The sequence below is a fragment of the Euprymna scolopes genome, chromosome 21 (genome assembly GCF_053919585.1).
Source record: "Euprymna scolopes isolate OS-2025 chromosome 21, ASM5391958v1, whole genome shotgun sequence".
NCBI classification, from domain to species: domain Eukaryota; kingdom Metazoa; phylum Mollusca; class Cephalopoda; order Sepiida; family Sepiolidae; genus Euprymna; species Euprymna scolopes.
The window spans coordinates 51,515,869-51,587,957 of NC_136502.1; the positions used below are offsets into that span (position 1 = coordinate 51,515,869).

The 72,089-nt window shown below is 34.6% G+C and overlaps 1 protein-coding gene and 1 long non-coding RNA gene across 3 annotated transcripts; both read right to left on the reverse strand.

The window, feature by feature from the left end:
* Window positions 1-1,358: 1,358 nt before the first annotated feature.
* On the reverse strand, window positions 1,359-2,607 carry LOC145242299 (uncharacterized). The gene has a single exon (XM_080105309.1). It carries the CDS (start codon window positions 2,472-2,474, stop codon window positions 1,503-1,505), a length of 972 nt encoding a protein of 323 aa, XP_079961435.1. The 5' UTR covers window positions 2,475-2,607; the 3' UTR covers window positions 1,359-1,502.
* A 34,417-nt stretch (window positions 2,608-37,024) lies between these two features.
* Window positions 37,025-57,940, reverse strand: LOC145242301 (uncharacterized). 2 transcript variants are annotated; one of them, XR_013862699.1, is made up of 2 exons: window positions 57,247-57,940; window positions 37,025-38,334 (listed from the first exon to the last, which is right to left on the reverse strand). It is a non-coding gene; the product is annotated as an uncharacterized LOC145242301 (long non-coding RNA). The 2 variants fall into 2 exon arrangements; XR_013862700.1 differs by lacking the exon at window positions 57,247-57,940 and adding an exon at window positions 50,496-51,572.
* Window positions 57,941-72,089: the final 14,149 nt, after the last annotated feature.

A 72,089-nucleotide genomic window follows, 5' to 3' on the forward strand; every position in this document is an offset into this window, starting at 1 on the left:
TGCTAATTTTATATGACAGGCACTTCTGCTTGTGGTGATAAAACTTCTTGAATGCACTTGTGTTGTTAGACTGTGTAAAAGTGTCAACTTTGTTCAAAATCGGATTGTTTTCTTTAATAAGATATTTATGATTATGGAATTCTGATACTTATCAAGGGCACTTCGATACAACTATCTAAAAACACTTCCAAACATATAAAGTACATTTGTGTGAAATTTCACAAAATCGCCCCAGCCGTTTTGGAGTCCATAGGAAACAAACTCACACAGTTCAAGTGACTTTTATATATAAGTAGAGATCAAAAAAAGGCAGTTTTAAATACTTTAGAAGAAAATATAATGTCTCCAGTACATGTTACTCTATTTTTTAATAGAAAACCCGATGTGATGCACTTTAAAAATAAGGCCCCTCTAGATTTTGTCATTTTAAAGAAAAATTGATCCGAATAGGATTTAGAACATGTTAAAGTATTCATTTGGGTCAAGGGACACAATAGGATAATTTCATAGTCTACAGCTGTATCTTTTGTCCAAGAACAAACTCCAATTATAAATCATGTGTTTCATAAGGCTGTTCTCGACGTGTTGATTAATTTATATAGATAATTTACAAAAATAAGTCTCTGTTCACTTAATAGGTCCAGTAAGAGATTAAGTTACTATGCATAGACACTCTGCAAGCGAAGTAACTCGCATTTTTCACAGAACATGATGCTTTTTGAGGTACAATTTAAAATCTAACCAATTATTTAATTGCCAAAGGTCATCACGCTTTTTCAAAATATATTATTGAAAATAAAGATGGAAATCTACAACAATATTTTTTCAGTGTATCTTAGCATGTATATTTTTGAAAATGCTAAGCCACAAACAGTAGTATAAGGTTCCTTTATGTCTTTTGTAAATTTCTTGATCGGATTTTAGAAATCCAAAGGCTAATAGTTTATTTCTTCATAACAATTTTTATTTAATGAATCCTGTAAATATATCGTTTCCTTTGCTGAAGGTTTTAGATTAGTGTTATTACGTGTCGAACGTCCATTATTTTACGTGTATAAACCAGTGCATATTAATAATGATGTATCCTTTTTATTTTGTCCTATTAGGTTGGTGCAAAAATAATGTCAGTTATATATTTATAGTTGAACATAAAAAAATGACATTATTTTTGCACTAACCTTATATATGCTAATTTGTATGGTGTGATTAAATTCTTACTTTTATCAAAATATACGGTCAAAGTTTCAACAAATGTTTTAATAAATATTTCTACAAATGTTTTATCAAATATTTTAATAAATATTTCAACAAATGATCCTCGATGCTCTCCTGCTAAACACTCAGCATCATTAAGGATGAGGATGAAGGACAAGCGGAGTAATCATGGAAATTGAGTAGTGCCCTCCCTGACACCTTGGTGTAACAGCTAATTAAAAGTAAGCCTTCAGGTCGTCCTCGAATATAGCAAGCCATTTAGGTTTTTAACCAGAGTTTATGTTCTATCACGATGGCTTGGTATCCTGACAATTGTCTTCAGTGTGAGTTTCCATATGTGCTTTTAAATTATCTTTCCTTGGAAATGAAGAGTTACATTTTTTACAAGTATATGGTTTTTCTCCAGTGTGTATTCGTATGTGAGCTGTTAGATTTGATTTTTCTGTAAATGATGAACCACAAACTTCACAACAATATGGTTTCTCTCCACTGTGTATTTGCATGTGCCTCTTTAAATAAGATTTTGTCGTAAACGATGAGGCACACACTTCACAAGAATATGGTTTCTCTCCAGTGTGACTTCGTATATGTCGTTTTAGATCAGACTTCGTTGTAAATGACGAGATACACAGCTGACAAGAGTAAGGTTTCTCTCCAGTGTGTCTTTGCATATGTACGGTTAAGTATGACTTTTCTGTGAATGACGAACCACACAAGTTGCAAGAATAAGGTTTCTCTTGTGTGTGTTTTAACAAGTGCGGATTTAAATCCTCTTTGCTGCCAAATGATGCGCCACACAGATCACAAGAAAATGGTTTTTCCCCAGTGTGAATTTTTATGTGTTTCTTTAACTCAGCTTTTGTTATAAACGATGAATCACACACTTTACAAGTATATGGTTTCTCTCCAGTGTGTGTCAACGTATGTCTTTTAAATTCAAACTTAGTTGTGAAGGCAGCTCCACATATTTCACAAGGATAAGGTTTCTCCACCATGTGGATTTGTATGTGTTTCTTTAGGTTCTGTTTTGTTATGAATGATGAGCTGCACACTTGGCAACTATAAGGTCGCTCTCCAGTGTGCTTTCGCATGTGCACTGATAAGGAAGAGCTACCTGTAAACGAGGAGCCACATACTTTACAAGAATAAGGTCTTTCACCAGTGTGGGTTCGTACATGTCTCTTTAAGTCCGATTTTGCTGCAAATGACGAGACACACATTTGACAACTATACGGTTTCTCTTCAGTCAGTTTTTGCATGTTTTTTTTAACAAGATTTTGAAATGAATTTAATAAGACTCCACAAATACATGAAACCCTTGGTTGCTAGACTCAACTACATTTTCCAAAGTCTTTTCTATATTACAAAGCACTTTTTTTTAGCATTTTTCACACTTATTCCATGCATACAACATAATCAAATGAAATAACAAATCTATTGTCAATCATATCAAATATGTGTATTATTTCATGAACATTTTCTTAAATTAATCAGCTAGAGATTTTTATCCTCGGTCCTCAAAATCAACAAATATTAGACCATTCCTGTAATGATCGGGTTCCTGTTGATTTTGCAGTTGAAGTTTATTTCTGTGCATTTCTCGCATTTTCCATATTTGTAATATGTTTCACATGCACATTCTTTTTTGTTTTTGATGAGTTTTCTATTTCAAAAGTTGAGAAAAAAATTTTCAAAGCTATTTTTCACCAGCGTTTTTTTAATTAATAGCTGTTTCTTTACATAAAGGTGCATTGAAAATAATGCAATGCATGCATCAGAAAAATTATTTATTTGTATTCCGAGTTTGTCCAGACATTTAGTCTTGTTCTTTAACACTGATACATTCTTATTTTTAAATGAAAATCCAATGCTCTTTTATGATGATGAAAAAAAGCTTCCTATTCCAAGTGCAGATTGACTACTTCCATAGTTATCCATTTGTACTGTCACCTGTAAATGAATGAGAGATTTTATTTAATAACTCAACCAGTAAGTACTCAAATATTGCAAAAACTTTCACTAAACATTATATATTCTTATTTGTGAGTTATATAGCAATAAGGAAGGAAACTAATTAAAAACTTATGTATTTAATCAAAATATGACAATGGTTGAACATTTGGCAGTTCCAGAAGTTTTTGTAAAGATCCGGAATATATTGAACAATACTGTGAGATACAACAAGCTGGCCTGAAACTCCTATTTATCAAATTTGATGGCGTTGAAATGCAGTTTTACACTCACATGAAGATTCTATTTAACATTCATCAATGTTGCTTTCATGTCATATACAGTGTAATATCTTACAAAATATGCATCAAATACCATAATGCCAATCAAAGTCAACGACTTACTAAGCTATACTGGCTTCAGCTGTATTATATATGCATTACAAACAAACAATTGCGATGCAAAATCACTTCCATTAAACATTGCACATACTTATTTGAGAAGAATATCGAAATAAAAAAGGGAAATTGTGGTTGACAAGGAGGTTCTTTTGGAATTTTTAATTTGATTTCAAATGTATTTTAAAATAAGTTTTCATTATAATACCTTTATTTTATATATCATTTTAAGGAGCGTTTTTCACTCTATCTAATCATTTAAATTATAATCGTTTTAAAGCAATTGTCTTCTTTTTAGAATGTTGAACGCAAGATGGAAAAAAGCAAATTCACATAATTTTCTTATTTCAATTCAAGCTAAGCTGAAAAGCTGCTGAAACCGCTTGCAATATAAACAAAGTGTTTGGTCCTGGAACCACTACTGAATGCACAGTACTATGGTGGTTTAAGAAATTTGATGGCAGTGACACGAGTATTCAAGATGATGAGCATAGTGGTTGGCCATTGGATGTTAACAACAATCAATCAAGAGCCTTTGTTGAAGCCAATCCATGCACAACTGCTGGAGAACCTGCTTCTGAATTAGACATAATGCATATGATAATTTCCAACCACTTGAAAGAGATTGGAAAGACAAAAGACTTGATAAATGCATGCCTTACCAATTGAATGATAACCAAAAGAAACGGTGTTATGAGGTGTCATCCTCCCTTCTTTTACGCAACAAGAACAATCCATTTCTCAACCGGGTTGTGACTTGCAATGAAATGTGGGTTCTTTCTGACAACTGGTTCAGTGGTTAGATGTCAATGAAGCTGCATGATACTTGACAACACCATAGTTGCACCAAAAGAAGGTGCATGCTGACTGGGTTGCGAACTGTCTCATCCATTAAAGTGTTTTGGAATGCGGCAGAGAAGTGCTGTCAACAAGTGGATGAAATGTATCAGAAATATTTGACAACAACACCCAGCATTAGTCAACAGAAAAGGCCCAATTTTCCTCCATGACAAAGCCTGACTACATGTTACTAAACCGATCCCACAGAAGTTGAATGGATTGGGCTACGAAACTCTACCTCATCTGCCATACTCTCCACACATCTCACCTACTAATTACAACTTTTTCAAGCATCTTGACAACTTTTTTGTGTGAGGAATACTTCAAAAACTTAAGCAATATCAAAAACGCCTTCAGCCACCTCATCGCCACCAAAATGCAAGATTTTTACGTTAATGGCGTAAATATCCTAGTTTTGCATTGGCGAAATTATGTTGATTCTGATGATGCTTACTTTGATCAATAAAGTTTTGTTTAGGCCGAGATATGTTTTTCTGAATTTAGAAGTTAAAAACTGCAAGAATTTTCTTGTATACCTGATATTATTTATATAGTTGTCACATAATAGGCAAATATTTTTCATGTAAACTGAAATACAATGCATATATTTGAAGAAGCACAAACTGTAAGTGTGTAGTACAACTTTATTTAAGTCCTGACAATGTACAAATTTAGTGGAAGAAAATTGTTAGATGAAACTGATCGATATAATAATATTCAAGGTGAAATGTAACTTAATTTAATGTGAAATTGTCTATTTAATATACAAGTAAATGAATGCAGGATTCATTTATAAACTTCATGATAATCGGAAACCAAAAATCTTGCTGAAAGCTTGTCTTATTTTAATTAAATTGCTTCAAAAGTTATTCATTTCACAATAATTTTGTTTATTGGGGGGGAAAATAATGCAGCATATTTCTTTTAAATTAGCACAGGGTGAAAGTGCTGATATCACATAAAGCTACAATTGACTTATCTAATTTTTTTTTTTTTTTGTAATATCTGGTACGCCAAAACGTTTTTTTTTTGCATGTGAAGAAACAGAGTGGGGCCAAATAAATTTGGCAAAATGTTATGATGCATAGCATGCACTTATTAACAATAAATTCCCATCAATTTAATTTAATATGTTTTATTTTATTTACTATTTTGTTTATTTTGTTTCATTTTTCAGTTACAGTTCAATGCCTTTGCTTCTTAAATCAACTTCAGACAAACCTTTTTTTGTGTAACCAACTATGTCATTAGTCAACCTTACCAGTTAATTAATAAGAACCTAAAACATCAAAATGATAAGCATAGCACTCCCAGAATTTAAACATGTAATATAAAGTAAGAAGTAGTTTTCTTTTAAAATGTTAAAATAAAATGAAAAGGCGGTTTTGTATTACTATACACATAGATTCGAAAAAGTCGTCAAAAAACAAATATATAACAAATAAATATTATCAAAGGCAAGATAAGTTACTTTTCTACCAAACTGAATAATTGTTTTAGTGTTTTTATTTAAAGTAACATGTTTATTCAGCTCGAAAAGCATACAGTGTTTACTGATGTATTGGAAAATCCAAAATGACGCCAGACTCTGTTGAACACAGTAAGTTTGAGATACTGAGTTTAAAATAAAAAAAACAAACATACGAAATACTGTTAAAAACCCACCGAATATATGTCAGCCTATGTCACAGTAACATATATTGAGCGAGTTTCTAACAGTATTTCGTATAGTTTTTTTTAATTTTTAACTCATTTTCAGAAACTTGCCATCCGGAGCTAATTTTGATTTCCCAATGCATTGGTAAACACTATATTTTTCGAGCTGAATAAACATGTTACACTAAATAAAAAGATTAAAAAATTATCCAGTTTGATAGAAAAGTAACTTATCTTGCCTTTGATAACATTTATTTGTTATATATTTGTTTTTTGGCAACCTTTTCGAATCTATGTGTATAGTAAAACAAACCCGAAAATGCAGCAAACAAAAGTAACAATAACATAGTTGGTTCTTTTTCGTTTTCTTGTGAACTTCAAAAATTGAATTTCAAGTAAAACCAATCAATTTTCATGTCACGGTAATAAACATAACCAAATATTACGAAAAATGATGAGGAAAATTGGGTTTGTATTACTGTACACATAGATTCGAAAAAGTTGTCCAAAAACAAATATATAACAAATAAATGTTATCAAAGGCAAGATAAGTTACTTTTCTACCAAACTGGATATAATTTTCGTGTTTTTATTCAATGTAACATGTTTATTCAGCTCTAAAAACATGCAGTGTTTACCGATGTATTAGAAAATTCAAGATGGCGGCCGACTCTCTCTTAAACACGGTAAGTTCGGGAAAAGGTATTATAAATAATAAACTAGACAAAATACTGTGAGAAATTCGCTCAATGTATATTACCGTGACATAGGTTGACATATTCGGTGTTTTTTTAATAGTATTTTGTGTAGTTTATTATTTATAACACCTTTTCTCGAACTTACAGTGTTTAAGAGAGTCGGTCGCCATTTTGAATTGTCCAATACATCGGTAAACACTGCATGTTTTTCGAGCTGAATAAATATGTTACATTGAATAAAAACACAAAAAATATATCCAGTTTGGTAGAAAAGTAACTTATCTTGCCTTTGATAACATTTATTTGTTATATATTTATTTTTTGTTGACAACTTTTTCGAATCTATGTGTACGTAATACAAGTCCGGAAAATTAATCATAAATGAAAATAATTTTCGAGGACAATTAGACAAAATTGAGTTTTGTAAAATATACAAAAAAGAAACTGAAGAGGTCGAATCGTAACACAAGGGAGGTAAATCTTTTCCGAAAACTGAAAATCTTTGGTCAATTTAGCAAAACTTTTCTTCTAATTGTGTTTGAAAATTATTTTTATAAATTAATTAATTTTTCTACCTTATCGTTTTTCGTAATTCTTCGATACTTTCATTACTGTGGTATGACAATTCAGTAGATACCATTAGTTTCACTTGAAATTATTTCAATTTTTCGAATTTCGCAACAGTCAACACTAACGAAGAAGAACCACATAGTTTTTACCTTTAAAATGAACCAATAAATGAAAACTATGGCAACTAACCTAGCAGAAAGAAAGCTCTGAAATATTGATGGTGATATTTAGATTTGACTTATAATAATTAATGAATACTTACTCGTTTGGCAAACTCTTATGATGCGACTGTCATATTTTATCCGTAGAGTTTACTTAACTCTCCCATTTTGTAAGGCAAGAAATCGGTTACACGGTGTAGAATAACATTTGTACAGTTTTCTGCACGGAGATATGTCGACGTTGTTTCTAATGTTTAGTCATTTTTACGTTTACCATTAAGATTAGAATTAATAATTTTCATTCGATTTTTTTATTTTGTTCATGTTTAGAGGAAAATTCGATATTTTTTACGAGAGTACCTAAAGTAGTGTAAACACCCCAAATCTCCCCATGGTAAGAACGGCTTTCGGAAACACCCCTAACTTCTCTATGTTAATAATGGCTTTCAAGGTTGAGGATGTTCATTCCGAAAACGGTTCTTAATATGAGCGAGTGTGGGGGTATATATATTACGCTGGGTAAAAAAAATCGTAAAAAATACCGAAAATTCAGTGATTTTTCTTTGGTACTTGTTGCGAGTCGACAGATCGAGTTGCATGTGCACTTTTGCCACCACACTATTTTTAAATAGTTTCTTCAGGTTAAATTCAAGCTTCACGATATCTTTTTTTTTTATTATTATTATAAAATTGTTAGGTGGAAGCATTGAATAGTTACAAAACATTCTCCCCTTCCCATGTTAAGAATGGCTTTCAAAATAATAAAATTATTATTTTAGTATGGTGGCAAAAGTGCACAAATACCCAGCTTGATTTTTTTTTTTATATATGGGGATTTAAGCAAAAACAATAATACTTAGTTAATTGTCATGTCGAAAAAAATATATCCTAAAATTTCGGATCGAGTAGAAAATTGTTTATAATAGGTTGTTGCAAAAATAATGTATTTTGGTATTCAACTTCAAAAGATCATAACTTGTTTCATAATAAACTAATCGAAATTACAACCATTAGAATCGACACATTATTGCCAACAAGAAACAAGTTTATTTATCCCATTAGCATAGAAACCTGGAGTTCTCCAAGCGATGAAGTCAGTGAAGGCCGATTCCGCATCATCTAAGCTTTTGAAGCATTCTTCATGCAGGAAGTTGTCAAGATGCTTGAAAAAGTGAGAATCGGTGGGCGACAGGTCCGATGAATATGGTGGATGAGGCAGAGTGTCGTAGCCCAATTTGCTCAGCTTCTGCAGAGTCAGTTGCGCAACATGCGGATGAGTGTTGTCATGGAGGAGAATTGGTCCCTTCATATTGACCAATCTTGGCCATAGCGTAGAAGACATCTCAAAATGGCGATTTTTTTGATTATCGTTCAATTCATGCAGCACCCATTTATCCAACTTTTTTGACTTCCCTATTTACGTTAAATGGCGAATGACTGTTGAGTGGTTGACCTTGAGTTCAACAGCAACTTCTTGTATGGTTTTGCGGGGATAGGCTTCAATTAAGGCTTTCAAATGTTCGTTATAAACCGCAGTCAGCCAGCCCCGACCGTCTTCATCTTCGAGGCTCTCGTCATCATTGCAAAATTATTTGAACCATCATTGTCACATGTTCATTAGTGGTTCCTGGGCCAAACGCATCATTGATATCACAAGCTGTCTTGGCAGCTTTTTGGTTTGAAATGGAACAAGAAAATCGTGCAGATTTGAATTTTGTCCATGCTGTCGAAAAGCCTGCAAAAAAATGAATGAAGGGATTGAGAACAATAACACGATTCGAATAGCAAAAAACCCACTTTAAAATGATAACATAGCTATATATATCAATGAATTATTTCAGAAATCATATATAAAAGTAACATATGTGATAAAGTGATATTGTTTTTGCACCAAACTAATAGTTAAAAGTAATGGTGCTTATTCACATTGGCATTTATGGCGATAAACAAAAATGAAAAAAAACTTTCATCATGTATCTACTTGTCACAGAATGAAAATGGTATGTTCCAAAAATCCAAAAAATTGATCTAATAGTTTTTTGTTTTAATTTTGGAAAAAAAAATTGTTGTTTTTTACCGATAAGTAATGGTCAAAGCCATTTTAAAATTCTTCAAATTTTGTTTTTAACTTATATTGTAACGTAATCCCCCATTGAGGAGCTTTAGAACTATGCTGAGGTAGCTTTTTATTCCCGGGTGACGTCAGATAACTCAGGGATTTAAGATAGAGAAGATAAATATAATTATTTTATTCATGTCAAAATAGATATTGTTTGAAACCAGAGAAATATATGTTTGTAGCTAAAAGGTTGATGACAGGAAATTTCACTCATAACGTCTGGCCTTAAATGAACTCAAGGTCGAATGTCAGAATTGACATCTGGCCTTGGAAATCGTGAGAATTAGTAATTCAGATTTCAGGTATGGGAATGGTGCCCATGCAGGGATCTGAGGCTTTTGATTTCGTGGCAAAATCTTATTGGCTGGGGAGAAGTTTCCACCCCATCCACATACCTTACTATATATACGATTGTCATGCTAAAATTAGTCAGTTGAAGTTGGAGATCAGTTGAAGTTAGTTGCAGTTGCAGTTGGGATTCGAGAAGAACAGACCATATAGAGACGTGACCCCTCCACCTTCCTCATCCAACCGTCTGTCGCTGTCTGTGAAGAGACTGAAAAGAACTTATAAAGACAGAATGATATTTGTAAAAATCAATTGTACATAAGTTGTGAAAATTAACACTGTAGATTAGACTACATGAGTTGTCTTTCTTCCTGCCCGCTGCTTCGATATTCGCTTTCAGCATACCAGATTTCATGTAGCAACCTCAGAGGAGACTAGACGAAATTTGATTTTCTTGAAAAAAAAAAGAAAAAGTTTTCGATCAAATTAATTAAGTGCTTTTTGGAATATTTCGTCTTTGTTCCATGACTAATACTTACATCATACAGATTTTTCTATATTTTCTTTACTTTGAATTGCCGCCATAAGTTCCAATCTAAATAAGCATCGTTCTTCCCTCATAGTCGACTCTTTCGTCGTTCATAACTGGCCATGGTTCTCTTATGATTGTCGTTCTTCTGTTTAACTTATAACAAATCTACTCAAGCAGGAAAACACAAGAGAGACTTGCTAAGTTTTCCAAGGTTTTATTTAGAGAGAGAGAGAGAGAGAGGTCGTTCTTGGGAGAAGAGACCTCATAACTAATTATGGTATTTGATATATATTTGCCTAATTCTTCTACTTTATCGAAATTGCTTAATTTTTCGTTGTCTAATTTTCCTAAATTCGCTTATTGAAAGGGAGGATGAGGCAAACCTAGTCATCAAAGACCCATCAAACGTTGGAGACATACTTCAGATAGATGTGGTTTGCATGATCGTCACTGAGGTTAAAGATACGCTGCTTTTTGGGTTGATCCGTGTTTATGTTTGTGAAATTAGAAGAAGTTACGGGAAGCAACGGCAGTTTGTCAGCAGGCCGTCACTAAGGAATGCATTCATCACTAGAGACTGGAATGGCAACTGAGCAGGTCTGGTCAAGATGATATCTCTGTGATAAACATGTGCGGAAGCGCTCAAGAATTGTATGTCAATGTTTTAGTCGGACCTGCCTATGCCAAAAATAAGTTTGTCTAAGGGCTATATAAAGCCGACACCAAAGTCTTTCAGTAAGTGACTACTGAGGTTTCTCTGGTATGATGGAGTTGCTGAGGATCAAGTCATGTCGTTTCGATAGAGCTGTTCAGGATCGTTTCAATGGGGTTGTTGAGTATCGTGTCGGGTCATGTCGACAAAAGTGTTTGGTACTGTGACAGGTCGTATCGACAGTATTTTCTGTGTTGAGTCATTGAGACGGAAGTGTTCGGTTTACGATTATTGTCCAGTTGACTTGACGGTTATCACAGTTGTACTGCCGCAGTGCCGCACGTGAGAACAATTTTTTCTTCCATCTTTCTTCCCTCATGAAATCACAACCACCAGAGACTAGATCAACAGCTACACAGGTGTATTTAGAAGAACACTGCCAGAACTGAATCAGTTGAAGGGCAAAACTTTCAATCGAACAACCCTTTTCACTGAGGTTTTGAAGTGCCTTGATAACTTTGAATATCTTGACCTAGATTGTAATTTCAAATTGTCTACAATCCTTGGAGACTTCGACGATTGCTTCAGGGAGATATTTCTAGTAATGAATTTATCCGGGCACACTAATTGGACTTCCCATTGGACAAATTCTAGCATATAAGATGCCTTCTTGTGGATGATTTCACCAAGGTATCAATTTTGTGCCAATTAATGTAATAATTGGTCTAAACGTTACTCAAAATCTGCACCCCCTTTCAACTTGTGCCTTGTTTGAATGGATAGTGTTGTGTAGAAGGGTTTGAAAAAATGGTCAGTGTTATGTCCCTGGGAATAAAGCACAAATAATGTCTAAGTATGATATAAAAAAAAACGTTGTGCTTTTCCACGAGTCTATATGTTTCAAAGACAATAAACGTTATATATCTTGGGAGGCAGACAAGATATCATGTACTTCTCCCAACCATTCCGTGGCCTTATGTGTATTGGATCAGGTATCACTAAGACCGGAGCGTGATATTCTTTATCAAGAATGTTTAGAGTTTTTTATTTTTGCCAGCAGGAGCACAATGAAATTAAAGAAATCTTATTTCATTTCAGCGGTTTAAAGATTGTATTTAGATACCTCGTAGGTCTGTCCTGAAGCCAAGACTGACTTCTGCTACCAAGACTTGACCAATTTCTAAGTGCAGCTGGAAAACGAATAACTCTTCTCCTTTTGAGAAGATTTCCTATTGAAGTGTTAATTGTTAGTATTTAGTAAGATATCAAAGCAGAACGACGGAGCAAGGGTGATAGTGACTTTATTCTGGAAAGCGCCAGACCAGCAATGGTTACATCTGGTCCCAAGTAAGCAGAGGTAGATATTATCTGCAGTAATGTAACAACCTCCTTTGTTTAGTTTTATATTTGCCATCTGTGTGCGTTTGTTGTATGTGTTACCTTCGATTTAAAGCATGTGATGGTGCTATAATCTATGCGATGAAATCAGTCTTTGTAATACGAGGGCGAGTTTCACGTGCGGACAGGCTTGTAGGATGGAGAGGGCTTCTTGAGATGTTCCATACATCTGATGGAATGTTCTTAGTGGAAGTGTGTTGCCTGATGCCCCGGAATCGATTTTCATGTGGAGAGTGTGGTGTGTTCGGCATTTCAGGTGGGGTGACCTGATTTACAGGATCGTATAGGTCTAATCCCTGTTTTTTTAGTTATGCTGTCCATGCATTTGGTGCTAACAATGATATAGTGGAAGTGCTTTAGGTATGCATCTTTGTCACTACCTCGATATGGTCGATATTTTCCCCATAGCTTGTGTGTTCGATTCTTCTTGGGGTTTGGTGTCGAGATTGCGGGACTTGCTTCTTTGTTTACCTTTTCTTCTATGTTCCTTATTTTTAGATTTTCTGCAGCATCTTGCCGATTGTCCCTTATTCCCACATGCAAAACATTCATCGTTGTATGCTGGGAATTGTTTGGATTTGTTGCTGTTCTCGTAGTTTCCACATTTCCTGCCCCGGTTGATGGTATATAGCTTTTCTGATTTTGGCATTCCGAGCTGGTTAAGTTGATCATTTCCGGCGGTAAAGGCTTCGTATTTCCGACCCTTGGTTAGCATGTTGGTTATGCTGTATCCCTTCGGTTTGTTATAGAGCTCGTTACGGAAGGTATCATAGGGTGTTGAGAATATGATGAGTTCTAGTCGTCTCTCGCTCAGCTCTTCATCGGTAAAGTCACACTTTTCTGCTAGTGTTCTGGCTCATGTGATAAAGTCGTTTAGTGACTCATTTTGTTTTGGACAGTACTGCATTAGGTGAAGTCTGTGAATTCTGAAGTTGAGGTTCACCGCAAGCTGGCTTTCAAAGAAATTCCAGAGGTGTCTGATGATTTCTTTTGTTCGTCAGTAAAGCCACTGACATTTAGATATCTTAGGCCTTTGTTGCCTGTACTAAGGCAGATTTTAAACAATGAGAGATAATAAAAAGACAAGAGTTATCAGACTTTTAACAAAAATCCAAAGTTTAGCAATCCGATGGAAGAAACTATTACAGTAGAAGGCTTTCCAGCATCTAGGGATTTCAACAATGAAGGGGTAGGATTTTGGTGCTTGTTGGGTTAGTCGGAAGTATATATGTCGAGGGGGCATGAGTGCTATGAGTTCATCAGAGTGTAACATTTTTCATTAAAGGTCACATATAGTTGTTTTCATAAACGTGTAGCTTTGCACATCTATGTTCTTACCAGTGAGAAATCAAATCACATGTGCTTGCTTTCATAAGCGCGCACTTGCACATGTCCACTCTCCCCCGTAAGTGATCAAGAACAACATCAAATAAAATAAAATCTTTTTATACATGTGTTGCACGGAGGTTTACATTTGCTGGCCCCCTTTTTCGCTGTCACTTCTTCTCATTATCTTTGACGAGTGGCTGCATCATCCCATGTAGTTGTTGGCAATCTTCTGTTTAACTAGGACAACTAACTGTTCATGCATGAAACAAGTTTTCTAATGTTTTATTTAGAGATAGAGTTTTCTCATGGAGAGACCGCATGATTAATTACGTATTTACTCCTTAATTTTCTTAATTTACTTATAAGGATAAGAATTGAGAGATGCAAATGGCAATATCTCGAGGTAAAATTTGCTTAGACTATGTCTACATTCTTGGAGGCATCTCGCCTGTATAGATTCCAACAAGAGACTATGTTCTCTCACATGAACACGTGACGTCATCTCTCATATCATTTAACATTTGTTTTGTCTAGGGAGTCTAACCTTTGACTTTCGCTTCAATCACGCCACCTGTGACTGCATATATTTCCGTTTGCCGCCAGGTTTTCCTGACATGTACTAATTTGACTCACATAAAAAAATTATACTAATTAACATAATCGTTACTTATTGGTGTAGGAACCCAAAAAATAACGAGTACATTCCATTGATGCTGACAATGTTTCTGCAAGATTTGAGGAATCTTCACACGATATTCCTATATCAATAAATGCTGAAATAAAGCTGACGGACTTCCTTGCATATATAGACATCCCTACTTTTTTTTTCTTACCTGAAACATAAATTTTGCAGTTATCTCCAACATCCTAGACGATTGATTTGATGGAGAGTGATTATTCATCAAAAGTTTAAAATTCAACAGATGATGTGCTCACCCGAGACATATACTGGTTCCATTGTTCTAAATGGTTGCATAGATGGTTCTGTAATTACCATAGATGTTCTTGGATTATCTGGGATCTGCATGTGATGAAGATTGATATAAATTGTTGCTGAAGGTCGACTGAACACGTGGAAATAAATAACTCCCAACACAGAAGTAAAGTAGAACAGATATATTGAATGCAAGAAAGTATATGCAAATATTTACATAGCGTCCATTGGGATAATCATGGGGAAACCGTCCCTGGAGAAGGTGTCGGCTGGGTGGTCATTGATTCTTGATCTCGTGTCTTTCTGAGTTTTTCGCTGAGTCTCTCGTTGGATCTCTTCCGTCTTTATGGTACCAACCATATTTAAATAGCTGACACTCCCCCGTATGCTAATTAGGTGGAATCTACCACAACAAATATTTAATTCACTTCAATATACTTTTCGCTCTTGGTCATATATGTCTTCATAGTTTGGTCATATATGTTGCATGCAGTAAAAAAAAAAAAAATTGTAGAAATATCAGTAAGTCCAAAACAATGTTTCTGTGCTTGGCACATTCTCAAAAGATAGGTAAGCTTCTTACAAGTGTTGACTATTTGATCTCACACTGGACCTTTCAACTAGAAAGATATTGTTCCTAAGATGCCATGCTGAGGGCTACCATAACCGATGTTTGGCTCAGCAAAGCTAGTATCCTTGTAAGAGACGGTGTTAGTATGAACATTAAAACTATTAGTTTCAGTTCTGATCGTTTCTCTAGAAGCAACAACTATGTTTGATGTATAGATGATTGATGTTTGGTCACACAATACTGATTCCAATGTTTCAGAATACCGGATATTCTGCTTGAGACTTTAGTGCTTTGGCTTTGTATAGCAGATATGCTTGACTGTGCTTTTCACTATTCCCTTGATGAGTTGGTCTACATTGGACAGATTATGTCCACAAAGCATCAAGGAACCTCAATAGTATAGGGGTTGGATTCTGTTGCTTGTCAGGTTAATTGCAATCCAGAGACATAATATTGTGGTGGATGAGTTTTGTATTCACTCATTTACACTGTGTAACAAAGGCAAAAGTGATGAACAATGAGATATGTCCTTAGAATTATCAATACCACTATCAGCTATAGTAGCTTGTCTGGGTAAGTGGTGAAGACTTTATGGTTGGTATTGTTGATGGACTCATCAGCAGAGTTGTATAGCTTGATGCTGGCATGCATGTCACTTTTTGGTGAACACTCCCCAATTAATTCAAAAGTTTAGTTGTAATTGCAATGGAATAGGAAAAGTTTTCCTGGGTGTAGGTTGTCTCAACAAAGAGCTTTATATCTTTAACGCACAAATTATTTTGAGAAACTTTTTTTAAAAAATGCTATCTTTTCCAATCAAAAATGTATAAGTAAACAACCTGCTATGACGTGTACCAGATCAACATTGAGTGTCATCACTGCTACTACGGTGAACATTTAAAACGGCAGTTGTTGCCGGTGTTTACGATGTTAATGAGACTACGTTTTTCTAATCACTTGACGTAAACAAAATGTTAAGAAAAGGTGTCAAGATCAGCATCAAAATGAAGTCGAATATATTGTAGCCTCACTGTCACTCTGGGAAATAATGGCAAGGTCTGCTCAACCAGAATAATGACGCGCAGAGTGCGTATTTGCTCCCCAAACGTAAAACCCAGTTGCGCGCACGAGCACGACAGCTGTGTAAAGAACATTCCAGCTACATGCATATTTCCTTTCTACACCCACGCAAATTCTGCGGACATAAAGACTAAGATTCTGTCTTTTCGCACCAACATATTTGTAAGCACCCCCACGTGACTCAGACCTTGACTTTTCGTCCAATCGGTGTTCAAAAATAAACGCATTTTTGTAAATATTTTTTGACTGTCTCCAGGAGCCGGTCGAAGTCCTTAAAAACCCATCACGCGTCTAAAAAGAGTCAGTCGAGCCCAGCCCAGCATGCTATACACTGACCCCGTCCTTGTGACGTTAAACTCATGCGTACCCGTTATTTTATTCTCCACATGGAAATGGACTTTTTACCCTATTCTTATTTTTTACTGAAGTAAGCAATTGAATTTTATGTTTTAGTTTTTTTTCAACCTAGAATTTTAACCTTTTCTACTTCATTTCATAAAGCACATTTTATTGCCTCCTCAGTCGCAGGAAGAGAGAGCCTTTCCGGTGTTCTCTTTTCACTTATTTACAATTTTGAGAAAATAAATTTTGTATTAAATTTATTTTTCCGTCTCAGTCACTTTTGTTTTGGTTGTTCAACTCCATTGTACATATCTTTTTATTTTTATTTATTTATTTTTTTTTGGAGTTTGTGGCTAACATCGATAACCGCAACAACATAAACATTAACAATATTGATTTTTATTTAACATAACCAGGAAAAATGAATTACGCTTTTATTGCTGACATATTTATATGTATGCGCCGATGCAACAGTGCAACACACGAGCAAGAAAATACTAAACGAATTAAAAGTTTAATGTTGGTGAAAATGTAGAAATGTTTTTAAAAGGAAGAGTCCTGGCATAAAAGCAATGTTTGTAACTGGTGTATGTAGTCGCTGGGACTATATACATATATCTTTTCAAAACAGTCTGATAGGATTCAAATTAAAATGTGCAATAAAGACCAAGGGGGAGACAGAGAGAGAGAGAGAGAGAGAGAGAGAGAGAGAGAGAGAGAGAGAGAGAGAGAGAGAGATCTTTCTCTACTTGAGGCAGAATGTATTTTTGCAGAATACATCTTTTTTTCTTTTTTTTTTTTTAAAGGTAAAGGTAAATAAAGTTTGTTATTTTAATCAGTTTCATGAATATATCTGATGTAATACAAAGTTACATATTTTCTTTTGATAATTTATCCAGGGAGATTTATGAGGCACGCAAAATCATATTAACGGTTTTAACGTCAGGAGGCGGAATGAGAGTCGTGTGCTCATTAACACTTCAAAGGAAATCTGACTCGACTGACTGGGTTTCATGTGCAGTGCCTTTTTTATAGGCGCAGACCGGCTCCAGCGACAACTGTTAGAAAAAATATTTTAAAATTCGCTTTCCCTGAATGCCAATCAGATAAAAAGTCGACATCTTTGTCACATGGGGTGCTTTTTACAACATCCGCGACAATTACAAAGTTTTGCTATATATAATGTAATATTTGCGTGGGTGTAGATGACAGATGTATGCACAACTAGAACGCTCCTTGTCCAGCCACTTTTAATGTTTGTGGCGAATAGCTACAACCCTAAACACAATTTTTAATGAAAGTATTTTTTAATGACAATGATAATGAAAGTTTTATTAATAACAATAATCATGAAAGAGAACTCTTTGGCACAAAAAAATGAAACAGGACCAAATGGTCCACTTGGGAGTGAGGCAAAATAGGAAATGACAACAGTTTATAACATTAAGTGTATTCCCTTTTAGTAAAAATTATTTCAGTTATGTTAAAATAATTCAAGCAATTCACTTTTATATTGAACAGAAAAACAGAAATTTACTATAAAAGCAATTCTTTTGAACAAGAATATCTTTTCCACCCATGTGCTTATTATGCATTGTTATTATGTTAGGAATATCTACATCATGTTTTCTTTGTTTTAATAATATGCATTTCTCAACTGGAAACGAAGCTGCATACAATGATGCTACACACATGATCTATTATCATACGATTTCACAGCAGTTATGGCAGCATTTTCACTTGAAGTCACAAACTCTTCAACAGATCCATGACCTTATTCAGAAAGTTTTTTACTTTTGAATGACAGTTCTTTGAGTCTTCTACCTTACAAGGTTCCCTGACAGGTTCTCTGGGTTGTAGAACACACACTATCATTCACAAAAGTGTCGTCAATATAAGATGTAGCCACATTTATGATCTCATCCTGGCCACAAACCCGAATCTATCATAAGGCAGGATGGTGTTGCTCCACAAGGGAAGAGAGAACAAAAAAAAATATCACACATGGCAGCAAAGTCCTGAACAATTTTGTCCATGCGACCTGACATGATCCTGAACAACACCGTCAATTCGAACCCGAACACCTCTGACAATTCGCCATGACACGATCCCAAACAACAATGTTGGTTCAAACCCGGACACCTCTGACAATTCACCATGGCACGATCCCAAACAACAATGTTGCTTCAAACCCGGACACCTCTGACAATTCGCCATGACACGATCCCAAACAACAATGTTGGTTCAAACCCGGACACCTCTGACAATTCACCATGACACGATCCCAAACAACAATGTTGGTTCAAACCCGGACACCTCTGACAATTCGCCATGACACAATCCTAAACAACAATGTTGGTTCAAACCCGAACATTATTGACAATTTGATATGACACGATCCCAAACAACAATGTTGGTTCAAACCCGGACACCTCTGACAATTCACCATGACACGATCCCAAACAACAATGTTGGTTCAAACCCGAACATTATTGACAATTTGATATGACACGATCCCAAACAACAATGTTGGTTCAAACCCGGACACCTCTGACAATTCACCATGACACGATCCCAAACAACAATGTTGGTTCAAACCCGGACACCTCTAACAATTCGCCATGACACGATCCTAAACAACAATGTTGGTTCAAACCCGGACACCTCTGACAATTCGCCATAACACAATCCTAAACAACAATGTTGGTTCAAACCCGAACATTATTGACAATTTGATATGACACGATCTCAAACAACAATGTTGGTTCAAATCCGGACACTTCACCTTGACACGATGCCAAACAACAATGTTGGTTCAAACCCGGACACCTCTGACAATTCGCCATGACACGATCCCAAACAACAATGTTGGTTCAAACCCGGACACCTCTGACAATTCGCCATGACACAATCCTAAACAACAATGTTGGTTCAAACCCGAACATTATTGACAATTTGATATGACACGATCCCAAACAACAATGTTGGTTCAAACCCGGACACCTCTGACAATTCACCATGACACGATGCCAAACAACAATGTTGGTTCAAACCCAGACACCATTGACAATTTGACAGGACATGATGCCAACCAACAATGTTGATTGAAATCTGAACATCTCTGACCATTCGACATGATCTCGAATGCAATGACACAACACAACACGTCATCTGGGAAATCTTGGGAGTTATTCACTGAATGACATCGTTTTTGGATGAACTCAATTCCTGAGTGCTTTCACACATGCTCATTACACTCCTCACTAATCTCGAGATCACACAAATGACAATGGTGGGCACGCTGCTTTTTCCTGCTGCTTCACCTTAATATTTACAGGCTCAGCAACTTCCTCAGTGGTGCTTTCATCTGTCACATCATTGAACTCTTCCTGCTCTGGATCCTTGAAGGCATCATCTTCTGAGGAACTTTCTTCATGTGGTTGTTCATACAGCAAGGGGGCTTCGGTATCTGATGAGGTCATTTCATCATGGATTAAGCAATCATGCAGGCATATTTTGTGTGCATGGTGTTCCATCAACTGAGACAGAGTGTTGATTATTGATTTTCATCACCGTACTCATGCTGAACTGCATCGCACATCTTCCCCACAGACTCTTCACTCAAACAGCATCTCCTCCCCCCTGCATTGTCTGAACCACCACTTCACCAATACCCTTAACAGAAATCCTATAGGTGCACAGTTCATTTGCAGGTGAAGATGTGGCCATTTGGTCGTTATTAGACATAACCTTGTGCAAGTACACTGCCTCCAAGATCGTGCACTTTGTTCTTGTAGCAATGATGCTTTATTGTGCGATGGAACCTCTCAATTATTCTGTTTCCTGAGGGTATGTGGTCACACCAAAATCAAATTTGCGTGCCCCACATTCGTGCAAATTCAGAAAATATCTTTCTGCAAAACACAGCACCATTATTGGTGAGCAATTCAATTGACAGCCCCCTCTCACAGAACACAATCTCCAATTGCTTAATGATGCTAGGTATGGCACAATCACGTTGACCCTACAGTTCTTGCCTGATCACCAAACTTAAGCAATATTGAGCCTGACCAGTACCAGAATGGGTGACCATTTGGGAAGGCTAGGCGCCGTATGTAGCTTCCAAAAAAAGAACTCCTCACTAGAAAAGCATCTACAAAGTTATGGATGGCCTATGCTCCCCCAGAGGCTTAAAGCTATAGGAGGTGGGATTAATGATGCTAGCAGAATCTTGTCAGTACAATTGCTTCCAGAGGGCATAACGGCTTGGGCTACAGTCTATCAATAGCAGGTACAAACGAGTGCCGAAATGAGTTATATCTATAGCAACTCTGCTCCTTTTTCAGAGACGTTAAGCCTATTTGGCTTTCCATGCACTGGGGCTAGATCTTTGGATTGGTATTCTGTTCAATCCCCAACCACTGTCCGCACTTAAGCTTCAGTTATTAATGAGTTGACTAACTTTACAAAGTACAATGTCCTCCTACACCGAGATGTCCGCCTGACCGTTAGATAGCCTGTACCTGAGAAACATTTTGTTCTGTGGCTACAGCATACACAGGTTCTCTGGGTTCTGTCTTTTAATGGATTTCATTTAATGATTACTGTGGTACCCAAGTAAGTTAGTCAGCTTTGTTATCATTAAAGTTAATGAGCCACACACCAATCTTCAATGCATATTCTGAGGCCAAATCTCAGAGCATAGAGAGGCGGCACCTAATGCACATTTCAGAGGCTGCTTTGGTGTGCACTCTCATTTGGACAATGTGTCAATTATCCATCGATATGCACATGCAGAGCCCGTTCGTAAATGAATAGTTTTGGCTTTCCATTGCAATGCGGGGTTGACACCTTGCTGCACAGCATCAAGCTCAGCTAAATTTATATGCTCATCTTCATGCACCTATCGGAGCCAATTTGTGTCTTCTGCCATGGAACCATTGTTTTCCAGAACCACACCTGTGGCAATGAAACTAGTATCCCCCAACACTGTAACATCTTCTCTAAACATACACCAGTCACATTTCACTGGATCGTCCTAGGCTGCTCTCAAACAAATGTCTTCGATCATCCATTCTAGAAGACAGTCTTGCACTTCGTCATCCCATCCAGTTATCATGGGGTTTACCCTTCATTTTACAAATGCCCTGACGACACATAACAAACCACACACTGGGGAATGGCTAGTCAGTTTCCACACACTGAAAATACAATTTGATGAGTAAGTATATTAGGGACTACTGGAAGGTCACTTCCATGCCGCCATAACAGTTTTCTTTGCTCTTCCTGGACACAATCATAACACATGTGAGCCCAGTCTCAGATGTTCTGTTTGGTCATGTTTGTCCCTTTCCTTGTCCACTTGTGAACTAGTGAATGCGTGCATCCAGTATTCATTAGAGCTATATGTGGTAGTTCACTGATGTGAACAGTTACAACTGGCAATGCACAATTTACAATAATCTGGGGATGAAATTGGTGCTGAATTCTTGCTTTCCTGCTCATTTCCTGGACAAAATCGAGCAATGGGCCCATACTACTTACATTGATAGCACATGATATTTCTTCAGGGCTTGATGCCAGCACCTCTGACTGTCTCACTATCCAGTAGACAATCGTTTGCCCTATGATTGGATCCATTACAATTATAACATCGCTGGGAAGTATCTGTCTCCTTAGATGTTGATCGTGCAGCTACTACAACCTGCTCTGGAACTCACATGCAGTTCTTTAAAATGTCATGAGTGCATGCCAGAATGCATGACAGAAATTAGGTTATCCATCTTGAAGGATGCTCGTAATAGTTGTGCTGCATGTTCAGACAATCCAGCAATGAATGCACATTGCAGACACTGATCTTATACACCACAAAACAGGACCTCAAGTCTGTATAGTTCTGTCCAAAATATATCGACTGTTTCACCTGGTTGAAGACAGCATGCTGCAAACTGCTTCCATGCAGTGAAAGGATCCAAAGCAAAGGCTGTGTACAGTGTTTTCTTTCAAAATCTGCACGCTTTTCATCACTTAATTCCTGGTACACAGCATATGCACCGCCTGACAAGTACATCGAATGACAAATCTGATGCGTTCCACCTCACTCTACAGGTTATATCAGTTCAGCTTTCTCCAGCCATTCCACTATTGACTGTCTGGAGCCATTGCCATCAAATACTGGTATGAGCTTTGGGTCGGAGGCTATAATGGTCGAAACAGCTTGTTGCTTTATGAGGGAAGAGAGAACAAAATAAAATATCACACATAGCAGCACGGTCTAAAACAATTTTGTCCACATCACCTGACACGATCCTGAACAACTGTCAATTCAGAACCGAACACTATTGATTTGACATGATCCCGAACAACACTGTTGATTCGATACAACACGATCACGAACAACACTGTTGATTTGAATCCGAACACCTCTGATGATTCGACACAATTCCAAATGCAGTGACTCAGCATGACACGTCATCAGAGCAACCTTGGGAGTTACTCACTGAATGGCTGTTATCAGCTTTTAGACGAACCAATTTTTACCATAGGTACGCCCGACTTCGACATTGGCATACAATTCTGGAGCACTTCCATGCATGCCAGTCACAAATAACCAATCAATTTCAGTGATATAAACCAATTGTCACACAGCAACTTAAAATTTTGGCCATTGGGAATGAATTCTGCCAGTTGCAACACAGAATTTGAGCTAGGACCAAGGTCAGACACTTCTGGATTATTCACTGGGTTAATCTTTCCTGTACAAGGAAAAAGTCATACACAACACCAGTACTGTCTGCTAAAACAAAAAATTTGTAGCCCCAGTTATGCAGCTTTTGGAGCACATAATGTTTCATTGATGATGCCCCTTTGAAAGGGATTAGTTGTTTGTCCACAGATAAGAACTCTAGTTTTTGTATTTTCTGAGATTCTTGATGTAGATGATCTATGAACATTCTTATTTTTCAGACCTACCCTGACGCCCAGACGGTGAAGACACAGACAAAACCATTATGAGGAGAGCTCAGCATGAAGCCGAAGCGACATACAACCAGCAGAAGTAAACAGTGTTGGCACACAGACTTAGGGTTGTACACATTTTGTGTGTTCCGAGCATCTGAGCGGTATTTTCCAGTGACAAGTGAGGGTCTGGTCATCCTTGAAGGGCTCACTACTAAACAGAGTTAAAAATGTAGCCACAGGGACTTAGGGTTAGTGCACATTTTCTTGCCCATGTGTACGACGAGAACCCACCCAGAATGGTGTTATACTTTATTCCAATAGGGGCGATACATTGTAGATTTTCTTTGTTTTTCTTATACTATTACTTAGGATCCACAGAGAATGCAATTAAAATAATTTAAAAAAATAAATAACTATTACATTCGTGATGGGCCCTGTAATATTGTGATTGAGAAAATGTTGGTAGGGATAAGGCCAATCCCAGGACGCCATATTGGTTAGAACTCTTTAGATTTCAACCCCCTTTTTAATCACCCATGTGAGTCGAGGCAGCAAAAAATCTTATAAATAAGCACATCACAGCAGAATAACATGAAACTTCTCCCATCTATTCTCGTAAATGAATTCATCTTTACATATTCTGTCAGTGCTATTTTTTTCCAATTCTTGCTACCATACATAAAAAGATACATTTATAAAGAAGCTTTGAATACTAAAATCTCCATGCACATTATTTTCTTGATAAAATATCCATAAACAATTGTATTGTAAAACTAATAGATATTTTTCACTCGCATGGCAATGAGAACCATACAGTCCTTCTTCAGTTTACTAGCCCAATGCAATTACTGAACCAATGCTTAACTGAACCATATAGTCCTGTTTAGAAATCTAATAATAAATATCAATGAAAATGACTTAACTGACAAAGGCAGGTGTCAGTGTATTCTGCAAGAACATATCTATCATATGCAATGTTTTACAAGCCACATATGCATAGCCCCCTTCTGGCGCTGCATGCGAGATGACACCACAGAAAATAGTGAAGAAATGATGAATGTGAGAAGTGTGAAGGATCAACCTTGCCTTCACATTTTCGCCAAGTTTCAGAAAAATCTAATGGATTAGGGCAAAAGTTATGGGGTAAAAAGTGTTATTTTTTGCAATTCAGGGGAATTTGTGACCCCTTTTGAGCCTCTGAAAACGCTGAATCCAAGTGTAAATGGACAAACGGTGCAGTTTCACGACTTAAGACATGTATATTTGAATTCAGCACCATGGAGAAACAACTATATAGACATATATATTAAATTTTTGAGTAATATGAAAACAGAGCTCCAAAAAGGCATGTTTTTTTTTAGCCCTAAAAGTCCCAGAGGGATGTGAACCAGAATTTTGCCATGATCACTCATACTGAATTTATATCAAGAACAATGGCCTCCACATTTTCACCAACTTTCAGGAAAATCTAATGGATGGACCAAACGCTATGTAGCAAAAAGTGTCATTTTTGGCCATTTTGAGGCATTTTTGACCTCTTGAGCCCCTGGGGACGCCGAATCCCTGTGTAAATGGATAACAGTGCAGTTTCAGGCCTTAAAACATGTATATTTGAGTTGACTACAGTGTAAAATCACTATATAGTCAGACATATCAAGATTTTGTTGAGAAATATGAAAAAAGAGCCACAGAAAGAGGCGATTTTAGCACTGAAAGTCCCCGGGACGTGAACCATAACTTTGTCAGGGTCACCCATACTGGATTTATATTAAGAACAATGGGCTCCACATTTTGGCTAAGTTTCAGAAAAATCTAATGGGTGGATCTAAAGTTATGGGGCAAAACCTGTCATTTTTGGTAATTTTGGGGCATTTTTGAGCTTGTGAGCCCCTGTGTATATAACGGGAATTTTTGCAAAAAGATTTTTTTTACTGTGCACATCTATTTAATGAAATACAATTTGTGGCAAAATTTCAGGGAAAACTAATGGGCGGTTATCTGGCAATCGTCCACAGATTCATGGACACCACAGAAAACATAGGTACATGTCCGATAAATTTGGGGACCAAAAATAGTTATCTGACCTTGATTAACAGCTATAATTGTTGCGAGTTGCATTTTAGTGAAAAGAGAAAAGGAACTGGAACAAATATTTGAAGGACATGAACATGCGTGTAACAGGTATAAAGAGAAGTATATTTATTTGAGACAGGAAGAGGAAGCGAGGAGTGAAAAAAGGGATTATGGGATTACAACGTAAAAGGGAGGTAATCATAAAAGGGTCAATGACAAGAGTTATCGCACTTACTTTCAACAATAATGACAAATGTGTACACTTTCACAGTTAAATAAGTAATGTACAAACGTATGCACACTCATGGCTGCCCAACAGCTAACAAGCCTGTGCAATCAGCTGTTTCATCAAACGACGCCACAATATGTATTAGACGAATAAGAAACAGCATCAGCACCCTCTGTAATGCGTTCACTAGTAATAAGTTCCTTTTTTGAAAGAGGAGCATACAGTCATTCTAAGTGTTAAAGATTAAGAGCGGGCAGGGCTTCTCTTATTTATAGGACTTCTTACTTTTTAAACCGAGCTCAATCCATCATTTGTAGGTTCTGCTTCAGCAGCTTCTCACCTCTAAATAAGGCAGCACAAGTTGAACTGACAAATATTGCTGCCTTCACCATGGCCATGAAATCTTCCTAAGCTTCACCTGTTGGTAACACCATATTGCATTTACTAATCATTGTCAAAGCTGTTGAGTTCAATTAAATAAACGGAGTTAGAAATGTAGAAATTTGGTTTGTAAGAAAGTTAGAACATTCCATTACGATAAGGTGAACAAGTTCTGATTTCTTATTGGCTGAGTGGATAATCTATTATAAAAATATTGCTTCGTTCAAGCAAGAATTTTCCTAGCATTTATTTGGAGATAGTATCAATTTGATTATACAGTTTTCTTGCAGCATTTTTTTTCATGTTGTATTGTTGTGATTCAGGTTTTTGCATGTGCTTTCTCCTGTTTCATACTTCTACCAATGTTTTATAACACTTTCATTTGTCTCTGTTACAGTTGCAGAAAAACTTAACTCAGTCTAAAGCTCTAAATACAAATTGTTGCAGAATTGTCTGAAAAACAATTACAATACGGATCCATCGTTGGCAGAACGTGCAAGGTATGTGACAGCATTTGCGGAGGAAAGAAGCAATATCACGAAATGATGAAGACAATTCATGCAAATAATAATGAATATTTATTCAACAAGTTTGATTTAAAACACAAAGTAAAAGGATTTTGTAGATGAGCGTTTAGAGTGATCCAGGAAATTCAAGGTGGAAAGCAAGTTGTCTTATCTAGAGTTACAGAAGTCGAATATAATCTAGCTTGGGTGAGAGTATATTCAAAATTTAGTGCGGATGAATTTATGTTTTTGTTGCATTTGCTGATGAGAGTTCATATTGTTTAGGAATATCCAAAGTAAAAAGGGAGTTTTTTTTTTTGTAATAAGATCAGTAAAAATATTTGCTTTAGCTGTTGCTGTGTGAGTTTACATGCGGAAGTTAAGAGAGATGGTGTGCGCATATATACTTGCTTTTAGTTTAATCAGCGTATGTATTTAACTGGGTGTGATTAGTTTCTTAATGAATTTTATTATAGTCATCTAACATACTTCCTAATTTCCAGCATGGCTGCTACTAAAAGTGGTGACAAGGCAAAACATTTTCTTCACTTTTTTCTCTCACATCTACATCTTCCCTGTGCATGCACTCTTTTTTTTATTACGGTTTTGCAATCGTTCTTTTCTATTTAATCATCATTGAACATTTTTTGGGGTTTTATTTTTAAGAATTATTGAAAACACTGTTCAAGCTCTTAAAAAAAAAAAAAAAAAAAGAGTTCGTGAAAAACTCCTTAAAATCTTGTAAAACTATTTTGGGAATATTATGTATTAGATACGTTTTTTTTTTTTGTTATTTTGATTTCAATAATTTTATTTTTATAAACATATTTATTATATAGATTTAAATAAGAAAAACTTATTTTTAACATTTAAAAAACGTATTTTAAAAATTTTAAACATTTTTTTATAAAATTGCAAATAAAATAAAAACTTATTTTATAATTTTGTTAGTAAAAGTGCAAATGAAGACTTATTTTATCTGCATAATTTTGTTAATTTTTATTGTATATTTTTTTTAATAATGTACTTTTCTTATTTCGATAAATCGCTTCACAATAGAAATACTGAAGAACAATAAAAGTTAAGGAACTGATTTGCCTTGTCACTGATCTGGTAGCAGCAACGGCAAGAGTTAAGAATATGTTACTTAACTATAACCAATAACTTATTCTGTGTAAGTGTAAACTTGTGAGTTTGTGAATGGACGTGATAAATGATTAAACAAAAGAGTGTAATTTTCTTCAAGTTAAATGAAACGTATGCTAAAAAAATCTGAAATAAAATCAATGATGTTTTATGCACAACCAAAGTTCACTGAAGTTGGTTTTATTATCAACACAGATATATACCACATGATTCCACATTTGTAATTTGTATGCAACTCCAAATATCTGTTGCAAGATTTTACATAAATAAACAGAATGCAAATAATAGGGCTGTGACAATAGGGCAGGTTGATTTGCAACTTTTTTCAGAAAATCAACATGGCACTGGTGATGATAGTTGGAATTTTATGTGATAAGAACATATACCAAAAATTAGATTTCTATCTTGAACAGAAAATTGAGCATTTAATTTTAAAAATCGTGTAGAAAAATACTGAGAAATCCTTCATTTTAATAGCATTTTACACAACACTGACTTTGAAATTTCACTATTTTTATAAAATATTCAATTAAAATTGATATATTTATATGAAATACATTGAAAGAATAATAAATACATGAATTATAATTTTAATTATGAATCACAACTAGTAAAATATCTCAACTTTTACTGCTTGATTAAACAAAAATTGTAAACAAAGCTAATTAGCAACTAAGTCTTTGAAATTTCACAATTCAAAAAAGATATGTGGAGATGTATTACACAATATAAACGACTTGATACAAGTTACAGAACAGTTATGTATTTTAATTTTTTATTAAATGCAATAATAAAAACTATATTATAATAGAACTAAATTATTGTGTAATTTGCTTTCAAAGGCAATGAAGGTCTAATTTGGTGGCACAATGACTTTGTAATGAGTCTGTCCTGCTTCCTGACCATATACGACTTTGAGAAAAATCAATCTAATTTGACAAGTGTGTTGCTGACAAATTGATAGCAGTAATCTTTTTCAGTCTTTTTTTTTTTTTTTTTTTTCACTATTTCTGGAAAAAAAAACGACAGAAAAAATTATTCGAAAACACTTATTTTTTAAAATATTTTTGTGATGTAATATGAATAAAACTGACTATTGTTTGGGTAAATTGAGAAAACTAATAAGATTTAATGGATAAATATTTATTTACCTAATGGACAAAATCGTTTGAATGTCCTGTTCTCTCACATCCAATTCATCTGAATTTATTATCGATATTATGATATTTTCCAGAAGTAGTGCAAAAGCACTATATTTTGAACTGTTTAAAACAGTAATTTGGATTTCAGTTGACTGTTGTTTTGTTCTCTGAATCATATTAAAATATACTGATGTTGGTTTAAAAAAATTGTCGGTTTTGATCTCAAACCAACTAACTTCATGCACTTGGGTGATAAATTTGACCTGAATGTTTAATTTATCATAGTGTTTGAGGATAGACACCTCTGGTCGAAAAACACATTCACCTTGTGGCTAATGTTAGCCATCTTGCTTGATTCAAGGCCCCAATTTTCTAAGCTGCATATCTTAGATCAATTTCGAGAAATGCCAACAACATACTCAAAAAAGGGCCACTAAATTTTTAGAATTCTACTTGAGGCAAATCTTGATAATTATTGATACAAAATTTCCCCAAAGGACCACTAAATGTTGTTAGGCTTTTTGTTGTTTCATCAATTAATTTAAAAATTACTCTAAATGGCAATTCTTCTAGTAGAACCTGAAAATTGCAAAATTTGCATGTTTAATAATAGAGCCAGAATACATAATAAATACCAATATATTATTTTATTTTCCACAAAAAAGGAACATGATAGCAGGTGAATCTATAGAATTAATTTTACCTCGTTGTTAGGAGGACAAGTGCAGATTATGTGCCTTGTTTGACAATTTTCTGTCTTGCACTTTACTGCAAAGTAATCACATCTCAAGACAGGAAGTTTACAGCTACAAGAAGATATATCAAACAATCTGTCTAGCAGTTCTCTCATTCTTTTAACTTTGGTTGCCACAAGAGATTTCCTGTCAATGTGTTTGGCCCTCTTATAGCAAAATATGTTAACCTGTCTTATATAACGTTCCCGTAACAAGGGTAATTGTGCTTGCCAAATACTAATTAATTCCTTAGCAATTAACCTAGAAATCTCACTATTTTTTAAATGGAGATAACTGTTTTCGAGGAAATAACTAAACTGGATGACTTTTTGTGAAGTTGGGGGTGCTGTTTCATCCAAACGACAAGGTGAACCAGCAAATTTTGTGAACCACAGGTTAAAACTGAACATTATGCTTTTACTGACATTCTAATCTGAAAAGTAAAATAAATAATCATTTATTATTATTTTTATGATAACTGAAGGAAACTGTTTTAGGCTATCGTCCAATTTCATATGTAAAAAAATAAGTGCTAGTTATGATAAGAAGTAATGAAAAACTTTGTAGAGTTGAATTAGATGTATTGCAGAGAGAGGAGCAAACTAAATCAGAGGCATAATAGTGTCTAGTTTAGTCATTATTTTTTAGCAGACTTTAGCTTCTCCTTCGATTCAGTCTTGCTTTAGCTGTGCCATTTTAAACGAGTGTTTAGTGTTTAGAGTTTGAAAAACCAGTGCTTGTGCATCTATGTTACCATGCTATTTTTAATAGTATTTTCAAGTTAAATTTAATTTTACGATATTTTTGTTCATTAAATTGTTAGGTGAAAGTACAGAATAGTTACAACACACCCTCCCATCCTCCACATGTTAAGAACGGCTTTCTAAATAAAGTTATTTTAGCGCAATAACAGATGCAAAAGTACAAAAAAAACCTTTTAAGCAATTTCCATAATTGCTCGTATTAACCTTTGTGAGTTATCTGATTTTAAAATTATGATTTTAGAAGAAAAATACCGCTTAAAAACAATTACTCCCTAAAAATAAAAGAAATAAAAATTTGCCACTAATTTTCTGAAAAGTATCTTTTTTTATTCAGTAGAAAAACTTGAAAATTTACATGGTTTATGTTTCATAAAGAACGTGTATAGTAAAATTGTCTGGGCTATTTTTTTTTTATATAAAACTGCAGTATTACCATATTTTAATAAAAAAATTCAAATAGAATTTGATGTGAAATATTAGGTAAGTGGAAAAATGTTTTTTGACGTTCGTTTAAACGTCAAAAAAATGACATTATTTTTGCACCAACCTAATACAAAAACAAATTAAAAAAGAAAAAACAAATATATTTAAATTCACTGCAGATACTTGAAAAACGATAATATATATTTCAAACAAGTCTTTTTAATTTTTCCTTTCAAAATAATTAAGCTTAAAATCGTAATGTTTTAAAATTTAATAGTAAACAAACGTTTAATAGCAATAACAAGTGTCTGTTTACAACGGTGAAATTTAAAATGTTCACACCCCAAAAGAGTTCCTGAAATTAAAAAGCGAACTTTGGTCACTATTATTTAAAAAAAAAACAACATAATTTTGCCTTTACAGTTAATATTTATTTTATTAATTCATTATCCTCACTCATTTTATTTAAAATTTAAAACATATTCTAAATGAGTCCATTTTCTTAACAGTACGGATTGTTTTGATGACAGGACGTTCTTCTTGACAATTTACTGAAAAACTTTTAATGGCTTCAATTTTTCAACTTTTGAAGTTCTCAAGCAAAGATAACGATTTTGAAAAAAATATATTTTCTATGTCAAACCCCAACTATCATCACCATTGCATCATCTGGGTTCCAAAACTGACCTGCCCTATTGTGACAACAGCCCTATTAATTACATTGTTTTTTTCACTCTTGAGTATCTTATATGTTTTTTGTCAGTTGATTTAAGTGTGTCTATGTTGAATACATACCCAGGAGTCAAAAGAATGAAAAGAATATTCTGTTGTCACAGCCCTAGTAATTAATATTAATTAAATAAAAGTAGCAATTTAGTAATTATGAGTGTCGACTGTCTGGGGGCGGTGGGGGGGGGCTCAACATTCTGGGTTAAAGTTTTCTGGGCTGATACATCAATTTCACTTTTTGCTTGGGCAAAGGTATAAATCCATATATCCCCTTCTCGTTTACTAAAACAAAATAAACTCCAAAGCTTGGTTATGCCACTAATTTAAGAGAGAGAGAGAGAGAGAGAGAGAGAGAGAGAGAGAGAGAGAGAAAAGTAAAATTAATCATTCTCTGATTCCACTGGGATTATCTCATTCTCTATTTCTAATGTTTGATAGAAAACAGACGTCTATATTATAAAAAGTTGCTTGATTATAATTGAACTTTCCATTTCATGAGGTCATCATCAGCAATGTAAGCAAGAGTTTTTTATGGATACGATTTTTTTTTGTTATTTTCATTTCAATAATTTTAAAAGAAGCGGACTATCGTTTTGGGTAATCACAGAAAAATAACTATTTTAGTGCTTTCTTTTTAATTGATTCCTTTATTATAAAAACGAGCAGGGCTATCCGGCATTGCCAGGGGCAAAAATGTAACACATTTCCAATAAAAATTCTATTTCTCTTTCTATCCTTTCCTCCCTCACTAGCCCATTCCTCTCTAGTTGGACATATGCACACACACACACACACACACACACACACACACACACACACACACAATCGTTCTTTATATGATACATTCCTGTATGAATAACTCATTTTTTTTCAAATTTCGTACATAATAACACTGAAAAACCATCACCCATGACGAAAACGAACCGAGTTGACGATCAGAGATTGAAAGGTGTTTTCTAAATTTCAGATATTATTCATCTTATACAATGCCGGTCGATAAAATACCAACTTTTTCATGGTTAGTTTTATTTATTTTTTTTTTAACTTTTAGCTGAATATACATACAGACAACTGTTCTTTGTATACTCAAAGATGTCAGTGAAATGTACATGGCTTAATTTTCAGATTAAACAAAAGCTTTAATCATAAATGACAATGAACAACAGAAAAAAAGTAAGCATTTAAAAACTTTATATAGATAAAGTTATGTATGTGTATATGTTTACATATTTCTATGTGCAGGATTCACTATTTAAGTAATTAACCTATCATTATGAATCTTAGAAAATAACTGTCACGTGTGAGTGGAAATAATGTAGGCTATATATAGGTTTCGTTTCATGCAATAAGTGTAAAAAGGGGATGGAAGCTCTTTGTAAAAATTAGATGATTCCAAATCTTGTGAAATTTTAGCAACAGGTCTTACACATCATTTAATAAATATTCCCAAAATTTTATCCTTTTTTAGCATATTTTAAAAGGATTTAATAAGTCATATGGTCATAACGTTACATTTGAAAATTCAAATCAAGTAAGATTTTCACTGAATTTGATCCATAGTCAGTAGACACTAAGCAAAATTCCTTGAATTTGAATTTCTTATTAAGATTCCTTAAGTTTAAGCCTTGATTTTAAACATTTTTTTCAAGCAAAATCATGTAACAGATTTTGAGCCAAATTGTAATTAGGATTCTAGACATTTGTATAAGAGGACAAAAACCTGCTGCAAATCTGATCTTTTTGAAGCGTTTTATTTGTTCTGAGACGAGTATACTTCTAGTTTTATTTGCCTTGGGACGAGTATACTTCTAGTTTTATTTGTCCTGGGACGAGTATATTTCTAGTTTTATAGGATTTACTGATTTTTATCAGTTTCTCTTTATAAGAGATGTAGAGATATTTTTTACGATAAAAAAATAACTTGCTTTTAGTAAAAACAAAATTTAAAACTTCATTAATGTATACTGTTGGAATCTATATACATGTATATATTGTATTTAGGCAGCAATTTTTTATTTAAGCAAACATTGTCAAAAATAACACAGCTTCAGCTTAATTATACCTTTTTTTAAAAATTTTTTCAGTTTGTCTTATGACATTTTTTTATGTAAAAAATGAAAATTTAATATAACAACCATGCATCACAAATGCTTTCAATTAACTTCATTCTTGTTCCACAGTTACCTTTTGAAATTCTCTTTTCTCCAGCTTTTTGTTCAATTGCTTTTTCACCTAAGGTGATTCAAAAAAGAATCGAAAACGTTCATGATACAGTTGTAACTAATATTTTTTGATGTTAGAAAATCTCATAAGAAAAATTGACAAGAAGGTATAGTTAAGCAAAAGCTTTCTGTTATTCTTAACAATGTTTGCTTTAATGTACATATTTAATTTATCAGAGTGTGTAAAACACAAAATACATATTTGCTTGTAATACAGTTTCTAGAACCATTGTAACAAGGTGTATATATATATATATATATATATATATATATACACACATTTATTTATTTATTTATTGTGGACTATTATCCTTATCTTTTAGTTGTTGTTTTATGACATTTCAGCCCACTATTCTTTTGGCCTTCATCAGGTGGTAACCGCAATGGGATAGGAACTCCAAATATTCCTATCCCATCGCGGTTACCATCTGAGGAAGGCCAGAGGAATATGTGGCCGAAACATAACTAAAAGATAGGGATAATAGTCTGCAATCAATAAATAATACTTATCTCAATAAACATTACAATTAATTACAATAATATATACCATTCGGTACGGACTGGACATTGGAAGATCAGATAATAAATAAATGTTGATTTATAAGATCAAAAAATCCAACCTTGATCGCCCTTTGGGGCCCGTGGCACAGTGGATAGAGATGTTGATTCTCTATGGTTTCAGGTGAGCATTGTCTGAAGATAGTAGTTTCAATCCTATTCAAAGCAAGTCAGAAGCTTAGTTGGCCAAAACGTGGTGAGACAAAAAACAACTATGGAAGGAAGTAATTGCTGAGAATGCAATTTGGAAATCTGGATATATATATATATATATATATATATATATATATATATATATATATACTCATCTCAATAAACATTCAAATTAAAATAATATATATATATATATATATATATATATATATTAATCTAATAAAATTTGAAAACATGCAGTATTTCAAATCCGTGAATTAAGACAATTGACATAATTTTCTAAACTAATTTTATCTTAGCCAAATGAAGTTGCTGTTCAATCAATAACAGAAATGTGCATAGATAAAAAAAAAACCCTTTCAGAGAAAGGAACTTAACATTTTCAGAGAACATAAGATTTGTAGTGGATTCAACTCCAAAAGGACCATTATTATTTAATCATTAAAAGCTTCTGATCTTTTTTTGCAAAATACATTATTTCGAATACAGATGGAAAAATACAAGAAAAATATAAAGAGAAACTGATAAAAATCAGTAAATCGTATAAAAGCATTTTTTCACCATTTTTTTTGCATACATTTTTGTTAACATGAACCACAAAATAGTTTATAACATTTTAAGTCTCTATTAAGTTTTTCGTCTCCTAATTGTGTCAATTTTTCGAATAAAAAAATATATTTGAGAATAGAGATGGAAGAAGAAAGTTTTTCAAAGATCAATATCTCCTTTTCAAATATCACACTGGGTTTATCACTATCTCTTTATGCTTGTTTTTTCTTGCTTAATTCTCATAATTATTTTTTTCTTGTGGTTTTTACCAGACTTTTGTGTATTAAAAAACCCCAACTCATTTCCATGCTAAGACAAACAGCAAACAAATCCACCATTACACAGAGAAAGTAGCTGCTCATTCCAAAACAGATCTGTATAATAAGAAATTAAATTACTACAAGAGAACCCCTCTAAAAAAAGGAGCTTACATTGTCAGCAAATATCGTTTTGGGAAAGTTCAACTTCAAAATAGAAGTTATCTAATTTCTTAGGTTTCTCTTTGTATTTTTAAAAAATATGATCGCAATTTTTTTGCTGAAAAGTTAAAGGACGATTTCTTCTTTATATGGCAAACACTTCATCTTTACGAACAGATTTTCATAAATCAGCCACTTCATTAATTTATCATTTATTTTCATTGTGGATTTTTTTTTTTTAAATTTCAAGACCACAGTTGAAATAGTACATTATTCAGTTTAGTGCTATAACTACTAGTTTATTATTTTACTTGTGTAACAGTGCAAATACACACTGAGAAATTATTTTTAATCTGTCCAACATCTTAATAGTTATTATGCTTTAACTTCATTTTAATTATTATCAGAATATTTTTGTCAAGGTTTATGTCTTATGGGGGTGGGGTGTATTCTTAGACGTGGGAATCTTGACAAATCATTTTTGATTTGCCCTTGTCTCTTTAAATGATTTTTTTGTAAATGATTAGCAACATCCTTCACAAGAAAAAGGTTTTGTGCCAATATATCTGCATGTATATTGTTCAATTATTATTTTTTGTAAATGATAAAGTACACACTGCACAAAAATAAATTTTGTTCCTTTTTTAAAAGTTTTACTCCAGTTAATTTGAAGGGATGAAAAGGTTCCCGCCTCATTTGATTCTATTATGATTTGAATTTATATCTGAGGATTCGTTTTAGAATAGACACTGTTCGTTTTAATATTGCTATTTGTATTTCATTACAGTCTGATTTTCCAGGAATTATTTCAAAGTATTTCTTAAGATGTTTTTTTTTTTTTTCAATGTGGGTTCATAGATATATCTTTAATTAGGATTTACTTAAAATAAAAAATGAAGTTACAGATTTGGCTTGAGGTTTCTGTCTTGATTTTTAAAATATACTTCAGTTAATTTTAAGATATTAAATGGCTTCCTCCTGGAGCTAACATTTGATTTCATTATTCTTTGAAGTTAGGTGGCAGTTTTAAGAATAGACAATGTTCCATTCATGGCTTTGATCTTTATTTCAATCATGAAATCAGATATGAGTTTTTAAAGCAATCTCTGTTGTCAATAATAAGCAAACATAACAAAAAGAATGGTTCTCTCTTTAGTTTTTAATCTTCTTGTCTTTTTGTTTTTGTTTTTGTTTTTCTCTTTTTTTCCCAGTTTTCTTATTTTGTTTTTCTCCAGTGTGCTGTCGCATATGCACTATTAAAGAGGACTTGACTGAAAAGGATGAGGCACACACTCCACAAGAATAAGGTTTCTCTCCAGTGTGTTTTCGTTGGTGTCGCTTTAAATCAGATTTTGTTATAAATGATGAGCTGCACAATTCACACGGATACGGTTTCTCCCCAGTGTGGATTTTCATATGCACATTCAACAGAGATTTATAAAGGCATGTTAAACCACACACTTCACAAGTAAACGGCTTGAATCCAGTGTGTTTGTGCATGTGGATCTTTAAGGCGTGGCTAGTTGTAAATGCTGAATCACACACATCACAAGAATATGGTTTCTCTCCCCGGTGCCTTCGCATATGCAATGGAATCTGCGATCGAGAAGTAAACTGAAAGCCACACACCTCACAAGAATATGGTTTCTCTCCAGTGTGGATCCGCACATGGATCTGTAATGTATATTTCGTTTTGAACGATGAACCACAAACTTCACAATGATAAGGTTTCTCCCCTGTGTGCTTCCTCATATGTATCTCGAGATGAGATTTTGAAATACTTGCTAAACCACACACTTGACAAATATGAGGTTTCATTTCGGTTGCACGTTTTTCCATGTTTAATATTATACTAGATTAAGTGTTAATATTATACTAGATTAAGTGTTACGATTCTGAAGATATTACATGAGGATTACTTGTATTATTTGGATTCTTCAAACTGCTGTTCATAACGACCTGTGGCCTATTATATAAAGTATTGGGAAAATTCAGTTGTAAATTTGTACTCTTCTGGAGGTTGAAGGTCTAATTCTTAGTGTGAACGACACTCAAAATACTATTAGGAATTACTTGAGACTTCTATCCACTCATGGCCGAGAAAGTATTTTACTCCATAGATTAAAGATATGATTCAGTTCCAAATTACATGCAAATTCCCGATTTTGACAGAAATATTAGAGTTCTACAGAAAGATTCCTTGAGTTCAACAAAATAACACCTGAAAAAGATCAGAGGTTACATTGATCAAAACGTTGTGAAAATAGCACTCTAGATTAGAACAGTAGTCCAAAGGATTAAAAAAATACAAATAGATTTGGTGTATAAGAAATTAAATAGGAATAGTTTTGATACTATCTGTGTCATAAAAAAATATAAACTCAAAATATTTGCCTTGTGAAAATAATTAGCAACAAATTTTGAAAGTAAAGGCGTTTTCTACTGCAGATGCTTGTATATTCTTTTTAAATGTTTTTGCTGTAGATGATAACACACTTTGCAAGAAAAAGACTTTTTTCCATGATATCCTTTTATATCGATTCAGTGGTAAAGTGTATCTACTGATTTGTGATGAAGAAAGCCATCTTCATTTTACTCCATTCATACTGCTACCTGTGAATAAAAAAGAGATTTCATTTCTTTTATATTTAAGTAAAAAAAAAAAAAAATACATATATGCAAGACAAATATTTAGAAAAACTTTGTAAATTTCGTAGTTCAAGGCTTGATTGTCAAAGCCCTAAACATAAAAAAGCTATAATATTGTGAAATGTGTAATATGTTTTTTTTATTCTATAAATGTAGAACCCAGTTTCATTTTACTCATTTCATACTGTTGCCTATGAATAAAAAAGATTTTGTTTCATTCAAAATAATATTTGCTACTGGAATAGTAGCAGAAACTCATAATGAAGTGAGCGGCAAAAAGATGATGTTGTTTGGAATAAACAGCTTACCTTGTAGATATGTATATAATTAAGTTTGTCAGATGTTTTTATTTGTGGGGTATTTCATTCCAGTTTCCAGATAATGTCAGGTAATTAAAAGAGAATATGCACCATTTTGGAGCCTACTACTCTCTATAGACTTCTAAATAATAAATTTTATCTTTTTTTTTTCTTATGAGGTAAGCAATTCCAGTATACAGATGATGTCTGGTCATCAGGAGAGAATATGCACCATTTTGGGGCCTACCTCATATTAAAGTAAAATTAAAAGAGATATGTGCAAAGCAAATATTTTCCAACCTTTTTTGTAAATTTGACAATTCAAGCAGCTTTTTTAAAGTCATGTATGTATTAAACTATCATATTCTTAGATGTTTTCAATGAAGTTAATCTAATTAAATGCCATGGCATAAGAATTGATTTGCCGATTGCTGAAATTACATTGTTGCCTTTCAAATCAGAGGTGACGTAAAACAAAGTACCAAATCTCACCAATGCTCCCAAATTCTAATCATGAAAGAAAACAAGTATCAGCCATCAAGCCATTACAAAGTGATAATGACGCCATATATTACAAAAAAGACAATAGCAATGCTACACTGAATGGATAGAATGGAAAATTCCAAGAAATTGGCAAATCTAATAGAATCTGCTGACTACAATTAAGTAAAAATAAAAATTTTTACTCTGACGACAGAGTCCAATATCAGCTTATTCAGCAAGATATCCCACCTATATGTCCTTCCTAAGATTCACAGAGAGTATTTCATTGAAGCCAATTGTTAGCCCTTTAGATTTAACAAGCAACCCATTGAGCAAATTCCTGGTAGATATAATACCCCTGCTCACAGGTTAATCATGTGAATAATTTTGTTCAATATTTTGAATGTTCAAGATCAATAGTGCTGCCATTTATAGCAATCAGATGATGAATGTAAATGTTGTAAGGTAAACAGTGAGGATAATCTGATGGCGGTAGATGAAAAGCCAACTTCAGATACTTCGATAGGGACATGCACGTGTAACACAATAGATGAACTGATGGAAATGTTGATGTTCTGTGTAGAAACTGCAGACTTTGTCATGGAATTTACCTGCAGGAAGAAAGTCTGCCTATGTGATCAAAATTGCAGTGAGTACTGACTAAAGTATACATGGCATAATCACATTGACACACCAGTTCTCAGATCAGTGCAGTTAAGCAACATTGAGCCTAGTCAGTACTAAATGGATGAACAAGTTGGGAATACCAGATGCTGTATGTAGAAGGACGTTGACACTTCCGTGCAAGAGTTGAAAAACCTAACATCGTCATCTCCCCTAATGTGAATATACATGTGACAGGGATCCATGGAACTTCTCATGGAACTTTCTCCTTTGGAAGAAGCTAGTTGAACCCGCTTAGGATTTGTGCTGCAGTTTCCATGTCATATTTCCATTCCAAAATATACATGGAACAATTTGAAGAAAATTACATTAGACTTCACATTATTAAAGCAATCAATGTGGTTGCAATCAATATGGACAAAAATTTCATACTACATCATTACCAGTTGATTTTTTTCTTTTTAGATTATTTTATTAATTGACCGAATAAAGCTATGTAAAATGAGGTCAAAACAGTTTGAATTATACAAATAGCATCAGTGATTCAAAGGTTGTTTTACATTGGACAAATTTTTTTAACTCTTTCACCCCAAACTAAGCATATTGCCACTTGGTCATAAGAAGCTACTATTTAAGATCATTTGTAACACGGGATTGTGGGGAGTTAAGTAGTGAGGTTTCTGTTCACATTACATTTAAACTTCTGCATATCAGTACAGTCAAAGAAGCAGAAAACAGAGAGGCAATTCTGAAGTTTAGCAATCCAAAAGAAAAAAAAAACTATTAGAGTAGAAAGCTTTCCAGCATCTTGGGACCTCAAATATGAAGAGGTGAGATTTGGCTTCCTCTAGGATAGGTTGACACTATGCTCTGAGTTCATCAAAGCACATTCGATTAAAGTAATTGTAAAACAAGCACAGAGATGCAACATTGTAGCGATCGGACAGAGGTTGGAGCTTGGCTGATAGTGTGGGATCTATTAAGTTGGAGATCTGTTTTTGAAACCCTAAGAGGGAGAGACTAGCGATAGAAGTATCAACTCAGATGTGTCAACAATACTCCATGCATAAGCAAATAATGTCTTTGTAGAGTTATAGAATACTGTTAAGTGCAAGTAATTTTTTAGCGTGGTAGAGGGAACCCACCTTCTTTTAAACAGCCTGTCTTCATGTTGCCTACAAATGTAAAGCCAAAGAGGTTGAACAACGAGCTCTCAAGCAGGGTGCTAATTATCATGGCAATTGGTGGCTGCTAATGTTTTTTGTAATTGTTAAAGGAAAAAACTGAATCTTAGTAGTTTTCTTTAATAAAACTTTTTGAAAAGTGGGCTAAATTAAGAAGTTCAGTAATTTCTCCACCATTAATTTGAAGCCATTCTATAAAATGATGCGTTATGATGGAATCAGAGGTTATGTATTTCTTTAGGTGAATTAAAATGAAAGATGTATAAATTTCGATGCTTTTAAAATTGGCAAATTGCATCATGCATATTGTAAGTCTATTCATGACTGTATTACAGACTTGTGTGAAGACAGTGGGGAGATCTTTTATGGCATCACAATTAAAATAGATCATAGGTAACAACTGACCCAAAAGTTGCTCTTCCATGTTTAATGACTCCTAACTCAAAGGATCCTTGGTCATTGAATATGGAACAGGAACCTCATTTAAAAAATATTTTTTCAAAATAAAAGTGAGACAAAAATATTTTTAAAACATGAAAAGTTAGCATAATTTTTGTTTTGGTAGAGAAATTGCTCATTAAAAAAAAAAAAAACTTCTCATTAATAAAAAACAAAATTTCTCATTAAAAAAAAAGCAAAATTTCTCATTAAAAAACAAAATTTCTCATTAAAAAAAAATTCTCATTAAAAAAACAAAAATTCCCATTAAAAAAACAAAATTTCTCATTAAAAAACAAAATTTCTCATTAAAAAAAAATTCTCATTAAAAAAACAAAAATTCCCATTAAAAAACAAAATTTCTCATTAAAAAAACAAAATTTCTCATTAAAAAAACAAATTTCTCATAAAAAACCCAAATTTCTCATTAAAGAAACAAATTCTCATTAAAAAAAATTTCTCATTAAAAAAATGTAATAAAACAAAAATTAAATTTTGTTTTAGATGATGCCATTACTTGAATCACATTAAAGTTTTAGTTTTCACAATATTGTTTTTAACAAAGGACTCACCACTTATCAAGGCCCAGAGGCCACTCGAGGATAAGGGTTAAAGAGTGTACAGTGGTCAACAGGACAATATCATAGTAATCGTTAGAAGTGTAAATTTGGTAAATTGGATTACTTAAGGGGAACAGATCAAGTACTTGTTTACATTGGACTTGAAGATGGCCATATTGTAGTTAGCTGAAAAGCAGGTAAATGGAAGAGAGTTCCATAGGTGAGCAAGAAAGAAGCTTTGTTCATGGAATCTACGTTTAGGTTTAGGCACATAGATAAAGAGTGGGGGAAATTATTGATAGTGTTTACAGCCAAACGAGTGTTTCTTGTGAATGTTTGGCAAGGGGGCACCATAGATTGGAGCTCAGACGAGCATTTGCCATAAAAATGACGATAAATCAGAGACAGGCTCGTAACGTCTCTTCTGTGAGAAAGATGTTGCAGGGAAGAGAAAAGGGCATTCTTTACTAGGCTGCGAAATCTATTCCGAACTCTGTCAAGGCAAGATAAGGTATTCCTAGCAGCTCCTGCCCAGATGTGACCAATACTCCATCCTTGGACGTATCCGGCTCATATGTTTATTGCAAAAGGAAAACATACAAGAGAAAAAAAGGAAACAGAAAAAAGTATGTGGAAAAGAAAAATAAAAAGAGAAAAACAAGGAGAAAAAACTAGAGCGAGAGAGAATGAGAAAACTAGAGAATGCGTGTGAAAGAGATAATATTAGAGCGCACACGAAAAAGAGATAATGAGAGAGAGAGAGATAATACTAGAGTGAGAGAGAGAGGGGGGAATAAGAGAGCGTGAGCACACAAGAGAGAGACTACTACATGTGAGATAGAGAGAATATGAGAGCACACGTGCGCGAGAGAGATTATGAGATCATGTGCACAAGAAAGCGAATACTAGAGCACGCATGCATGCGAGATAGAATGCTAGAGAAAGAGAGAATGTAAGTGAGTGAAAGAATTTAACACAATATGGGAACAATTAATTATAAATTATATATATAGTAATGATAGATAGTAATAAAATAGTTTATATATATATATATATATATATATATATATATATATATATATATATTATATTCCAGGTAGAAAGATATCCAAAAATTAAGAATAATTGAATTTCAACAAGGGTCGTTGATAGTGCTCAATAAAAGATAACAAATTATATATATTTTTTATTATTCTTTATATAAATACAGTCATATCTTGATACGATGTGCAGATCGTTTCAATCATATTTTATTTCATCAGGTAAGAAAAATTAAAATATAAAAATTAAAAAGAAATGTCTGGAAAACTTTTAACTTTTTAATTTTAATTTTTCTTGCTTAATGAAATTAAATATGATTGAAACGGTTTGCACATCATAGCCAGATATGTCTGTATTTACATAAAGAATTATAAAAAAAATATTGAAAACATATATATATATATATATTATATATATATATATATATAAGACATTATGACCAGAGATTTACATTTAAAAAAAAAAAAAAATGTTAATTAAAAACTGCTTAAACTAGAGATGGACGCTAGGTATGAGTCATTTCGCAACTCAATTCTCTTTGACCTTGCGATTGACCCACAATGCATTACCACTCAATGCCAAACAACACAGTTCTGGAAGGGAAGTCTTGCTTGAGTATCCGTGTTGTGAAATGTTTGATGAAGCACCTAATCACATTTTCTTCCAATACTGAAAACTCTGCCAGTTCTTAGATTATATTAACAAGGTGGCAGCTCATATTGATTCAAAGCATCCTTTGCCACAAACCACCTATCTTATGTAATCAACAATATTAGACACAGTGGAACAGAAAAAGATGAATAGAATTTTTTAAGATTCTGGCTGTAGCACAAATCATAGTGTGTACCTTGTGCCTGAGAGATAACCAGAGAATTGAATCTTGTTGATCAGAGTCTGATCATATTCTTCAAGCACCTGCTTGTTTTTGATTCTGAGCAAACCAGGTAACAGTAGGTAGTCATTATTTGGAAGAATTAAAGAGGATCTTACAAATGAAATGTCACCCCCCCCGACACTCCAGCATTTCATTGCAATCAATTTTGAGTTATCTAAGTAGGACAACCTCTTGTGTAAATGTAGTATTGTGGTGACTAAGATGATTCACGTTAAGAGTAGGATAGATATGTTTTTATTATTTCTAACCTGGGTTGACCAAAACAACACCCATTTTCAGCCAGTTTTTATGGCTTTGTGCTTAATTTGTTGTAAATGTACATTTGTAAAAATATTTTTGTAAATAAAGAATTCAGAGTGTAGTCTGTTCTCACTCCGATCTTAGCAGGTTACACTTCTGCAAATGATTGCTTAAGAGTGAACAGCTATTTACCAAATTCAAGCTAAATCACTTTCCTTCAAAGGGACTCTTTGTCCTCATTCTGGGGCATCTATCTGTTGGTCAACTTGATTTTACTATAAACTAATTTGCTTTTACTAGTTTTCCATTTCTTTTCAGTGTTTTACTTCAAGCACAGATTAAGCAGCTGACAGGCTTCAGTTGATACTTGACTTAATAGAATTACAGTTTTCTTATTCTGAAACAGTGCTCTCGAGCAAGGTTTAGGGACAGAGGATTAATTGAGAATGTTGCTCTTTACAGTATACAGCTGTTGGGTTCGGGAAGTTCTACATCTGGTAGAGTCTCACTGGTTCTTATTGGTTGGGTTGCTGCATTCGGTAGTACCCCAGCTTACTCTCATTAAATGGGGCTTGCTACACCTAGCAGTGTCTCAATAGCATTGGTGTTTGTGTCAAGGGGTGCTTCACTCAGTAGTATCTTGGGTTGGTATCTGCGTTGAGATTACTACATCTGGTAGTGCCCCAGTTGCATCAATATCTGCTTCAAGGGAAGGGACTATAATACTTTTGCTGTATTTAAGACTGGCTACAGTGATACAGTGTTCAAAAGATGTTCGTTAGGAGAGTTGAAAGAGGACATATACATGCCTGCATCCAATTGTCCTTCAATAAGATAGGAAAGAACTAGGAAGCTCCCCTTCTTGCAGGAGGATCTAATCTGCAGTTTTCATGCAACTAGTAGTTTTCCTACTTTCAAGACAAAAGACATCCCAAAGTATGAACATGTGGCACTCAGTATACATGTCATGAGCAAAATCAAGCTAGAACAATTTTCAAGATGCTCCTACTTAAGGATTGCAGTAGAAAAGGGAATTATAAATATTTCCTTCATCAATTCTTCGTCAAAAGATGAGAATTCAAAATCCTTATCAATCAAGAGCCAAACCAAGAAGTAAGAAAGAGGGGGATGTTACCAAATCATTAGCTCAAGGTGTTGCCAGGAAAGTGGCATGGCCAGTATTACCCTTCCAATTCTGGCTGGTCAGTGACGAAGAAACTGAAATCGGGTAACTCCAGCAACTGTGGCGACTTTAGTTGCTGCTACTCCTTGTAAAGAGACTTCAGTGATTACCAAGAAAAATTCAAGAAGCAGTATGGACCTCCAGGCACAGGGTAGGCAGTGGAGAGTCGGCGGGGGGGGGGATTGTGTCGTTTTTGTGAAATATTAAACTGCAGAAGCACTTGTTAAAAATTATACAAGTTCTATAATGAAAAAAAGAACGAAAAACAAAAGTATGTTTCTTGTAAACCACTCGTGTACTGACAGTATTATTAGCGTCCTAAATTATGAAATGAAAAAAAAAAAAATGAATGAATCTCTTAGTAAAAAAACAGCGCCGTTTTTTTTTTGGGGGGGGGTGCTGAAAACGAATATCAGTTAAATTTGTTTTATGATATCAAGAAATTACTAGGTGATCAGAAAGTGGGTGCTCATTTTATGTTAAATTTATATAGGAAAGTGATTCCCCTCTTTTTGAAAAACTAATTTCTTCATATTATAAAAACTACTTATCTGCCCTAAATTTAAATGTAATATTCGTTTTCAGCACCACCGAAAACCTAAAAAGTCGTCATTTTAAAGTTTTTGGGGGAGTTGGAAAGAAACTTGACATTGACCAAATTGTTAGCCACCTTTTAAAATGAAACTAGTTACACACAAAGGTAAACAATCGCAAAATACCAAACAAAATCAACAAACCCTAACCCTAACCTGTACCGTTGAAACATTTTTCGCCGACGTACACGAGTGTTGCTACCCCACTAGCAAAATACGTATCGGCTCCGATGTTGAACGTTGTTCGACTGAGGGAGAATTTATTATTTTTACAATGAAAGAATTTTTTGCGTGTGTGACCTTTTGCCTGAGTTTATGAAATTATTAACAGGAAAATTGGTGAAAGTCAAAATGGAATCCATGCTAAAAAAATCCCAAAAAGCTTTGGGAAAAAAATACATGTTTTGAACAATTGAAAATTTTTATTTTTTAATTTTGAATAAAAAATAATTATTAAAACAAAAACAGTAGTGTTCTCGTCGAGTAGTTTTTATTTTATTCAAGAAAATAAAAGGTACTCCTGCATTTATTGAGCCATGCAGAAATAATGACATTATTCAGAAAGCCATTCTTAACATGGGGATGGGAGGGTGTTGTGTACCTATTCTGTACTTCACCTAATAATTTAGTAAGAACAGGTATCGTAAAACTTTAATTAAACTTGAAAGTACTATTTAAAAATAGCGCGGATCAATAAGTGCACTAGCACCAAATAACATTTCAATGTGTTTCGATCTACGACATTCCATGAGAGGTAGGTAGGTAGGTACACGCTGAAACTTTTTGTTTATCGTCTCAAGTGCTAATTTTGACTTTCACCAATTTTCCTTTAAAAAATAATTAAAAACTCTTCACACATTGGGGGAGGCACTTAACCCATTAAAAAAAAAAAATAACGGTAACATAAGTGCATAAGCCCTCCCCCCTTTATTTTTGTTTACTTTGCTTTCATTTTTTTTGTTTGTTTGTTTTGTCCGGCCAAACAAAAATAAAATAAAATAAAAAAAAGAACAAAAGAATACAAAAACAATAAGAAGAAAAGAATCCGTAAACTTGAAAAAAAAATTTTTTTTTTTTTAATAAATAATAACGCAGGTATTGTAAGACTTTAATTAAACTTGAAAATAATATTTAAAAATAGTGCGGATTCTATTTTGACTTTCACCAATTTTCCTGTTAATAATTACATAAACTCCGGCAAAAGGTCACACACGTGAAAATTCTTTCTTTGTAAAAATAATCTATTCTCCCTCAGTCGGACAACGTTCAACATCGGAGCCGATGCGTATTTCGCTAATGGTAGCACTCAGGGGTCCATCCTGGGCCCAACTCTTTTCCTGATCTACATTAATGATCTTCCAAATCACATCCTTACATCATTTGTAGACATTTATGCTGACGACACTACCATTTATGGTAGCACATCTAAGACAGTAAACGACCAAGTTCTCTCCAATTCTCTCTCCTCTGATCTTGAGCACGTAGTACAATGGGGTAAGGAGTGGCTGGTTACTTTTAATGCATCTAAAACCAGGCTTCTCTCTTTACATCATCTACATTCTGATCCACATCTGGCATCAATTAAAATGAATGGCTCTTGTCTTCAGGAGGCCTCAAGTTTTGACAAGCTTCTTGGCTTGACCATTACTCCTGATCTTAAATGGAACACATACATCAAATCTGTTGCCAAGGCCGCTGGAAAAATGGTGGGATCTTTCTATCGATCTGGTAGATATCTCACTGCTGATGCTATTCTCTATCTATATAAGAGCCAGGTACGTCCAAGGATGGAATACTGTTGCCATATCTGGACAGGAGCTGCTAGAAAGGACTTGGCCTGCCTTGATAGAGTTCAAAATAGACTTCGTAGCCTCGTAGGAGATGTCCTTTTCTCTTCCTTGCAACCTCTATCTCACAGAAGAGATGTTGCGAGTTTGTCTCTGATGTATCGTTATTTTCATGGAAAGTGTTCAACTGAGCTTCAATCTATGGTCCCCCCTCGCCAAACTTTCACAAGAAACACTCGTCTAGCTGTAAACACTATCAATAATCCCCCCCACTCTTTATCTGTGCCTAAACCTAAACGTAGATTCCATGAACAAAGCTTCTTCCTTAGAACTGCACACTGCACGCCTGTGGAATTGTCTTCCGTTTTCCTGCTTTCCGGCTGACTACAATATGGTTGTCTTCAAGTCTAACGTAAATAAGTTCTTGATGAGCCGTTCCATATAAGTTATAAAATTTACCAAATTTTCATTACTAATGATTACTATATTGTCCAATTTCTACTGTACACTCTTTAACCCTTATCCTTGAGTGGCCTCTTGGCCTTTATAATGTGGTGATGCCTATGTAAAAAAAAAAAAAGCACTCGTGTACGTTGGACACTTTTCTCTTTACAAACTTATTTCATCGATAGTATCTTTGCCACGCGAAAAAAGAAAGATAGCAGCTGATCTTTTTAGTGCATATGTCTGTAAAAGAAATAGTAAAAAAAAAAAAACAAAAAAAAAAAAAAAAACATGCCTAAATTTACTAACATTAATTTTAACAGGCAAAAAGCGCGCTCCCCTAATTTTCTTACGGAGAGAGCTGAGAGCGCTTCCTGTTATAACTTTCAATAAAACCAGTTTAACGAAATTAACCGAAATTAGGCCAATAAATGACGAGCCATTTTGGTTTATGTCACAATAAAACACCCAAACAAAAGAATTAAAAAATAAAAAATAAAACAAACTTAGTTTCAACATTGTAAAAGGTAATGTTTCCAGGCCAAATAATGTTATCGAAAATGCGAAATGCAATAGTTCAAAAATTGTATTTTTTTACGATACACGAAACGTGGAGTTAAAATCATATTTAAAAAAAAAAAAAAAAAAAAAAAAAAAATTGACGCTTCTACAGAACTGGGATGGAGTTATCAGATAAAAAACAAAAAAAAAAAACAATGGTTTTACCAGATATTTTTGTCAATTCTAATAAGTTACAATGGTAGCTTCCAAATTATGCAGTCGAAATTACTTGAATATTACTGAATTATTAAACAAACTAACTTTAATCCTGTTAGCAGGTGAAAAATTGTCGCCATCTTGTTTAAATCAAAGCAGAAAATTACCTCCTTTTTGAACTCTGTGCCTTACGTTCGTTTTCATCAAATTCTATTTTTTATTTTCTTTAATAAATAATTTTCTACCTTATCAATTTTCGTAATTTTGGGATATAATCATCTTAAAAATACGAGGAATACGTAGATATTGTTTTTATGTGAAATTCAGTTTTACGATTTCGAAAATTTCGTCCCAATAGTGTAGAAGCGCATTTTTTTTTTTTTTAATACACTTGAAATTAGTAAATATACTATCGAGTGATATCGACGGTAGATAAAAATAGAAATCGAAATTATGTCTAATGAAAAATAATTTTAGCAAAGTCATAAAAAAAAAAACGCAAACTTTTGTGACATAAGAAACTTTAAGATTAAAATTATTTCTATTGCTTTTTTTTTTATTATTATTATTATTATTATTTTTATTTTTATTTTTTTAACATTATGGCTGCGAAAACAAGAGAATTGTGTTATGAAACAAATATTTTTATGAATATGTTTGGACTTATTCAGAGAAGGTACCGTGCTGAAATAACGCTATTATTTAGAAATCTATTCTTAACATGAAAAGGCAGGATGTTTGTTTTGTAACTATTCTGTTCTTCAACCTAACAAGTTAACAAAATATGCCGTAAAACTTGAATTTAACTTGCAAATAGCACGGTACCTTTTTCTATTTTCTCGGCCTTCGGGCCGGGATCAAAGCGTAGTATCTGTTCTTCTGCAGATGCTGCTGCTGCACTTAAGAAAATTTGTACCAGTCAATGGAGGGGAAAACTTCTATACTGGGACAATTATTATTTTTAGTAACCAGAGTGGAGTGCCCCCTTTTTGCCTACTTTTAGGGGGGGGGGCTGGTTTTTACCCCACATTAAAAACGGCCTTGTGCTTTCTTTGGTGGGGAAGCAAATAAATATATTTTTCCCCTCTCTGCATAAGCACCAATATTTTATTTATTTTATAAAGCTCACTAAATATTTTGCATTTTTTAAATCTAATTTTCATTCTCGTTCATATTGGCAAATAAAACATGTAGCCATATTGGAAATAAGCTATAATACTTATTTAATATTTACTAATTTTAAAAACTAATTTTTAAAAATGTTGTTGTTTTTTTTTTCTTTCTATACGTAATACTAAGTTGTTTTTAACTCAACCACGTCCAGCAGTCCAGCCCAGCACTCAGCCAGCACTCCAGCGTCAGATGTCAGACGCACATACACAAAAAAAGCTACTACATATCGCCTCTCCGATAAAATTATTTAGCCTGAAAACTTCACGTTCATCAGTTAAAAGTAGACGAGTCATGGGTTAATAAAGAATTAAATTTTACTGCGTTTACTACAAATTATTTTTATTTTTTTTTATTTACGATTTTTCAACCCTCCAACTGTTAATTATGCAACACTTTCACCAAACACAACTATAACAATAAGAAAATGCCGGTTATCAAACGAAAACAAAGTAAAGAAAACTTACATGTTTTAGGAAAATTGTGTGTTTGTATAACAATGCCATCTATGGTGGTGGGTGTTCTGTTGGTAGCGTTTAATGAACTCTCCCACTTCGTAATACCTAAAGGTCAAAGGTTATTTCGACCAAAACAGTGTGAGAATAGCATCTAAGATGCGAATAGTACTTATAAAAAAAAAAAAAAAAAAAAAAAAAAAAAACGGGTTTGTTTTAAAATTTACAGAGATTCGAAAAAGTGGTCCACAAATCAAATACATAACAAAGAAATGTTCCCAAAGGCAAGATAAGTCATTCTTCTACATAGCTAGACAGGTTTTTAGTGGTGTTGGTTTTTACTTGATTTAAAATGTCTATTTGGTTCGAGAAACAAATGATGTCGACTGGTACACGAGCACAAGGCAAAATGGCTGAGGCTGCACTCGTGTCGTGTACCAGTTGACTTGTTTTTCGAGTCGAATAAACATTTTACAATAAGTAAAAACACTAAAAACCTATTCCGCTAGGTAGAAGAGTAACTTATCTTACCTTTGGTAACGCGCATGCGCGTGCGCACACACACAAACTTTTCCGAATCTCTGTGGATTGTAAAACAAACTCAAGAATACAGTTGCTTTAGAAGTTAATGTTACTGCTCAGATCAGTTTCGTATATAATTTAAACATAAAATCAGAACCTTCTCTAACTGGATAGCATTTGAAAGACATAATCAAATGTTAAGAGATGAATTGGGCACATTTTTTTTTTGCTAAGAAGGGGGACAAAACACGCCTGTTAACCCTGTCCACGTGGCATCGACCCCAAACGAATCACCCCCCCTAACTTTATGTCTAGGTGGCAACCATCCACACACACACATACACACAAACCCTCCCAACCTATCAACTAACCCTTAAAGCAATGTCCCATCAAAAAGAAATCACTCCCTTAACACTACCATTAACTCTGTTTGGTTAGCAACAGCTCTTATCTCTGAAAACGCTCTCGTAACTCTATCATTAACCCTCAGTCTGTGTGCGACTAGCCACCACTGCAAAACTCTTAACTCTCCAACTAATACTTTCGGGGTGAAAAAAAACAAACAAAAAAAAACCCACATTTCATAAACATTTTTCTATTATAAAAATTCAAACAAAAACTTTTTTTTTGTTTCATTAATTTTTTTCTTTTTTTCTTTTAGAGTTCAGTCATTTATATCGGTAAGAAACAGTCTACCGTCCTACCAATGTGCTACGAACAGAAATTCGGAATAGAGGAGTCAATAATCGTCAGGGAACTTTACTTGAAGAAAGCCTATATGTGAGAAAAATAAATTAAAACGATTGTCCTGAGAAGGTTGGTGATCGGAAGAGGGTCGGTTTCTTCTTTGACTGAGAAACCTAGTTCCGTGTTTGGCTCTAGTTTTATACCTCCTACAAGAAGAACTTATGTGTCTGATACCGTTAATTTAAAAGCGTCATTTCCTTCCGGAAGGGTTGAATGTTTTGATGACGGTTTTGCTTTTAAGGAACCTTTACTAGAGTTCATGTGCACTTGTTTATAGTATAGTTTAGGCCTGTGTTATTTGACTCCTGACCGAGTTGGGGTTGCGATTTAGCAATATTTCACAAGCTTTACACCAGACCTGACTGTTATCTACCTTCTAACTGTGGTGTCGGGGAATTTTCAGCATTTATAATATAAATTTCACCTGTCTGTTTAAATGTATGTATGTACGTATGTCTGCCTAAAACTTTCGACAGGCGACGGATTTTCACAAGATCAGTATCGTTTTGAAGCTCAACCCTTCGAACAACAAATATCGAAAAATTGGCTAAAAACATTAATTTCTTCACTCTCAACTGGGCAATTTTCTATAAGAAGAGGGGGGGGGTCGCTTTTTTCGCTGATATTTTCGAAAATCATCCCCTCTTTTCGATTGGCTAGCCTTTGCCACTTCCGGTTAGGCAAAGACGTCAGTTTTTTTTTTTGTTTGTTTTTTTTTTCACATTCTTTTCCTCCTTCGTGGTACGGGTTCGAGCCTACCTACTATATATTTTTTTCTTTTTGCTCAACACACCTCCAAACACCCGGGCAACGCCAGGCACCCAGGCTAGTTTATAAGAAATAAATGTTACCAAAGGAAACAATAGTTACTCTTCTTCTATATGAAAAAGTTTGTTTTGTGTTTTGACTTATTTTAAAGCGTTTAACACGGGTAATGCCGAGTTTTAACACAAAAACTGCGTTTGATATAAATTGTTTTATTTCATTTTAACAATTTATTAACCGTTATCAATTCTCCACTTTTATAAATATAATAATAACAGGCGATATTGAATTATCTGACATTGAAAGACTTCTGGCAGTAGTCCACTATCAGTGGACTTTCTCGAATATGAAACGATCATAAACAAAGTTTTATGTTTAGACAGTTTCAACCCGATATAAATGATTGCAAACTAGAAATTAAATTTAAAAAAATGTTTTTTGATGCTTATGCACTTTTGTTACCGTGTTATTTTTAAAAATAGTATTTTCAAATTAAATTGAAGTTTTACCATATCTTCTTTTATTAAATTGTTAGGTGAAAATACAGAATAATTACAAAACACTCTCCCCATGTTAAGAATGACTTTCTAAATAGCATTATTATTTCAGCCCGTTTTTTTTTTTTTTTACTTATGCAAAGTAAGCACCGCACTTGCCTAAAAACTTTGAGTGGTTCTAAAATGGGTGATCGATTTACTAGAATGTGGCATTAGAAACTGAGCACCCCTTACAAATACTTAAATATTGACTTTTTTCATTTGTTTTGATAATCTGGTAGACTAATGTCCATTCGGTAATAATCCACTGAAAAAAAAAATTGAAAAAAAAGGCGAAAATAAAAAAAATAGAGAGAGGGGGTCAAGCTCCTTAAGGTTCACCAAAGTTTTATTTAGAAAACCATTTTTAACATAGGGATATTTTGTAACTATTCTATACTTTCACCGGACAGAATACGATTGAGTACAAACTAAGACATCTTTAAAAAGTTGTCTTTTAGGGGTGTTCAGGTCTGTTTTTAACGAATATCACATGCGCAAAAACAAACATAGCGACCACTGAAAACAATAGGGTAACGCATTGAATAATAAAGATCTTAAAATCATAAAAAATATTTTGCGGCAACAATTTTAAATGTGATATCTGTTTGAGGTAAGTTTTATTTCGTACTCCAAGGCACTTTGACCCTTTCACCTAACAATTTAATTACAAGATATACAACTTGAATTTAACCTGAAAATATGATTAATAAAAATAGCCCGCTACCTTCTCTGCATTAGGACCTTTTTTTTTTTTTTTTAACAAATTATAGGTACTTATACAGAATACAGACCATGACTTTTAGATAGGATTTTCGGTACTCTTGCAGAATGTGACCCAGATCCTTGGGATTTTTCATCAATTATGACTTGGGCTTGACTGGCAATCACCAGATTAACCTGGTCGTTGTTCAAATGTTGAAACACTAAATCGACGTTTTTTATTTTGCATTTTCTTTATGACCTAACCCAGCGTAGAATAAACACCCCCAACCTCCCTATGTTAACGGCTTTCAGAATAAAGACCACTTCCCAACATTGAAAGCTGTTCTTAACATGGAGAGGTTGGGGGTATTTATACTATACTGTGTTAGGTTGTAAAAAAAAAAAAAAAAAAAAAAAAAATACCATTTTCTTGTGTTTTTTTATATAAAAAATGTAATTTAAAAATTATTTTTGGAGTGATGGGGGTTATTTTTTTCTGTTTATTTTTTTTAACATTCGTTGACAAAAAATAATTTGTAAAGTTTCTTGGAAAAAAAAATTCTGTACTTTCACCTAACAATTTATGGGTTTCATCAAAATCATTCATCCTTTCTTATTAAAAAAAAAACAAAAAAACAACTTCTGTTTGCAAAAAAAAAAAAAAATAAATAAATAAATAAAATAATAAAAGTGAAAGCGCACTGGGGGGGACCACCTGAAGACTTACCTTTAAGAAGTTGATTACGGGTAGGTTGAAAAAAAAGAAAGTGCCCTTCGGAATAAACATCCCCAACCTCCCCTAGTTAAGAACGGCTTTCGGAATAAACATGCTTTGCAGGTTGGACAACCAGTGCACATTGACCGTCTTCGGGTGGTCCCACAGTGCACTTTCACCACAAATAAAAAAAAATAAATAAATAAAAAATAGGTTTTCTTAGAAAAAAAAAAAAAAACCCCTGTACTTTCCACCTTAACAATTTACGGTTGAAAAAAAAATCATATTTTCTTGGAAAAAAAAAACAAAACTTCTGTTGATAAAAAATCGGGCACTTGTTGCCGTGGTGAAATAATAACGTTATCATTTAGAAAACCATTCTTTATATGGGGAGGATGTTTTCTAACAATTCTTTTTACTTAATAAGATATGGTAAAACTTGAATTCAACTTGAAAATACAATTTAAAAAAATAGCAGCGACATAAGTGCATAAGCAACACAAATTGCAAAAATAAATAAATAAATAAATAAATAAATAAAAATAAATAAACAATATAAAATGCAACTTGGAAAAAAAAAAAAGGTACTCTTGCATAATTTGACCCGGATTCTCGGGAATTACCGTCAAGCATGGATCGGGCGAGACCGGCAATCATCGGTTTAAGCCAAGCGTTGTACCGGAACAAATATATATTCCTTAAATTTACGGTATACCGGATTTTCTTATTTTTTATTTATTGTATTTCTATTTTTTTTTCCGGTGTGTTTTAAAATTTGTCTGCGTCCGTTACTTTGCTCAGTTTAATCCGGTGACTGCGGGTCGAGCCCGAACCATACTTGACGGAAAATTCAGAGGATCCGGATCAAATTCTGCAAGATTACTGGATTTTCATATTTTTTACAATTACTCGAATGTTTTATTTAAGAAAAAGGTATTATAAACACCCAACCTCCTCATGTTAAGAACGGCTTTCGGAATAAACACCCCCTCAACTGCGAAAGCCTTTCTTGACATAGAGAGGTTGGGTGAGAGTGTTTATTCCGAAAGCCGTTCTTAACATAGGGTGGTTGGAGGTGTTTATCCTACGCTGCTGGGGTAGGTCGTAAAAATACCAAGAAAAATTAAAATTTCTTTACAATTGGCGTCGGATTTCCTTCTTTTTTTAAATTTTATTTATTAATGTTTTTCTTTTTTGTAATGTTTTAGCGTCCCAAACTCTCGTAAAAAAAACAAAAACAAATCAACTCTTTTCCTGATCTACATTAATGATCTTCCAAATCATATCCTTACATCATTTGTAGACATTTATGCTGACGACACTACCATTTATGGTACCACATCTAAGACAGTAAACGAGCAAGTTCTCTCCAATTCTCTCTCCTCTGATCTTGAGCACGTAGTACAATGGGGAAAGGAGTGGCTGGTTACTTTTAATGCATCTAAAACCAAGCTTCTCTCTTTACATCATCAACATTCTAATCCACATTTGTCATCAATTGAAATGAATGGCTCTCGTCTTCAGGAGGCCTCAAGTTTTGACAAGCTTCTGGGCTTGACCATTACTCCTGATCTTAAATGGAACACGTATATCAAATCTGTTGCCAAGGCCGCTGGAAAAATGGTGGGATCTTTCTATCGATCCAGTAGATATCTCACTGCTGATGCTATTCTCTATCTATATAAGAGCCAGGTACGTCCAAGGATGGAATACTGTTGCCACATCTGGGCAGGAGCTGCTAGAAAGAACTTGTCCTGCCTTGATAGAGTTCAAAATAGACTTCGTAGCCTCGTAGGAGATGTCCTTTTCTCCTCCTTGCAACCTCTATCTCACAGAAGAGATGTTGCGAGTTTGTCTCTGATGTATCGTTATTTTCATGGAAAGTGTTCAACTGAGCTTCAATCTATGGTCCCCCCTCGCCAAACTTTCACAAGAAACACTCGTCTAGCTGTAAACACTATCAATAATTTCCCCCACTCTTTATCTGTGCCTAAACCTAAACGTAGATTCCATGAACAAAGCTTCTTTCTTAGAACTGCACGCCTGTGGAATTGTCTTCCGTTTTCCTGCTTTCCGGCTGACTACAATATGGTTTTGTTCAAGTCTAAAGTAAATAAGTTCTTGATGAGCCGTTCCATATAAGTTATTAAATTTACCAAATTTTCATTACTAATGATTACTATATTGACCAACTTCTACTGTACACTCTTTAACCCTTATCCTTGAGTGGCCTCTGGGCCTTGATAATGTGGTGATGCCTTTGTAAAAAAAAAAAAAAAAAAAAAAAAAACGGATTTTTCAGTAAAATAAGAGTTATCTCCCCCAAACCAATGACGACGATTGCAAAAGCGCCTTTTACGGTATCTTTTGTTTTCGTCAAAATACAGAATAGTTTAAAAACGTCCCCCCTCCCCACGTTAAGAATGGGTTTCTAAATAGCAACGTTATTATTTTAACAGAGATAAGTATCAAATTAGTTGATAGCTGCCAGAAGTGAAAATTCAATTTTTAGTTGATAGTTAATCTAAAAAAAAAAAATAATAAATAAAAATAATGCCAATAAATTTTACCCAAAAAAGGATTTTTATATGATTTTTTTTTCTTCTAGCTTTTTAAATTACGACCGTTAAGTGCATAAGCGGCTTGATGTGAGTTCGGAATAGCGGCGTCTAGATAAATCAAAACCACCTAATAATAATAATTATTATTATTATATGCTAATTTTCATATTAAAATACAAATAGAATCTCATGAGACGGTAAAGAAAACTTACTTGTTTTTGAAACTCTGATGGTGTGAAAAGTAGAATAATACAATCAGCTGTATTTTGTCCGTAGCGTTCAATGAACTCTCCCATTTTATAAGAGACAAAAATGTCTACACGGTGTATCACAGCATTTTTGTATAGTTCTCAACACACACAAAAAAAGTTGATTTTGTTTTGTGTGTGTATGTGCGTATGTATGTTTGCTTTTTACCTACTTACTTGAACCCCCACCCCGCGAGGACAGAGTTAGACACAAGGTCGGATTTTAATGTGGGCTCCCTAAAAAAGTGACACGCTGGATTGGGACAGAAATTTAACTTGCCTCAATGTAGCAGGATTTCTCCTTCACTGACCGAACACAGAAAAACATTATACCGTTTAGATGGAGATTAAATAACTTTAATTGGATTTAAAAAAAGTCTATATCGCATCCGCGAAGTCAGATGTGGAATAATCATTTTATTTAATATACAAGTGAAAAAGGTCTTTAAAAAATAAAAAAAATCAAAATTAAAAAATCAATTTTTATTTCGTTTTTCTTTTTGAAAAATGAGTAAATTTCAAGAAACGCATTATTAATTTATTACTGATGTTTTCGTCAGCATCTTCCTGCTGTTTACGTAATGCGCCAGAAGATACCGAATTGGCGTCAAAACCAGAACAAGGCACAGCTACTAAACAGTAACAAAAAAAAAAACAAAAAAAACTGTATGTTAAATTTTATGAAAAAAGTTATGAGGAAAATAGAATGAAACGACTGTTAAAATTAACATTTGGATTGTTCAATTATTATTTTCTTAGGTGAGGAGAGAGTGATCCGATCCGCGCTATTTTTAAAATCGTATTTCCAAGTTTAATTAAAGTTTTATATGTTTTTTTTATTTATTCAATTGTAAGGTTAAAGTACAGAATATGTACAAAACACTCCCCATGTTAAGAATGGCTTTTTAAATAATAACGTTATTATTTACGTCCGGATCACTCTCTGCACTAGTACCTTTTCTTATTTGTCGACATTCTTTTTTGTTGTTATTTTATTATTTATTTATTTATTTATTTATTTTTGTAAGCCCCGTTCCGGAAACGGCGAAGACTCAAAATAGTCACTTCTATTTTTTATCTATTTTGTTTAATTATTAGAAAGATTTCCACTACGAAATCATTTTAAGGCACTTCTGAAGTATACAGATGGCGGCCATTTTTTTGTTCAGCGCGTTTCATTAAACTGTCACCAGGTGGCGCTTCTCGGCCAAAGAACAGGGGGCGCTAACTCGTACTTTTGGGGGAATTCTTTGAAAACATTATCTTAAAAAATCCAATGTTGTTTTAATTCAAAAGATGTTCCATTTAAATTAGTAAATTGTTGTTGACCCTTCAATGTTGCTTTACTTCAATAAACGATTCATTTAAATTATTAATTTGATCGAAAAAAAAAACAACAAAAAAATAATTTTGCTTTATAAAAATCCAATGTTGCTTTCATTACGAAATTGTTTTATTAAAATTATATTTTCTTACGCAGACTTTTCAATAAGTGTTTTTAATATTATATATTGAAACACTTTTATATAATAAATGTTTTGGTTTACAAATATTTTTGTGCCCGGAAAAAAAATCTTGTTTGTTACTTATTTGTCGTATTATTTGACCAAGAAGAAACCGGAGTTATCTGACTGTTTACGTGAACAGCAAGAACCTGACGAAGGGTTTAAACTGAATGGCAATAAACGACAACTTCTAATGGCGAATCGAGCAAATCATATTTGTCTGCATCAACTTCAACAGAAAATCTGCAGGTACTTATACAGTTTAATCAAGATATTAAAAAATGAAAATATCGCAAAATGTTTATATTGTACGTATCCGTTGTGGAATGAAGTTCTCTGAAAAAAAATTCACTTAATTCCATCAAGTAGGTTTTTCTTTTTTTTACAGCGAAAAAACAATTTGTTATGATACTAAGCAAAAGGTTCGATTTTTAGGAAGAAAAGCTAGTATTAAAGATGGGGAGGGAGTGTCGGTGCTTTAAAGTCAGTTATCTCCTCGTAGCATGTTAAAAAAATTCAAAGATGTCTACCTTCATAAAAACGTGTTTTTCCACTGTAAAAAAACCCAAAAACTACTACATCAATTTTTTTTTGAGATCTTCAGTCCAAAACGGATGCGTACAATATAACCTTTTTTTTTTTTTTTTTTAGATATTTTCATTTTCTTAATGTCTTGATTAAATTGTACAAGTACAAATTTGAAAATTTTGGAATATGAAAATTAAAAATATTTTGAAACGCTAAACAACAACAACAATGACAACAACGTTGATAACGATAAAAAGTAAAGAGATTGTTTTATTCCTTACTCTAACCTTTCCCATCAACTCACTCAAGCCTAGTCGGTTTGCCTCAAAAGCTGTACCAGTAAAAAAGAAGGTTAAGTCTAACAACGCTTTCTTTTTCTTTTTTTTTTTCTTTTTTTTTTGCGAGCCTGTTTCCACAAGCAGTAAGGATAGTTGCTGTGTTTTAATTATTAGAAAGGTTTTCCATCACAAAATCATGTTAACAATATTAGTATTTTCAAATGGTTTGTTGAAATAAAAAGTTATTGAAAATTATATAAATAGCAGAATTATAAAAATAATTTGTTTTTAATTCTATAATAAATATATATTTATGAAACGGGGGTGGTTTTATTTTTTTTAAGTCTTTGTTTCATCTAAGTCAAAATAAAGACTAATTTTGTTATTTGTATTTTTATAATTTTCAATAATTTTTTTAATTGCTTCAAAAATAAAAATAGTTTAAAAATTGGCACTTCTGTTACAACAGTACACCATCCTTGGATCTTCTTCGCTTTTATACAGGTAGATAATTACATCATCAGTGAGGGATCTACTGGAGCAGTAGAACAATCCCACTATTTTTCCAGTATACTTGGCAACGGATTTGATGTACGTGTTCCATCTCAGGTCAAGAGTAGAGGTCAGACCTAGAAGCTTGTCAAAACATGGAGCCTTCCCAAGACGAGAGCCACTCATTTCAAGTGATGCCAGACGGGGAGCAGGGCGTTGATGATGTAAAGATAGAAGCTTAGAAGGTTTAGAGGCATTAAAATAAACCAGCCACCTCTTTTATCCATTGCACTACATGATTAAGATCAGAGGAGAGAGAATCAGAGGGAACTTGGTCATTTACAGCCTTTGAAATGTTGCCATATATGATAGTGTCGTCAGCATAAATGTCTACGAATGATCTTAGGATGTGATTTGAGAGATCATTGATGTAGCTCAGGAAGAGAGTTGGGTCCAAGATGAACCACTGAGTGACCCCAGCATTAATTCTGTGAGTTTCTGATTTCTATCCATCACCCACTACTCTTATGAACCTATCAAAGAAAAATTTAATAATTGAAAAGACATTTCCAGCTATAATGTAGCTGGAGATTTTGTTGGGTAGACCTTTATGCCATGCCCTATCAAAGACCTTTGATATGTTAAGTGCAACTGCCCTAGAAAGAAGCCTCTGTCGAGAGATTTGCTATGAAATATAACTGCTAGCACATCTGCTGTAGATCTAGCAGACCGGAAATTCCTGACCATACAAACAGAAAACCTAAAAAATAATAATAGATAAAAATTGATGAAAAAAAACAACACAAAAAACTGAGCAGATGAGAAGGGCAAATAACTCTGTCACACTTAGTATGTTTATAATGGTCAATGAAGGAATAATAGCCTGGGTCACTGAGCCAACTTCATGGATCAACAACCTAGTTATCATACAGAAACCTAATAAAATGCGAATATGCATTGACCATATCACCTGAATAAGGCGATCAGGCGCAACTATTACCCAACCCCAACAGTCGAGGAAATCGCAACGAAAATGAAGAACGCCAGACTCTTCTCAGTTGTAGATGCCAAAGACATCTTCCTTCAGGTCGTTCTAGATGAGCCATCCTCATATTTAACGACATGTTGGACCCCCTTTGGCAGTGGCTTTGAATGCCATTTGGAATCAGCTCAGCCCCCAAAGAATGGCAGAAACGACTTGACTGCTGTTTTGAAGGACTCCATAACATACAAGTGATGGCAAACGATACTATACTCTACGGGTCCGGTAATAGCAATGCAGAAGCTGAAAAAAGCCATGACACTGCCCTTGTGGCACTTCTAGAAAGGTGCCGCAAAGAAGGAGTAAAGCTCAACCCTAATAAGTTCAGCTTAAAAAAAAAAACTGTCAGTTACATGGGACATACTTTCAGTGCACAAGGGTTGGCACCAGATCCGGATAAAGTTAAAGCAATATCAGAGATGAAACGCCCAAGGCGTTCAGCGATTACTAGGAGTCGTAAACTACCTTGCCAAAATTGCACCCAAACTTAGTACAGTATGTGAACCACTGCGGTGCTTACTGGACAAGATATCTGCCTTTGACTGGCTGCCACAACATGAAACAGTATTTATTCAGATTAAAAAGCTCATTACTGAAGCTCCTATTCTTCATTATTATGATCTCAATAAGGAGGTCTCATTTGAATGTGACAGCTCGGAAGTCGGTCTAGGGGCAGTCCTAACACAGGAAGGACATCCCATTGCATATGCATCCCGAGCACTCACAAAAACTGAGCAAAACTATGCCCAGATTGAGAAAGAGCGTCTTGCCAGAACGTTTTGAACAATACATTCTCAGTAAAGAGAAAATTAAAGTATTCTCTGATCATAAACCACTGGAGACAATACTCGCAAAACCCATTCATCTGAGCCCAAAGAGACTCCAGCAGATGCGGCTAAGGCTTCAAAAATACTCCTTAGACATGAGATACAAGCCAGGACCCCAAATGTACATTAGCGATACCCTGTCTCGTGTGTCACTACCTACTCATGAAGTCACGACAGAAGATACTGCACCATATTCCAACTGCAAGAACAGGAACGCACAAGAGACTCAGAAAACATCAATATGGAAAACAGCCTCTTTGTTACAGACCATCGCCTCTCACAGATTCGAGAAGAGACCAATCATGACACAACACTACAGACACTAATAAAGATTACAAAAAAGGGCTGGCCTGAGGACAAAAACGACAGCCCACTAAACATTAGAGAATACTGGCCATACCGCGATGAACTGTGTTCTGAAAATGGTCTAGCCTAGCATACCGAGGCACACAGCTTATCATTCTAACCAAACTCAGACCTGAGATGATCACCAGAGCACACAGATCTCACCTGGGCATTCAGTACACACTGAACACAGCCCACGACATAATGTTCTGGCCACAAATGAATACAGAGATCACTGAGGCAGTCCAAAGGCGTGACACCTGTCAACTGACCCAATCTCAAGAACGACAACTTCTGATGACCCACCCAATACCAGTACACCCCTGGCAGTGTGTGGCCAGTGACTGCTTTGAACTAAACGATAAATACTTTGTGGTATTGGTTGACATATACTCTGATTTTGTGGAGGTCGGCCTTCTCCCAGATCTAAGTGGGAACTCCTTCGTCAAAGTGCTCAAACCCATCTTTGCTACACATGGTGCACCACCAGCAATGATAACTGACAATGCAACCAACTACACGAGCAGTGACTTCCATAGATTTCTGGAATCATGGGACATCGAACACATAACTTCTAGTCCTCACCGCCATCAATCGAACGGACGGGCCGAAGCAGCAGTGAAATTGATGAAAGGCATTATAAAGAAATCGACAAAGGAAGGCATGGACATGTGGAAAGCCATACTGGAATGGCGCAATGCTACAACACCTTGTATGCACAGCTCACCAGCACAAAGATTCTTTTCCAGGCGCACTCGCTCCATGCTACCCTGCAAAACCACAGATTACACACCGCAAGTGCAAGCAGAGGTACAAGATAGCCTCATAAAAAAACGATAAATGGCAAAAATATATTATGACCGTTATACAAAGCCACTACCGAATCTCACCATAGGACAGCTGGTAAGGGTGAAATGCCACCCACAAATCCCTAACAGCAACTGGGAATTGGCCACAGTCATTAGTAAAGTAGCTCCACGCAGTTATAGGGTCGAAGTAAATGGAAGGTTATAGAAGAAACAGAATCCACATCCGCCAACCAACCACTCTGCCAACGGGTGTAGACTCCATACTACAATATGCCTCCACACCACAGCATCTGAAACAAAGAGCTATCGGGCAAACCCAGGACCACAACGATCCCCAACACATGAGAAACAACTTCGTAGGTCTAAGCAGGTGATCAAACCCCCTGCACGATTGAGAGACTACACACTCTAACACACACACACACACACACACACACACACACACACACACCGACTATAATACACCACACATCTCGTTCAGTCAAACCAAGAACCAATGGGGAAGAAGGCGATGTTATAGAGTACGTAGCTGCGGCTACAACAAAGTACATAGCTGCGGCTACAACCTCCTGCAAAACTCTGCACATGAAAACACGACTAGCTTTGCGAGCCACCATTTGATTCAGGCAATAAAGCTGCGGCATATTCTTAACTCAATATCGGATTTGTGTTCTCTCTGCTTCTCACTACTTAACAGTTCCATTAGCAATTGAGTGCTTGTCAGCATTGCCTTCATGTTAATCCTTTTCATTTCATTTCCTTTTATAAGAACTTTTTTTCTCATGTGCTACTAAACCATGGACATAATAATCATTTACAACATTTCCTTAACTGTGGCTTTTTCCTTATTTTAAAAGTTTGTTTTTCGATTTTGGTCATTTGCTGTTACTTCATTAGTCTCTGTTCTAAATATTTTAGTAATTTTGTAGCTGCTTTGTGTACTTATGCATCTTTTCACCCAGATTTTTATGACGTTGGCACAAGTGCAACTGATTGCTGATGAGGAATAATGGAAAAATCTGAGGAGCAGTGACCACGGACGCAACCAACAGCAATCAAGAATCGCTGGCAAAGAAAACGTGAATTATTTTGTTAACATTATTTTTCTCTTTTTAAAGTATTTATGTACTATTTTTTTTGGGGGGGGGGTATTTTTACATTTAATGTTTAAAATTATTTGTTTAAGTATTTGGAGTAACCAATGAAAAGAGTGTTATGTATGTAAATACTGTTCAGACAGAGTAGTTTCCCTTGAACTAAGAAACCAACTAACATCCGGGGTTTGCTGCAAATGTGTGGATGCTGATTTCTCATTTACTTTCTTTGTGTTAGATAATTACAAATTGGCAATGGCGATTCGAACAAAGAACGAATGATGGCTATCTTCAGTCAGTTGAACTCATTTAATAGTTCAAGTGAACAATGGGGCCAATATATCGAGCGTCTGGAAAACTTTTTTCGAAGCAAACGATATACCCGAGGATACTACTCATGTGAAGAAGAGACGAGCTATTCTTTTATGAAGGCATTTAACATTTAATAACAACTTTATTTGTTATCGTCGTTAGTAGTGTATAAAAGAGATAAACGGGTTAGTAGGTGGAAATGTTATGGTGCAAAGGTAGATTTAGTATATTGCTAGCTTGTTGAGGAGCGAATAGTTCAGTTTACACATATTTGTAGCCAGTAGTTATTGGGAAGAAAGAGGCCGGTTAAAGCAGAAAGAAAGAGTAAAGTCTTCAGTGTGTTTACATGTTGTAGTTGGTGTGTGTGTTGGTGTATCGACGAGAGTAGTTCTGTAGCATGATAAAGAAAGTTTGTGTGGGTATCGTACATGAAAATAAGTGGTAGCTTGAAGAGAGCCATGTTGGCTTGTTATACTTACTTTGTTAAGTGAGTATAACAAAACGACGATGTGTGCTGTTGAGTAAAGCAGGGAGAAAGAGAAAAAGGAATTTTGATTTCGCCTTTTATGTACTCAGTCACGTGATTGAGAGCTGGGTTGTGATTGGACAAACCAGGGAGAAAATGGATTTCAAATCTCAAGCCGTAAGAATTAGCTCCTACCTGTGATTGTAGCAAGTTTCGATTACTACAAATTACTTTCAGAAAGAGAGAGAGAGAGAGAGGGAGAGAGAGAGAGAGAGAGAGAGAGAGAGAGAGAGAGAGAGAGAGAGACACTATCACCTTTAACAAAGCTTTAAACGTAGCGGTCAACATCAAATAGGCTTCCAAATATTTACAGGACATTTAAAAAAAATGGAAGTAAACAAAATTTTCGCACTACCACATGGACAGCCTGAAAAAATGAAACATGAGAATAGACCGAATGAAGGGTCGGAAGAAGAGTGTACCCGTTGTGGAACAATACATGAAGCAAGTAACTGCCCTTTTAGAAATGCCATGTGTCACTACTCTAAAAGACGAAGGCACATAGTGGATAAGTGCTTTAAATTAAACATGAAAAAGAAACTAATAGATTAGAAAAGAAAAAAAAAATTGGTGAGGCAAATAGAAATGGAATGCAAGGACTCAGATAATTCTGAGGAAATTTATACCATAAATAGAATCAGAGCACCATTGGAAAAAGTGGACCCCTATTGTGTAGATATCAACTTTTGTGACAAGAGGGTCTCTATGGAAGTAGATACAGGAGCATCTGTAACGATAATGGGACTGAAAACGTGGAAAAAAATAAACAATAAAAAGTTGCTGGAGCCCACAAAAGTATGTCTAAAGTCTTATATGGGAAATTGTATTCAGGTGATTGGACAAACGAAAGTTCCAGGGCAATTGGACAGCCGTCGGGTGGAATTACCGTTAATTGTGGTGGAGGGGGATTCAGCCACACTTCAGGGCATAAACTGGCTGCAACATGTGAGGTTGCCATGGAAAGAGATTTTCAAGGTACAAACTGCAAAGGAGGCAAACCAAGACAAACTGAAAGAAATATTAGCAAAGCATGAGGTTGTATTCGACGGAAAGTTGGGTCAAGTGAAAGGAACCTATGCTAGTTTGTATGTAAACTCAGAGGCAAACCCCAGGTATTTCAAACCAAGGTCAGTACTCTATATGCTAAAGAAGAAAATAGAAGATGAATTAGGGAGACTGCAAAAATAAGGAACAATTTCACCAGTTGAATTCTCTGAATGGGCTCCACCAATAGTACTTATTTAAAAAGCGGATCAATCTGTATGCATTTGTGGTGACTATAAAGTGACAATTAATCCAGTCACTAAATGGGATAATTATCCGATACCAAAAACGAAGATCTATATGCGACATTAGTAGGAGGTGAATCTTATACCAAACTAGATTTAAGCCAAGTTTACCAGCAATTACTGCTGGATGAAAAAAATCAAGAAAATTAACTGTTAAACTCATAAAGGCCTTTTCATGTACAACAGATTATGCTATGGATTAAAATCATCCCCAGGGATATTTCAAAGAACTATGGAAAACATTTTGCAGGGCATTGGAAACGTGATTATTAGAATTAAGGACATTCTACTGACAGGTAAAAGCAGAAAAAACACTTAGAGACCCTGGAGGAAGTTTTGAACAGGCTGGAAAATGTGGAATTTGGCTAAACCGGGAAAAATGCAAATTTTTAGTGCCCGAGGTATTATATCAAGGCCACATAGTAAACAGGGAAGGAATAAAACCTGTAGAAAGAAAAATTGAAAGCCATCAACAAGGCCCCATGCTCAACATCAGTAAAGGAGCTACAAGCTTTTCTCAATATGATAAATTACTATGCCCAGTACATTCTGGACATTTCAAATATTCTGGTTCCTTTGCATCAGTTATTGAAGAAGGAATAAAAATGGAAGTGGACGGCAAAACAAGAAGGAACAAAAGAACAATTAAATTCCTCAAAAGTGTTGGTACATTTCGACCCAAAGAAAGCAGTGACAGTGGCATGTGATACTTCCCATATGGGGTGGGCGCTGTATTACCTCACATCATGGAGGATGGATCCGAAAGACCAATACCAGCACCAGCAGAAAAAAATTATGCCCAAATTGACAAGGAAGCGTTGGCAGTAGTTTGGGGGTGAAAAAAATTCACCAATATCAGTATGGAAGGCCATTCACATTATATACTACCATAAACCGCTCTTGAGATATTTTAAAGAAAATAAGAAAATCCCAGATATCAGTTCGGTGAGAATTCAACATTTGGCAGTAATGCTATCCGCATATGCATACCAGCTAGGATATTGGGAATGAAGAAAAAATGGAAAATGCAGACGCGCTGAGTAGGTTGCCAAGACCTACAATAATGGAAGAAGTGCCCATACCAGAGAAGAACATCATGCTGCTAGAATACATGGATCAAACTCCTGTTACATACCAAGAAATTGCCAGGTGGACAAAACAGGACAAACTCCTAAAGCAGGTGCTGGACTATGTAAAAAATGGGTGGCCAGAGAAGTGTCCTACTACAGAAGATTGGCAGCCTTACTTCAATAGAAGACATGAATTGGGAACTGTGGAAGGATGCTTACTGTGGGGGAACCGAGTAGTAGTACCCATACAAGGGTGAAAAGAAGTCTAAGATGCACTCCATGGGGGACATCCAGGAATTGTAAAAATGAAAGGGCTGAACAGAAGCTATTTTGGTGGCCAAAGTTAGACCAGGAAATAGAATTTACGATGAGGAAGTATTCACCTTTGCAGAACTCAATTATTAACCACTCAAAGCAGCAGCCATGGTCTCTGGAAAAAGCAGCCGTACTTATGCATCTTTTGACTTGGATTTTTTTGTGATGTTGGCATGATCGCGAAAGACTACTGACGAGAACCAACGGAAAGGGCCGAACGGTGATCAGAGACGCCGGAAAACTTACATAACAACAGTTATTCAAAGTGTAAACAAGAATGCAACAAACAAGTCAGCAACAAAAACATCAATTTTAATAAATATTAGTTTTGTGGTTTTACTCTGAAGAAGTTTAAGCTAAAATAAGTGGCTGTTTATTTTTTTAATACAAATTTTTCCCACAAAAGCTCATTTTTTTTCCATTTATTTGGGTAAAGTTTATTTTTTTTACGTATAATATGTCTATGTTACATTTTAATTTTCAAGGAATTTTTTAGTATTTTTGTTAATTAATCTTTTTCGCAAAAAGTTTCAATGTTTTTTTTCCTTCTCTTTGCTTTTGTTAAGGTCTATTTCTTTTAACTTGTTTTTCAAGAAAAGTTATAAAAAAAAGTAGAATCTATTTGTTGTTATGTTGACATATATTTTTTTTTTATCAAAGAACAGTTGACATGAAATATTTCTGCATTAGCATTAGTGGAATCATCGTTAACATTCTTTTCTTTAGTGAACATTTTTGAAAACATGTTTGGCACATTAGTTCCAATGCTATTAAATTCCTCTCATGGCAGAAAGTGACCGTTTCTTTAGGTGTCTGAATGCATTTTTCAATGTGTACAGGTTCATGATTAATCTTTAATGTATCCCTTTACTGTATGTTGCTTTCATTTCAAAAGTCCTCTTCCTTCTCTAAATTCTCGTATAATCCAAGAATTATCATGATATTTCTTTTGGATTTCTTGGTGTTTTTTCATGCGCTCTTTCACTGTAGTCTTCTTCAGAATGATCCAATCCAAAACTGTTTTTATTTTCCGGTTCATTAATAATTCTGCTAGTGACCGTTTGTGATGGGGAGTTAAAACGGCTCAGTTTTTAACTTAAGGAGCCTTTCTCATGACCCATTTTCTTCACCCCTTCCTTAAAAATGTGTATATATCTTTCCACCAATCTATTTAAAGAGAGGTGTATTGGTGATGTTGTGATATGGTGGATTCCTTGTCTTGATATAAACGCTTGGAATTCTTCACCTAAAAAACGGCTGCATTATCCGTTACGCTTTTTTTTTTTTTTTTTTTTTTTTTTGGTAACCTGTGAGTTGCAAAACATCTTTGTAGGTTTTCCAGAATGGCATTTGTGGTGGATGAGTTTGATATACAAATGTCTAACCATTTTTCCTATAGTTCTAAGCGTATTAAATATAAATTTTATTTGTGGGAAACTGCTGAGTCTGATGTTGAAAATATGGATATGGTGGCATCTGTTCATGAGCTCTTATTTTTGTATAGCTTAATGGTATATGTGTTTCTTGTTAATAAAACCGGCAAGATGGTTTTCACCGAAAATCATCAAATTGCAGCGGCCATTTATTTTTAATGCTGGGGCATCATTGAAACCTGTATGCTTCAGCTACATATAAAATGTAATCGTAGATCATGTATGACGGGCCAAACGCTATCAAGTCTTATTCACAAATGCCACTGCGCCTGCGTGATGGTACAGGAAATCCAGTTTGTACTCATTTGCATTAGTTTGCGCTCCACACGGATATAAAAGACGTTGGATTTTCTTTGTTGCGGCAGTATTTTTTTTTCGTTTGCTTCGGTCGGTGAAAGAGATTTTGTGTTGCTCGTTTCAGAAGGAGGGTGAAGAAGAAAAATACTCTTTATCATGAATCGAGGTCAGGAAGAAAGGGACAGTAAGAAGAAAGAAGTGAAAATAAAACATTCTGCTTCAGTAATCTACAAGTTGTGGTCCCCGTTTTTGCATATTACGTCCACCTGTTCTTCTTCTTAAAGCTTATTGAAGTATTCTAGATAAGTTACTCTCTAAGCAATCAGGAATTGTAAATTCATCCTAGGTTTTAACTTTTCCCATATATTCGGGTTTAAATTGATCCGTCAAAGCAATTAGATGCCTGTCTGCTGTTTTATATGAAGCAAAATATCACATATGGATAGCTCCTGTGGTGAATACATATTACAGCGAATTTGCATTTCTTCAGGAAATGCAACATGTCTTCTCTTTCCAGTCTTATGAGTTGATTTTCTTGGTGATGAAATCAGACTAAGAAGGTAACTCTTTCCCTCTATCACAAACCTTTACATTTTTTGAGAAAAATGTTGTTGTTTTTTTTTTGGGGGGGGGGCTTCCCCTAGAAGGCTCTACTCTCCATAATTCAATATGCAATAATTAATAATTATATTTATTTACAATAAATATAATTTGGAAATGAGAGAAAGGAAAGAGAAATAAGATTGCAAAAGATTAGAGAGGGGAGAGAAGAAAAGAGACATTATATATATATATATATATATATATATATATATATATATATATATATATATATATATACGAGCAAACAGTTAATAAAACATGTTAAAAAACACTTTGAAATGAGTTAAAAAACATATTTAATCTGAAAAGGAAACACTAGATAAGTGGATAGTCCTTAATCCGTGGAGTTTCAAAGAAATACTTTCCTTCTCATCAGATGGTAGGAATTAGCAAAATGCGGGATCGGATTTTGCATGCAAAAGTATTTGATGAAACAACGAGTAAGTCAAAGATCTTACTTGAAAACAAAAAAGTGAAGCAGACCTTTATGAGTATTAAAAGGTAATATTGGTGAAGAAAAAGGTGATTACACATTAATGGATAGTCAGGTGGAAGATAAATAATCCAGTGATGGTAAAATCCAAGTATATAACTTCAAGAAAGTTAATTGAATTTCCATTTGCACAAGTAAAATCCAAAAATCCCGTAATCGGAAGAAGATGGTCCATAATAATCCAAAGGCAGAAATCCATGGAAAAATTTCCAAAAAATGTATTATATATATATATATATATATATATATATATATATATATATATATATATATATATATATATATATATATATATATATATATATATATATATAATGCTTGCTGAACCTGGTCTGCCCTCGGCAAGTGAAGTGCAAATTAACATTTTGTTTTAGACAGGTAGAATAAACTCTGACTCAAGGCAAAAAACAAAAACAAACATGTTCCATAAACAGTAAACTATTTTATTTTCCATCTGGAGTCAGGTAAAAAAATCTGGAATAAATATGAAATGCAGATGGTGAGTCTCACTGTGACAGAAGGGAAGAAATACAAGCATTAAAGAGAGAGAGAGAGAGAGAGAGAGAGAGAGAGAGAGAGAGAGAGAGAGAGAGAGAGAGAGAGAGCGATCCTAAACAGAAGTGTGCGTTCTATCCCAACCATTATCAATGGACCAGAGGTCATCTCGTCAGCATCAGACAAGGCCAAACTATTTGCAAAGAACTTTGCAGCTAATTCTACCCTATGCGACGAAGGCCATCAACTCACCATATTTCCTCCTATAACACAAAACACGCTAGGTAATATACAAATATCTGTGCGTGAGGTTGCCAAGCTAATCAAGAACCTTGATTCCAGTAAAGCAACTGGCCCTGACGGCATCCTAATTATAGTGTTAAAAAAGCTTCAACCTGAACTTGCTCCCATACTTACAAAACTATTTAAGCGTTGCCTTAAGGAGAAGTGCTTTCCAACACCCTGGAAAACCTCATCAGTATGCCCTGTATTTAAGAATTCAGGTGATAAGTCCTCTCCCTCTCAGTACAGACCTATAAGTCTCCTCTGTGTCATGAGTAAGTTGCTGGAATCCATACTAAATAGAGAAATAGTCAACCACCTCAGCAGAAATAACCTCCTTAGTGACAAGCAATATGGTTTCCGTTCTGCAAGATCTACCACAGATGTGCTAACGGTTATATTTCATAGGATTAGCGAATCTCTTGACAAAGGCTACCTTTCTAGGGCAATTGCTCTTGACATATTAAAGGCCTTCGACAAGGTATGGCATAAAGGCCTACTTCACAAGATTTCCAGCTACGGTATAACTGGAAATGTTTTCTCAATCATTAAATCATTTCTCTCTGATAGGCTCATAAAAGTAGTGGTCGATGGACAAAAATCAGAGGCCTGCAGTATTAATGCTGGAGTCCCTCAGGAGTCCATCCTGGACCCAATTCTCTTCCTGATCTACATCAATGATCTCCCTAAACACATACTTAAATCATTCGTTGACATCTATGCTGATGACACGACCATCTACGGCAACACATCAAAGGCTGTAAATGACAAA

Coding starts and splice junctions, on each gene's coding strand:
- LOC145242299 (XM_080105309.1), bottom strand. CDS start 2,474: ATGCAAAAACTGACTGAAGAGAAACCGTATAGTTGTCAAATGTGTGTC.